The sequence below is a fragment of the Pipra filicauda genome, unplaced genomic scaffold, assembly GCF_003945595.2.
Source record: "Pipra filicauda isolate LSUMZ 115617 unplaced genomic scaffold, ASM394559v2 scaffold260_size1094732_pilon, whole genome shotgun sequence".
NCBI lineage: Eukaryota > Metazoa > Chordata > Aves > Passeriformes > Pipridae > Pipra > Pipra filicauda.
In genome coordinates, this window is record NW_024104377.1 from 525,570 (window position 1) to 597,658 (window position 72,089).

A 72,089-nucleotide genomic window follows, 5' to 3' on the forward strand; every position below is an offset into this window, starting at 1 on the left:
ATCTCTAGGTTGCTAGGAGACACTGTCTTAGTTCACAAGTTCTTTAACTAGGTAAAATGTAAGACTGAATGCAGGTGGAGGGAGCAACCAAACACTGTCAATTAGTGATTTCTGGTCCAGATTCTGGACGAGAAACTCTTCAATTACTGACTTAAATTAAATGCCTGTTGTAGTTACCAAGAGATAAAACCCAGAGGAGACAGTGTTGACCAAGGCTCTTCCTTGGCTATATTCCTTCTGGTGGCAGGACAGGAACATAGTGCTATAGAGGATGATTTGTTAGGTTCGTAGTTTTTTTCTTTTTTTCCCTAGTTATTATTAAGACTGCTATTTTTCTTCAAAGTAGGACTAATATACAAAATATTAACAACATTTTAGGACTTTGAAATATTATATGTAGATATCATACTGTAGGACCAAATAAACGTATTTTGCGATGAAAGTCATAGAGCGACTGACATTTAGGTAAGTGCCTGTTAGATCTGGCATTAATTACTCCTATAAATAAGCTTAACTGTGGGATGGAGATTAAAATTTTGGCCTTTACTCCAAGATGTGCTGTTTGCAATTCCTTTTATAAGGACAAACGAACTTTCATTTCTTACAAGTAATTTAACATGCATGAGATCATTACTATTTTAAATGCCCCGAATATGTTATTGATTGATTGACAATTTTTATCTTTGCATATTATAAAAAAATAATTAATTTTGACAGCCAAGGTTTTTGAGAAGTAGTATTTTATCCTGATTTGTACTGTGCTTTTCTCATTTTCAGTGAGTAAATAATTGAGTCTTAGCTTTAATGTGAACATCATGGCAAATCTGGGTTTGCTGTCCATTACAACATTATCAAAATATCAACATGTCAGAATTAAAAGAAAGGCATGGGGAAACTGGTATAAAATATGCTTCAGTATATCTGTGCTTATTCATTCCTCAAGCTTGTGATGTACATTGCTGGTTATATTACAAACACCTCTATAAGGCGTCATATTTCATTTCCATTTGGTATTCTAATAATCTTTTGGCATCGTAATATGAAAAATCAGAGTGAAAGATAGAATGAATTTTCAGAAATATTGAATACTCAGGGTCTAGAAGGCATTTTAGATAATAAAAGCAACAATCTAATCAAAGGAATTTGTTAACCTGGTCTGCAAATAATATTGATATGTTAAAATACATTTATAGCACATCACATCCTGTTAGATTCTAATTCTGGTAAGCAAATTCCTCAGAATAGTATTCATACAGTGCGAACAGCCTCAAAACTTAATATGCTGTTTTCAAAGTCATTCTTTAGTCCTATAATTTAAATATCAGTAACCTTAGGGTCGTTGTGCTACTGGATAATGGTCCTGATTCATGGGCAGAACAGGACAAACCTATGCACAGTAGGTAGATATTAAGCAGAAAGCTGATTAGCTGGATCACATCCATCCTGCTATAAAGAGAAGGGGAAAGGAGTCACCTTGCTTGCTTTCCTGGCCCTGGGCTCTGCAGGGCTGTCTGTGTTCAACTGAAAGGATGCAGAGAGCGAACTGCAGATTTTGTTCTCCAATGCTGATGAGATTTCCTCACTAAATTGTTGCAAGCTTGCATTGAACTCCAAAGCTTCTCCTCACCCATGGACAGTTTCAATCCTAACACCTTGTCCACCTTAGCTGTCTCCAGAGGGGTGTTCTGCAGCCCAGTCTCATGCACAGTTCCCATTTAGTACGTAGAGAACGAAGCACCTAACTCAGCACTGTGAACTGTACTGACTTCTGACACCCAGATTTGCAATACTGAGGCATGTCTCTTTCTAAGTAAAGTCCCTAAACTCAGTGGTCTCAGCTCCTGAATTTCTAAACCTAGGTTCAAAAGCACTTTTGAACTGATGCAGTTTCCCTAGCCATGTTAAAAGCTTTTACTGTCCATATGTTTTATAAATCCAATATAGTACTTTTATATAAAGATTTCTTTTGGGCTGTTTCATACCACACAAGGTTCCCTAGTCAGATGTTCAAATTACATATTTATTGTTAAAGACTACTTTGATCCTTCCAGAGCACTTAAAAAAGCCTTTTCTCTTTGTATCTGTCTTCCAGTGCAGGAAAATCCTACCAGCACCTTCCTCTGTGTACAAAATACCAAGTCTTTGCTCACAATTGCAGAAGGCTCTGAGAAGCTCTCTCTTCTCTTCAGTGGCACATAAGGAACCATAATTTCACGGTGCTTCTCTCCTCAGTAACACAGAGAATATTCTGGTCAACACCAAGTTTTTTGGCAAATCCTTCTGTCTCCCCTGCTTGGCTGGAGACTTAAGGACAGGAACAACCAAGCCCCTGTTCAGGTTAAAGTGGGGGAGAGAAAGTGGTGTAGCATTTCTGCTACTGCCTGGCATCTCAACAAGCTCACTATTCAATGTTGCTTTGTATGAACTTGGCAAGAGGCTTAAATCTCTTTCTGTCCTGCCTTTTTGTCCACTTCCACTACTAGTCTGTAAAAGAAGAGCCTACCTTTCGCTTCCTGAGGGAAAGTAAACTGGAGAGCACAAGGAATGCTGGCACTGCAGGAACTCTCCATCTCCAGTGGAGAGGCGGAGCTTTGCTGAGGGGAACAGGCAAGTTTTGCTGAATCAGCACCTTGAAGACCTACTGAAGTCCCATTTGCTTACATGCTGGAGCGCTCTGCTAAATTATAGCCCCGGGCAGCCAGCTGCCAGCCCTTCACTTTCTGATTAAAAAGAAAACAGCATTTTTCGAAGCTGCTCCTGTGCTATGAGCAGTGTCATCCAAGGTCCCCTTTTTTTCCTGATTATTCCTCTGTGCTTACCCAACAAAACTCCATCCAGAGCAACAGAACTGCTTTAGTTTGAACAAACTGTACAGAAAGAACGATATTTTCTAATTATGTGCCAATTTCTTTTCTCTTGCTTTTCTCATTCCAAAAGACAGTATGGCTTTAGCAAACATCCCAAGGCAGTACAATTGCCTATTAAATAGGACTCCCTGTTGATTTCAATGCACTTTCAAAGTGCTTCAAAAGGTTGATGGCACAACATGGCTCAAAGGTGCTTTATACAAATGCATTGTCTGGTGCACAGAGAGACAATAATGAAGGAAAATCTGACTGCTTCTTGAACATGGGTATCGGCACTGGCGTTACTAGAAAAAAATAAAATAAACCTTTCTTGGTAAATTAAAATTTTTGTGTCGTGGAAATGCTGTGTACGACACAGACTATAATTCTAACCAGTTCTGAGAAAATGAAGTAACTCCTACTCTTAAATATGTCAAAAAATCAATGAGAAACAGTCCAGGCAGTACCTACCAGTGAGAATTGAGTGAAATATCAGAATACTTAATGCACTCTCAGAGGCCATGTGATGTTTTCCAGTGCAATCCACAGTGCAATCTCTCACATCAGATTAAGATATCTGAGTAGTTTCAGATGCAAACACATGGCAACAAAGCCACAGGAGGAAGGTGAGGCTGGTGCACAGTTTTTGGTGAGGAGACACTGCTTTCCTCAAGACTACCTTTTCTCAAGGTAGAGATTATATTTCAAGAGAGAACTGTGGTCATCTTGAGAAGATAAGAATAAATCTTTTTATATCAGCAATCACCCTGACCAAGCACATCTGCTATCAGGTCTGAATTCAAAGAAAGTTTGTGTAAACTAATCACCAAGATGAACACACCGACAGGGAGAAAAGGGATTTAAAAATTGATTGGTTACATATTTCTGACACTTTATTTCTTCCCATATAGGTTTTTTTAAGTAAGTTAAGCACCGTTATGTAACTTTTCAGACACAGTTTACGTGACTTCACTGTGGAATAAAGTCTTGCTAATATCTGTGAAAAGTCACTACCCAAGTTTCAAAAGTTACTGCTGATTTCATGTGCCCTTTATTTGGAGTGTCTTCTTTCATTTAAAAAGAGTTGCTTTTTACTAAAATGTCCCTACTTTTACCCTTTAAAGGTCAAGGACATTCAGTTTGGCAATTCCAATTAATGGCAAAATGAATAGCTAAAAAGCACTGCTGCTGCTGGGAGAAGTAGCATCCTGTCTAGATGAGGATTTCAGTATAACCCTGATCATTTTGAGCATATGGATTTAATATATATACACGTTAACCATGCAATCTGTGATTTAAGAATCTCTACATACTCATTAAATTATTTGACAGTTATGCTGTACTAGGTACAACTAAAAAACACAATTCTCTAAGAAATCCCTAATTATATATCTACCTGATAGACCATGTTAAGTAAACAATGGACTTCAGAATGTCTTTACATTTATTCATTTGTCTTAATACATTGCTAAAGTTCCAATTTGGTTTTTTTTCCATAACTGAATCAACTGAGCAACCCGTGTCATTTTTTTAGGTTCATTTTTTTACAAATATTTGTAGTAACCCTAAGCTTCAACAAATTTCTATTCTTAAGTTTTTTTTCAAACTTCGAATAAATTAATTCTGGTTTGAATATTAATATATTTTTGAAGATGAGCTTTAAACATGTAACATGTGCCTTTCTTAATAAAATTCTTAATGCTTTTCTTGACTTCACACAAAATGGTGCTTGTGAAAATGTTGAATAAATACTTTAAGGTAGTGTCTCTGGGCTTGAATCAAGTCCTCTTGTCTGAACCCTGTAGACGTCAGTCGGGAATATTTTGGACACCTTATTCCCCATTCAAAATTTCATATCTGTGTTTCATAGAGCACAAAATCTTTGGTCTTAATTCAGCTAAAAGTTAGATGTATTATAAAACTTCATCTAAATGTTGTGGTTTTATCCTAAAAGTGTATTTCTTATTTTGGAAGAGTGCCATGAGGAATCAACAAAATCTACTGCCTTTCTTTCTCTACATTTACTTGACTTTTTCTCTTTAAAAAACAAAAGTAGTGAAGAAGGATCCTATTCTTTTACTTCTTAAATTAAATCTGATTTTGTGTGGCACGATAGTGCATGAGACACAGCCTGAAGCTAAATATGGATAAAATCTTGTGTACAAACCTTTCTATCAGTTTACCAAGTCTCTGTAAAAATCAAGCTGTGTAATCAAATTCATCTTTGTAATGGCACAGGAAATCTGAGCAGTAAAAATGTTACATGCAATATTATAAGTACTTGCTTTTGTTATGTGACCAGAAGTCCTGCATTACAATCAGCTAGGTGACACAACTTCTCATGTGAGAAAACTTTACAAGCAACAAAGGCATCAGTTCTGCTGTAAAGAAAGTAAAACAAGTTTGCCTTTTTCTGAAGCACAACAAAATCCAGAGCATTTCAAAATATTCTACAAAATGAGCACCTGACTTTTTTTATCTTAAATTTACACTGGAAAACAATCCATGATTTCTTCTGGAACTGTGAAGTAGGGATATTTCTTTGCTGACTGACCATTTTTTCCAGATTTCTCTGAAAGGAAGTGGATAAAAGTTGACACAAGGGCAAAATAATTACTGATTGCTAGAATTTCATACCCTTGCATAAAATTTCTGTAAAGTTTCATGTCTTGAGGTTTTCTGCAATCTCTGTAACTTGAATTGATTCCTTGGTCAGAATGACCTTTTCAGAACTGTTTTATGCCTCTTTAAACCTAAAGCTACAGCTTAAGAGACAGCTGACAATGCAGTTTGACCTCTTCCCCTCTGTACAAAAAACAGTGTATGAGAAAATCAAACCCATAAATTAAACAAAGAAAATGTGCTGCATACTCTATATCAATAATGTTTCTTCAAGCAGACCCAGACAGAGGGCTCCCAATATTTCCACTGCTCAGTAGAAGGTTTCAATATTTAATGTAACATGCAAAGCCAGAGGAAAGCTTTCTGATGGCAGGAAGCAAATGGATTATTCCTTATGCCACAGATTTACTTAGACTTAAGTGCATGTTCCAATCCTCTCTGTTACCAGATTTTTCAGGACTGATGTGTTGTTTACCTAACCTGGATGGACAATGATGACTTTTCCTCTAACAAATACATTTTTCTAGTTATTTTGCAGAAAGATTGATCAGTGTCATTATTATAATAAGCTATAAACTGCAACTGATTTAGTGATGCTACGCTGGTTGATGTGGAAATAGATATTTGCAATACCTGAGCTGAGAGTTTATGTCTCAGAAACAAAGTATTACAGGTGGATAAGGTAAAAACATGTTTTCAAATATACCTGGAATTTACCTGAAATTATCAAGGCTTCTGTTGGGGCAGAAATTCTCAAATTCATCTGAATTTTTCTGACACAGTGATACCAGCATGCCTCTGAGAAATTTTGTTTGTTTGCAATGATTAAAAAGGATATCCAACAAATTCAGTATGTCACATCCTTATTTGATCATTAATTTCAGAATTCATTCTTTCATTTTTGGATCATGAATATAAATGGAGAAGCTTGAGAAAGCCTCCACTTAAAGGTTTTCATGCATCTCTGAGACTCTGTCTCACCAAGAACTGCAATTGTTTATAATAGTAACTGCTAACTGCTGCCTTAATACAATTTACTCTCGTTAAAAGAAAGAGGATGCTTCTTTTGCTTTTAGTTTTCACTTTCTTTTGGAAAAAAAAAAGGAAGTGTATGAACAAAGGGAATATTTTAACACTGAATCAATGTTCAAATGTTGTACTGTTTTATAAATGTCCCTTGTAATTGCCAGGTAACTCAATGGTTCAAATGGGTTTTGATGCTTCTTACAACCCTTGCAGCAGTGCTCATTCAAACAAGTTGCCACTTAAAGCTGCAGTGCCTCTGGGGAATCCTCAATGACAGAGAATGAAAATAATAATTTGCAAGGTGTAGCATTTTCTCTCATCTGAGATGGAATTTTGGAAAACACTTTACATTCTCCCAGTTGCCCCAGAGGGAGCCAGCTAAATATATTCCATGGTATTTAGTGAAAGCAGGCTTGACAACATAATCCCCAATTTTTACTCACAAGTAAGCTTCCCCTGTTTGATCACCCCTTACCTAAACTATCAGTCTACTTATCCTCCTTTGATCCTTTCCTTTGATGGGACTGCTGAGACTCCTCTCAGCAACACAATATGTTCTAGGGTCTGTATAATCAGGCATAACATACTTTTCATGATCAAAAGGGCTTTTTGGTGCCCATAGCTGTACTATTTCCCATGGCCTTTCCTGACAGCTGAAGATGCATATCTAGGATGCCTTTCATTCCCTTGAGGGACTATGGCTATCTGGGGGAAACGAAAGCAGCATTTTGGCTACTCTCAGGACAGCATTACAGGTCGCTGAAGCTGTAGGTGTTATGGGACTCCACCTTTGAGATAAAAGAATCACTATTCAATTTTGAAAGCAGTCTCACCGCACTGCAGTAAAAAGGGTTTGTGAAAGATAAAGAAGAATAGAAAAATGGAATGGTACCTGCAGAAGAGAAGAAGGAGAGGCAGAGGAATTAAAAAGTCTGGGAAAAAAGAAGCAAATCCCAAGCATTGTTGTGTAGAATTTAGAAAGAGTGAAATGACAGTTATCAAGGAATTTCTATAAAAAACAATATTCAAGACGGGGGGACTTGGCATTCAAAACTCCTCTTTTCCCCATGTTAACATGAGAAATATTAAGAAAAGAAACAATTGAAAGAAAAGAAAGAATGGCTACAACTGAAAGAAATGGGAGCTACATAAAATTTAAGAATTGACCTGCAGAGAGCCAAAATAATTTTGAGGAATTAAAATAAAGTGAGTCCAGTTCAAAAACTCTGCTAGAATCTTCACTTAACTTGTGAAACAAAGGAGAATGTTGTCTTTTATCTCTGCCTATTGTGTTCAGACATGATTATTTCCTAGAGGTTGTAACTATTAAGGATATTGATGGAGGTTTGTTCTCAAGAGAAATAACATTTATGTCAGAAAGAGTGACAATCTCATTTTACACACATCAATATTCCTTCTTGCTATAATCTCCTTTCCCAGCACAATATGTTCTATCAAAATAATTTATGTTTGGTACACTGTCTATTGAATTATGAGTATTTTCAGCTGAGGCAAAGCAATTTTATGAACCATAGCTTTGCATTCTTGGGAATATTTTTCACAACTCAGCACACTGCATATGTGATCACCAATATTGAATAATTTTCTTATAAAAGTATTAAAGGAGGAGATAGTGTGTTCAAATAGCAGTGTAATTTGGCTTGTTTATTCATCTAAGTATTCATGCAAAGAGACAGTGGAACATCTCGAAGAGTAGGAGCACTAATGGTAAAGAGAAACTTCATCCACATGCCTCAGACTACTTTACAAATGGCATGGTATCTTCCTCTCTTTTGAATGGGAAAACAAAGAGCTTCCACAAGATATTCTTGCAGGTTGCCCATCACCATGGACAGAGCTGATAATAAGGTCTGGGGACTATCATATTGCAGGCAATCTGGAAGGCACAGAAATCCAAACTTATCCTTCAGGATCATTTATTTCTTTTGAGATAGCATCAGCCTCTCTTAACCCGAAGAAATGTGTTTCATTATATCGAGCATAACCTACTCAAAGTAAGTAATTAGTATAAACATACTTTAGATGAACTGATAATGTCAATAAACACTGAAGACTTTGCTTACTTTGTTTTGATTCAAATAGGGAGAAATTCAAGTATTCACTGTTCTAAATTGTCTCTGAAAATATCTTTGTATCTATTTTGACAAGCCTTTTCTCAAAGCTTAAATGTTCCATCAGGATGTTCCCACCCACAACTGCATTGAAAAGACAATACAAGGAAAGAATCAGACTCTGCTTCACGAAAATGGATAAAGTTATTATATAGCAACAATTTAACTGTAAAATCAAGATAATTTTTCTCTGGCATTATGATTTTACAATTTTTAAACTGCTTGTTTAGATTTTTAAAAGAATGTTGAAAGCATAGAGTTGAATTTCCTTGCTTTTACTCTATTTTGTGTAATGTTTTTATATGCCAGCGCAATCAAGTAAAGATTAATTCCAGTTATATTTCAAATAAACAGTCTGATGAATTGAAAACTAGAGATAGTCCTTGTTTATAAGCTTGTTCTCAGTAAAAGTTTATATGTTACTTTTTTCATTTTTTTAATATTCATTCTGCATTTTAAGCATTTTAAGATATCAAAAAGCACAGCTCAAATTTCTGAGAGAAGTAAAGTGTTTTCTAAGCTAAAGGAATGATTAAGAATAACTGGTTGTTACATGTGATTTTTACTCAGTAGTGTTCACATGCTCTCTATAGGGTACAAACAAAATGAGAAGTAGTTTTGGATGCACAAGGAACGTGAGAGGAACCTTTTCCTCTGAGTGAATTATTCCAAAGTCTGTGAGCCAATAAGAAAACTATTTTTCACCTACAGCAGATGGGAATACATAAATCATATCTGGAAGATATCAGCACCAACTGATTTCACTGAGACAAAGTATAAATCAAAACCCCCCTCATTTTGGTTTCAGTTATCATCAGAGGCAGTTGATTTATTAAAGATCAGAAATTCAAATTGTGATGTATAAAATGCACCACAAACATTGATGGAGTTGATAAGATTTTCAGAAGTATTTTCAGATAAGTATCATTTAGACTTCCAAAAGTAATCAGATCACCTTTTAAACCTGCTATCATTAGTTTCATTTATTTTTTCCTTTTTGTCTCTTTAGGGCCAGTTGTACTGGGGTATCTAATTTCTGAGAAAGTAGATCAAGATGAGACACATTTATACAAGCAATGAATTTCCAGAGTGTTAGCTGAACAAGTGGTTTCAGCTCATAGTGAACTGAATATATGTTTCCTGTCTTGAAGATCCATTCCTTCTACAACAAATTCCGGTTTTGTTAAAAGAAAGATCATCTTCCCTGTAACTGGCCTGATTTTTAATGTAATATTAATAAAAAAAACAAACAAAATAATAAAAATAAATGGAAAACATGAAAATAAGAAATTTAACAAGGGCAAGTGTTGGATTCTGCACCTGGGACAGGGTAATTCTGTTTATATATATATGTGAAAGGGGACAAGAGGCTGAAGAGTAACTCCAAAGAAAGAGATCTGGGAGTTTGAGTTGACCCTAGCCGGGTACCAGGTACCCACTAAAGCCACTCTCCCACTCTCCTCTGCAACTGGACAGAGCAGAGAGAAAAAAACAAACAGGTAAGGATTCATGAGTTGAGATATCAGCTGGGAGAGGTCAGTTACTGATTACCTTCATGGGCAAAACAGATTCAAAGTGGGGATATTACTTAAATTTATTACTAACAGGATAAGAGCCAAAGAGTGAGAAATAAAACAATCTAAAAAACACCTTCCCCCCACCCCTCCTTCCTTCCATGTTCTCCCACCTCCCCCCCAGCAGTGCAGGGGGATGGGGAATGGGGGTTATGGTCAGTTGTTCTTTCTGCCGCTGCTCAGGAAAAGGAGTCCTTCCCCTGCTCCTGTGGGGTCCCTTCCACAGGAGACAGTCCTTGATGGACCTCTCTGGCATGATCCAACCATTGGGCAACAGTTCTTCCCAAACCGCTGTCCCATGGGTCACTCCTCCATGGGGTGCAGTCCTTCATGAATGAGCTGTACCAACGTGGGTACCCCACAGGGGCCACAAGTCCTAGCCACGAAAAATCTGCTCCAATGTGGGTTTCCCTCTCCACAGGCTGCAGGTCTCTGGTAGGACCCTACTCCATCTTGGGCCTCCCACGGTGTCACAGCCTCCTTCATGCATCCACCTGCTCCAGCATGGGTTCCTCCACGGGCTGCAGATGGGTCTCTACACCCTGATGGTCCTCCATGGGCTGCAGGGGCACAGCTGCTCCACCACGATCTTCACCATGGGCTGCAGGAGCCTCAGCTCTGGTGCCTGGATCACCTCCCATCCCTCCTTCTGCACTGACCTTGATGTTTACCTTGTTGTTCCCATGTTCTCACTCTGCTCTTCCCTGGCTGGAATTCTTCCCACACCACAACCTTCTGTTCTTAAATATGTTATCACAGAGGTGTTACTATTACTCCTGATTGGCTTGGCCTTGGCCAGCAGCAGGAAGTCCATCCTGGAGCCTGCTGGCATTGGCTCCACTGGACAGGGGAAACTTCTAGCAGCTTCTAACAGAAGCCACCCATGTAGGCCCCCCCCTGCTACCAAAACCCAGCCACAGAAACCCACTACAATAGCAAATTGAATGGGATTCAACAGTGTGCCCTGGCAGCCAAAATCAAGCACATCATCAGCAGATGATTGAGGGAGGTGATTGTCCCACTCTATGCTGTACTGTTGTGTTCACACCTTAAGTACTATGTGCAGTTTTGGGCACCTCTATTTAAGACAATATTGAATTCGAGTGTGCCCAGACAAGCGTGACCAACATGATAAAAGGCCTCAAGCACAAAACTTGTGAGGAGCGACGGGGATCTCTTTGCTTGTTCTGCTTGTAGAAGAGAAGGTTGAGGGGTGACTTTATCACAGTTACAACTTCCTCAGGAAGGGCAACAGAATGGGAGGTGTTGATCTCCTCTCTCAGATGACCCATGAGAGGACATTAGCTGCATCAGCAGAAATTCAGATTGAACATTAGGAAAAGGTTCTTCACTGAGACAGTAGTTGGTCACTGGAACAGATTCCCAGGGAAGTGAATGTGACACCAAGCCTGTCAGAGTTCAAGGAGTTTCTGAATGATATTCTTATCATTTGGCTTAGTTTTTGGTAGTCCTGTAGCAACCAGGAGATGATCTTTATAGGTCCCTTCCAATTTGAAATATTCTATGGTTCTGTTATCTAACCAGATTATTATTTTCCCTCTAGAACTTGGAGCTTGAATTGCTACCAAATGAAGAGGCTTCCTCATACTTTTATATAGGTTGTGATTCAAAGACCACCACTCAGAGAAGCAACTAACATGGACACCAAATGATAATACTTGAGATAAATCCATATTCAGGATAAACCCTAAGCAGAAACAGCATGTTATTTGTGCATTTTTGATACTTGCCATAACACTTTTTTGTTGTCTGAAAAGATGCATTTTTAAAGCTGATATGTCACTGATTATTCCTTTGAGAAAAGAGAGGACCGTGGTAGCAATGCAGCTACTCTTTGGGCAGCCTGGCAACATGAGTAGAACTTGTAACCTCCATGTTCTCTTCATGTAGGCCAGAGGAAAGACATAGGGTGTGCTCAATGATTTATATCACAGGTGCTGAAGATCGGGCTCTTAACGTGAGTTCATATGTGGGATCTTTTTGCCTCTGTTTTCATGAGTCTTCTCAACCACGATCTGGTCTGGAAAGTGTGGCAAGTGTCCTTTGTTGCTTGCATACCACCCGTTGCGAGACTGAGGTACAAATGCATCTCTTCATGCCTTCTGTTTTATGTTCTGCTAGTTAAAAATAGAGAAAGCAGTATGAGAAGAAAGAGCATCTTGTCTGCTCTATAATCCCTCTGTGCTGGGACTGGGGTTCCTTGTCCAACCGATTTGTGCTATACTTAATTCCATGCCATTTCTTCATCTGTATTATAGTTCTCCCAAGATGACGGCGGCTTTGCCCCAGTTTTTGATACAATACCCAGGAAATAAATCTATGAAAGAGGTTTTGAACAGGCACAAATCTCAGCATTATGGACTGAAATCCTGAAACAGAGTATATGGGTCTTTTCTTGCCATAAAAACAATTGTTTTCCTCTATGAAGTCCAAAATAAACTTGTATATAATTGATTTTTTTAATTCTTTTGTGTCTTTACAGTGAAACTAGAAAGAGCAATGACATAATGAAAAGAGAAGCCATGGTTGTTAACTATTTTTTCAGCTTTCACTATGACATGATTAACTATATAATTAGTAGAGTCATTAATGAAGTTAGAAGAGATCACTCATAAGTGTTTAAAGCACTCTGATTCATAACTATAGAAGTCTTTAAAGGTTAATGCATAGGTCTCATTCTGAGGTACAGAGATATTCACAGGAGCATAAATTTTCTCACCTATCATTTATGGATTTAAGACATAGATTAGAAAGTTGAATTTTCAAACCTTAATTAGCCAAAAGACAGGTCACTGAGGCATATCCCTGAATAGGAAATCAGTATGTAAACCAAGTCATTTGACAGCAAGATGGGGGCAGTAAGACATCCTACTTTTCTGCAATGAATACTTTTAAGACTTTTCAGTATGCATGCACAAGGTGCTCGGATTCTTTCTAATGCAAAACTGCAGTTCAGACTGAAAAGACTAAATTCTTGCCTTTCCTAAGCAAGAAGAAAAACCTTAAACATCTTTTCTTTCCTTCTGAAATCTTTGTAGTTATACTGAAAATGCCTTTTCTTTTTTTTTTTTTGCAAACTTCCAATTACAAGAAAAATAAATGCATTCTTATCACGCTCTGCTACCTCTATCCAGCATCCACTATTTGTTGTATTTTAGAAATTTGCACCCCGCCATATCAAGACTGTGCTCAGCTCATGGATACTGAATAGTTCAGACACTGAGCTCTGAATTAACTTGAAGTTCTTGACAGTGTTCCCACTTGTGCAGTCACTTCTTTGCGCATCATTTGAGTTTAAAATGGAAAGGTCACTGTTTGCCAGTCGTGGGAGAAAAGCAGTTAAACGTTTTCTCAGTAAAATATTGACTATCTTTAAATGCTATTCGATAACTGTAAATTTATACTGCCTCCAGGATCTGAGAATGAAAATTAGAAATGTGTGTGTGGGCTGTGTGCCATAAGAGGGAGGGAAGGGACAGCTGGAAAAGTTCCTCCTTGTTCTCATTCTGGGGAGGGTACCAGTCTCCACCACACAGTTTGCAGCAGCTTTTGCACCTTATGATGATCTGAATTCCTATGGAAAGCAGTACAGCCTGAGTCTCTACCACAGAATTTCACTCAGTGATGCCTGTCCTGCATCTAACCTGCCATAGATGCTCAAAGGATTAACTGTGCTCATCTTCATCCTTCCTGCCCTGGGAAGGGGCCAGGGAGAGTCAAACTGGCTTTTGTTTACACCTTTATAACCTTAAAAGCCTAGCACAAAGGTTTGAATTTTCAGCCTTTTAATTAGTGTTTAGAGTATAGTGGAGTACCAGTGATGGGCTACATAATTAAGTGTTGTTTTCAGGGAGACAAAAACCAAACCTTTTATGAGAGTTACTGATACTCTTTTGGATCAGTAGCACAGTGAAGGTTTTATGAATCAGAAAGTGGCCAGGCTTTCTTCAGCTACAACTGATGATCTATAAAATAAATTATTTATGCTGACAAATCTTGCCTCACCTATGTTGAAAATATGAATACTTCTCTGAGCTTCTTAAAGATACAAACAATAATAAAGAACATATAAATTTTAACAGCCTTTAATAAAAAAAAGGAAAACAGCTCACAATAAAATAATGGTCTATCATATGGTCAATAAACTTTATATCCTCAAGAACTGCAGCACAGTGAAGGCAAATCGAGTACAGGAAAAGGGACTACAGCTAGAAAAACCAACAACACAAAGGTGTGAGACAATTAAATCTTGGACTTTATGTTATCAACCCCCCACACACACACATCACAAGGGAGAGGGTTCCTGAATAAGCAACCCTTTTTCCCATGTCTTATTGTGAACATCAGCAGTTAATTATGTTAACTTTGGGTCAGGCCACACACACTTTCCAAATCAAATCAAATAGAAGCTACATGCCAAGTCAGTGCGTACTAAACCACATTTTATTCCTTACATAGTGTGGTGTCCCCACTGTATTTGCAAGAATTCCTGAAAAGTTCCAGTTATGACTCTTTTTAATAATGATGCATAGACAATTATACGCCATTGTGCATTTCCTCATGCAAAACAGTTTCAGCAGGGGTAACTCAAGAAACGTTATGTGTAAGCATTTGGGACAGTGCATTGCAGAAGGCAGTCCTGAGATGGCTTGTACAAAACATGGGAATGCAGATATTTGGGTCCCTCCTTTCCAGAAGCAGATAATCTGATTCTAAATTCCTTAACAGACCAATAAATCAAAATTCACTTTGAGCTCCGGTAACTAGGCAGCTGTATACCAATCTCTCACAAGCAGAATATGCATCTTTGTTTTAATTGGGAATTATGTCCCCATGCAGTATGTTGGATGGATGGTAATTTAAAAATTCTTGTAAGCATTAGCAGACTGGTTTAAGCCTTCTTTCCATACACACATTAGAGAACTAGAGGATCTGTAGCTGTAGCAATAGGAAAACTCTGCTGAAGATTTTTCAGTTCAAGGATAAAATAAAAGAAGTTTTCGAAAAAGCATACAATTGTGCAAATATTCATGTATATAATGAAAAATAGCAAAAGGCTTTATGATTCATTTTCAGTAAAGGAAATATATTGTTCCAGATTTAGCTTCTGGGAATTTTTAAAAATTCCTATCATAGTTATAAATAACACATTACAGTTTTCCGCCAAGAACCTTGGATTGTTCTCTATTTGAGATATACCGTATAAAGGATTAACATTTTTAGTTACATGGTGCTGCCATTTTTCTTTTGCAGACTAGTTTGAATATATATTTTACTACAGTTGTCTACACATTCAGTGTGTTCTTAGGTTGTGGTAAACAAAAAAAAAAAAAAAGGAAAATAAATTTACAGTTCTATTACCAAAAAATGTAAACCTTTCTTTTTCTCTACAGTATATGGTATAAGAATGGAACTGCAAAAATTCACTGAAAACATAATTTTACTGAAACAATGGTCTATCTAAATATTTGGCCGACAGAACCAATGTCAGCATTATCATATTTAAGATTTGATTCTTTCCACTTTGGGTTCCTCTATAGCAGGGAACTGTGGCAACATATTCCTAACTGACAACTGGATTTCAAACTTATGGTAATTAGTAGGAATTAACTAATTAACTCAGTAGCTAACATCTACTTCTGGTAGCATTGCTGATAAATTCTTAAGTAAGTTGTAGGACGAACTTATCTGGTACAGCCATAACATATTTTAATAAAACACTCTAAGCTATTTCTGATGGGAGGAAAGGGGCCAGATATTCTGACTTTTCTACTATCTACATAGAATCCTATGGAAAAAAAAATTGAAAAAAAAATTTAAAAAAGGAGCAATCCATGCACTAAGATAGCTTGTCATTAAATGTGGAGTTTCCAGTTTTGAGACAGATTGTCATTATCTACAAATTCCATCCTACTAGTAATTAATGACAGAGAAAATCTGTTAGACAAGTCAAAATAGAAAATGAAGAATTCTTCATCAAGAATGTTTCTGCTATTTCTGTAAGAACTGATTATGTAAAATTTTACCATAGAAACCCATTTCTTTCAAAACATTTGTTTTGAACTCTACTTTCAAAACATTTATCCTTTGATAGAAATTCTACATTGTGAAATGTAACTCTATTACAGTTAGCATTTTTAAATTGAGTAGTTGAGATTTTCCTTTAATAATACCTAAATGAGCAATGATGTATTCTCAGGATCACTTTTGTTTTCAGAAAACTTAAAAGAATATTTTGCTCTTAAAAGAAATTTTACATGTGAGGAAATAATTTTGTACTTATTATATGTTATTTCTTATTATCAGTATTTTGACACATCTTTGAAGATGTTCTAAACTTTTGTTTTAATTTTATCTTTCTATATAATAAATTTGGATACATAATGTCAACTTGGGCAACTAGTCATGCTCTGAGGTAGACCTTGGACTATATAACCCCCACAAGTCTCTTCCCGATAATGCTTCCATGACTCCGTGAAACTTAGTAGCGTTCTGTTATTTTAGCCTCAATTGATCCTGGCCAGGAATACAAGTAAGGGTCAGTAAGATTGGTTAAAATAAGGCTTTTCCTCATTGGGTTTTGGTGAAATGTTCTTTAAAATTTCAGGTAGGAGACCTTAAAATGTATTTAATGGAAAGGAAGATGATACATGGAGTAACTGGAAAAAAAAAATACAACTACTACAGATCCAGGACTAGAGCATAAAGGTCCAAATTCAGAATATCCATAACTGAGGAAAAGCTAACATACTTGGCTGGGGGTGAATGCAAGGCATGTAACAAATGTGGTCAATAGAACACGCCAAAACATCCTGCAAAAAATGCTATTAAATTACTTGAAGTAGGATAATATGGATAAATCATGCAGATACAGACGTATCTTTTCTTTGAGCTCTCCAACATGGCTTTTTAAAAAACTGTGTGCAAATACTATTACTTATTTAGCTCCATTGGATGTGTGTACTAATGTTGTTCAATAAGTCAGTCCTAAGTAAAAGAAGTATGCTGTATTTTAGTGGCTTTGCAGATAGTTTTTTTGGTTTTTTACTTGTGTTGTTTTTTATGGGTGTTTTTGTTTTGTTTTGTTTTGTACATGCTAAGATTAATCTTTGCATAATTAGAGAAGCTGTCCTTACATTGGAAGACTTTGAATGGAAAAACAACCCTAAACCCCCCGAAATAAATAATGTTATTAAGATCAGTGAGGCAGGTCCAGTTCCAGTCTTCTTCCTAAGCGAATGGAATATCAACTTCATTTTAGAAGTGTGTGCCTTAGTGAAGACTTGAGAAATGATGTCCCTGTTTACAGAAGATACTACCCCACAGGATCTGAGATGAGAGCTGAGGAACAGCAGTTTCCCTGAGTGAACCATGATGAGCCAAGCAGGAGGACAGAACAGCTATTAAGAATCTGGTATTTATCCAGGACAGGGATTTAAGCTGAAAATGGAGGCTGGCATTCAATTGTGTTACAATTGCTAACCACATTCTTACCGGATAGACAATAATTCTTCATCAGGAAAAAATACCTATTTAAGAAGCTTTTAACTTTTCCCAAAACCATCGAGTCAGGTAAATGTGTAAATACTGGCTGATTAAAATGCAAATGGCTTACCTGCTAAAAGGTATTTGTGCATGGTCTACCAAAAAAATTGCATTTGCTTGTGACTTCCTATTGGTAGAAATGTATATATTTTCTGATAGTTTTTTAATTTTGTTGACTTTTGCCCAAATCTGTAAAAATTATAAAATCTATTTTATTGAAATGTACCATCTACTATTTCTTTAAAGTGTGCATTTGTTAAAAATGTCATTTTATTGGAGGAAAATGAGTATATTTCTAAATAATATCTTTGGGAAGGTTAAAATTTTGTATTTTAATTTTAACTCTCTTTACTTGGGAAGTTTATACATTTTTTTGCTTATAAGGTGTTTCAGAAATGATCAACATGCAAGACTGTGAAGACAATTTTTGAAACAGATTTAGTATTTAAATACTTATAAGCATTCTGGATTGACTTCAACCACGGAAATGTCTGATCCTGTGTAAAATATTAGCGGATTTAATGGAGTCTGAAATATTTTGATTAGCTCAAGCATGTTTTTGGTGTGTTGACCACCAAAGCCACTCTTTCACTTCCCTCCTCAGCTGGCTTGGGGAGAGAAAATATATCAAAAGGCTCATGGGTCAAGATAAGGGCAGGGAGAGATCATTCACCAACTACTGTCACAGACAAACCAGACTTGACTTGGGGAAATGAGTTTATTTATTATTTTATTAATTTATTAATTTAACTAATTAATTTTATTTATTTATTTATTTATTTATTTATTTATTTATTTATTTATTGCCAATCACATCAGAGTAGGATAATGAGAAATAAAAAGTGAATCTTAAAATACCTTCCTCTCTCCTTTTTCCTGGACTCAACTTCACTCCCAATTTTCTCTCCCTCCTCCCGTCAGCAGCTCAGGGGAATGGGGGCTGTGGTCAATCCATCGCACATTTTGTCTGCCACTCCTTCCCCCTCACGGGGAGGATTCCTCACACTCTTCATCGGCTCCAATATGGGGCTCCTCCCACGGCAGACAACCCTCCATGAACTTCTCTAATGTGAGTTTTTCCTGCAGGTTGCAGCCCTTCAGGAACTGTTCTAGTGTAGGTCCCTTTCCATGGGATGTAGTCCTTCAGGAACAGGCTGCTCTATCTGGGTCCCCCACGGGGTCACAAGTTCTGCCAGCAAGTCTGCTCCAGCCTGGACTACTCTCTCCCTGGGTCCACAGGTCCTGCCAGGATCCTGCTTCCCATGGAGCCATAGCCACCTTTAGGCATCCACCATCTCTGGCGTGGATCTCCTTCACAGGTTGCAAGTGGATCTCTGCTCCCCTGTGGACCTCCAGGGGGCTACAGGGGCACAGCTGCCTCACCATGGTCTGCATCATGGACTGCAGGGGAATCTCTACTCTGGTGCCTGGAGCACCTCCTCTCCCTCCTTCTTCACTGATGTCTGCAGAGCTGTTTCTCTCATGTATTCTCATTTCTCTCCCAGCTGAAATTGCCCTTCTGGTTTTTTTTACTCAAACACACACACGCACACACATACACCTTCTTAACTATATTATCCAGAGGCCCCATCATCATCAGTGATGGGTCTGTCTTGGATTTGGCTGGCATTGGCTCTGTCAGATACAGGGAAGGCTTCCAGCAGTCTCTCTCAGAAGCCAGCCCTTTAGCTCCCCCACTACCAAAACCTTGCCACGCATACCCAATAGGATGTTTGGGTTGTAACCTATATATAATTTCGTGATCCATTTTTCTTTCGACAGTAAAATTCCTATTTCTTTCTATTCACTTTTACTAGATTTTAACAGTTATTAAAATAAAAAGCACCATAAATAATATAAATTAAGCATGAATAATAATTCCAACTTTTCCATAGTCGCCTAACTCCCAAACAGTAAAATGAGACAAAAGTTTGCATACCCGTGTATGTTTGAAGACATGATCAGGTGAAGAACACTGAGTGTGTATAATGTGGATACACGTACCTGCTCAGTTTCACATACATTTAGATTACAGCTGTGCTGATTGAAGATGTTTGCAACATCTTCAAACATGTATGTCATAGCATAGCACATATTAACAGAAATAGAGCTCACCCAACATCCTGTTTAGTGATGAAATTGGTGTACACATTTCCTAAAATGGGACAGTGCTATTTAGAAGTGTGGATTAAGTGGCTCCATATACTCTGTTGGGTACACCAATGACAAACTAAGCAGAGCAAGATAGCAAACCTTTCTTTCCTGTGTGTTGACTATTTTATTATTTTTATGGCATATTTATCTCTTGGTACATAATCTTCACAGCTATTAGCCTAGGTGCTTATGACCTCTATGTGGTTTATCAAAATAAATTATAATAAAAAGCAATATCATTCTTCTAGTTGTTTAATCTTTTCTTCAAGGATGAAAATATTGCCATGATTTTCAAACATATTGTAGATATTCATTGTCACATAGTGATACAATAACTTAAATGAACTGATGTGTGTTTCCAATAGATAGATGACATTTACTACTATCAAGAAAGAGATGCAAAAAGTCTCATTTTTTCTTATTTTCTTGACTGATTGTTGCAAATCAAATATCCATCATAAATGTGAATGTCAAGGCTTTCTCACAATGCAGTTCTGATTTTTTTCTGCTTTTGATTCAAATGACATTCAACAACAGAGATTTTGCAGTGCCTTCTGAGGTGGGAAAAGTTATATAAAAATGTTTTTCAGGTGTTTTAGTGTTTAGCAAAAAAAAAAAAAAAAGGCTCTAAGGAGACCTTAGAGCAGTCTTCCAGTAGCTAAAGGGGGCCTACAAGAGAGCTGATGAAGGACTTTTTCTGGTTGAATTAGAAACTAAAACTTCTCTTGCGAAGTTTTTTGAGATCTGTGAATTTTTTTCCTTCTCTAATTTCATACTGATACTTTCAATTTCTTATTGATTTTTTTTATATATATTACAGAGCTTTGAGTCTTATAGCTTAAAGCACTAAAATAAGATGGAACCAGTGATTCATTTTTCCTGAAAGAACAGCTATTCTACTTTCCCCGGGAGCATGGCTTGTGCCTCATGAATCTGTTGAATGGAGTGAACAAGCTACTCCACTTTTTTACTGCTAAGTTATTTTCTATTACAAAACAATATAAGATGAGTCTGATGAAAATGATGAGAATGAAAAGAACTGGAATTGTCATCTCATGGTGAAGACACTGGACCAGCAATCAGGAAGACGTAAGTTGAATTAACCATTCCCCATGGATCCCTCTTGGAGAATCATTCATTTTTTTCTGTGCTCAGCTTCTCATTTCTACAGTGATGGGAGTAAAAGTTCCTCGCCTTTCAAGAGAATTTGGAATAGTGGTTGATATTTTCATTGTGATCACATATTTAAAAGTTATTGGCTACAAACGTAAACACAGCAACTGTGTTTATGTATATACAGCAACTTGCCTTGATTACCCTGTGATTACAGTCACTAGAGTTTTACCAAAAAGCATAGGTTTCTTTCAAATTTTTATCACTAAAATATACTGATGACTCAATGAGGGAAATAATTCTCTTGAAAACAACAACCATTTGCCAAACTGGTAACCCAGTAAATAATGACCAGAAAAAGGTCGTGTAAAGTTTAGTCTAATCCTAGCAATTTCTGAATCTAAAAAATAAACAGGAAAAAAAAAGAAAACTGAAACAGAGTTAATATTAAAAATTAAGTTAATGTCTGATATTTCTGAAAGCATTTTTTTTTAGATTGATTGTGATTTATATGCATAATGACTCATTTGTGGATAAGCCATGAATTTTCAGGCAGTGAGCTGATTTTCAAATTATGTAAAAGGATATTACACTATGAAAGAGGGAACTAAATCTCCATTACACTACCGTGACTGAGACACAAGGCAGCCATATTTGAGTTTCCCCTGTGCAGTATGATCATGCTGCAAAAATAGGTGTTGTAGATCCTATTCATTTATTTGCTAGAAACATCTACATCCATCTTAATATTCTGCCTGCTTTTGCTTTTTATTCTTATTTTAATTCTTCTGCCCAGATAGTTATATTGTAATAATTTTCAAAATAAGTCTGATTACTAAAAACAGATCAAAAGCAAGGCTAGTTGCACTCTCTAGGGAGAAAAGATATGAATTCTAAAAGCTAAGAGTAACTGTATGGATTATCCCTTGGAAACCAGATCTTGTTTTAACAGTAGTCAATAAGCAATAGATAAGGAATCAGAACAAACATCACTTGGAACATTAATTGATATAAGTAGTGATAAAAAAACGAACCAATATATTTATTTTAAAAATTAAATTTTCAGAATTGATGCGTCTTGAAATTTATTGTGTGCTTTCAGTGATTCTTTAAATAGCAGTTGGGTTTGATTAGAGTTGGAACTAGGCAGAGCCAACTAGAAAGAAAAACACTGTCATTTTTAATATGCTGCTTTTCTGAGTTCCTCTTATGAGAAGACAGGGGAAAGTTAACAAAATTTGTGATTAATTGGCTAAGTCAGAGAGCTGCTAAGGACTCTAGGGAGACTCTCCAAGTGACTACAACTATATTGAAATCTCATATGTTATTTCAAGCGAGCCTGAAGAATGAGCCAGCTGAACTAGCCATTAAATATTGTATTACGTTAGAGAGATGTGAATCACACTTAATTGTAAAAAAGATATTACTCATACTTAAATATGGATAAAATATTTTGAATATTCTTTTCAATATGGATAGCTGCATAAGTATGGCACCTTAATTGCATGATGCTTTAAGAGTTAATAAAAAAATACAATTATATATGTTAGGGCTGCCTTCTGAGCCATAACTAAGATTTGTTTCAAAATATCTGAAGTCAAGATTGACTTTGGATCAGATTATGTATCCTTCTCCTAATAACTTCCACCAAAAAAATCACATAGTTTTGTAATACAGCCTTGCATAATAATGCCTGTAAAAGTAGAAATATAGGACATCCTTGTAAGTGAGAAAACATGAGCTGCAAAACAAGCAGGGATAAATGTTTCTGTGACTGAGAGACAGAGGTACACATCAGAGACAGACTTTGATGTCCTACAAATGTCAGATTTGATCTGCAGATTTTTTAAAGAAAAAATCTGGCATTTTTCCGTATCCAAAGGGACCCTTGACAACACTCTGACAAGAAGAGGAAAAGTTCTGCGTCATGACAAGAGTTCAGCTACTGAACTGAATATAGAGAGCTTTACTTTCTTACATGACTTCAGCATACAAAGCTACATGCATTATCAGGAATGCAGACCATATAGATACACTATTTGTGTCAGATGCAAAGTATAATCTGCATTTTTAAAATCTTGTTGAGAAAAGAAAGAAGAAAGAAAACAGCAAGAGAGAAAGAGAGAAATATAAGCCATAGTGAGCTGACCTGGCAAAATATCTTCGTAGCCTCTGTTATTTACAGCAGACTTAAGAGGACGTGGTTTCTCTAAGTTATGTTTTTCAGTGGCCTTTATTTGCCTACTAGGATCTGCTACTTATACCTTACTTTTACATTACTTTATATAAACAGAGTTTAGCTTGAATATTGCAGTGCCTGTGAGAACCAGTTTTTCCTCAACAAATTAGGAAAAGGAATGGCTGGGAAAGAATCAAGTCTTTAATCTCAATGACAGGACAGAAACATCCAGTAATATTATCACGGTTCACAGGCACAGCCCTGCTGAAGCCGAAGCCAAAGGTTACATCCCAGCAGGACAGTTGTGGACCAGTCTCTGGGGAATGAAACAACTGTGGAATTTTTCCCCAGGATCTATGAAATAAAGAAAAATTTCCTGTTGGGTCAAATGGAAGAAGTAGGGGTTATTTCTAACAGAGCTTCCCTTTCAAAATCTCGTTTTGAAACAGTCTTACATGACTATAATTATTTCTGCTATTGAGATGGAAACAAAAAGGGTGAAGGCTACCTCGTGATGGTTGTTGAGTAAGAATGACATCCATTCAATGCAATCCTGTCTAGACTTTCTAGTGGATTTAAACTTTTAACCTTCTTTACTAAACATTGTTACTACCTAGAACCATACAAATGTACAAGGAGATACCGGCTGTCTTAACTATCAAAACTGCACTCAGTTGTAGCTAGTTTTCTTAGGATTTGAAAATATCATCTCCAAAAAGCTCCAAGTTGCATAAAAGGCAAGAACTGCTCAGAGTAGGGAGTCGAACTGAGTTTTCTGCTCCATTAGTTCACTGGTTTAATATAGACAACAACTTTAAAATTAGACACAGTCATTATTATAAAAAGTCACCATGATTTGGGCCTACAAAAATAAATAGGTGATATTATTCAGGCAAGGATTTCTGCTGTTCTTCTCTGCTCTGGAATGTAGTAATATGAGTAGTAGTAATAGTTTTTTGTTGGTGGTTAACCCAGAAGTCAGGACTTTCTCATTGCCCACATTGAAGAATTCAGTGTGTGGAAAGTAAAATTATTACAAACCCTACCGCCTCCCAAATAATATGATGAGTTTTAAACACTAATATCATAAGAAACTGCCTTCTCAGAGGTTATATAGCATCTAGAATGAGGCATTTTAGTTTTCTTCGTGTTCATGTGTCAGATCAAAACTATTTCCATCAGGTTCTTGGCCTCTCTCTCTCTAAATATACTTACCTGCTGATGAAATTAGTAATGAGAAAAAATAGCTCCCATTAAATAACTGGAAGTGTTTTAATTTACTTCAGTAGCCTCAGATCGTTTACTTCAGATTGTTTCCATTGATGGATGAAATCCTGATGAGAAAAAAATGATGCACTTTTGTCATTAATGAAAAATCGCCCTAGTCTGGCTTAACACCCTTTTCCAGTACTCGTATGTTGTTAAAAAAAGTGTGCATTCTTCTTCTTTAAAATATTTCCCTACTCTCTTCTTTCCCACCTGACAAATGCTCCTAAGTGTGGATGCAATGGCCTTGCTGCTCATCTTGTGGAAATAACTTGGAATGTGAAAGATAACTCTTTCTGAGATGGAAAAGGTTTTAGCCTATCACTGACTTGCTGTACTAAAGATGCTACTAGTCAAATAGCTTCTTTCTGCTTTTGGCTTCTTCCATCCTATTCCCATTGCATAGTCACAACTGTGCTACTCTCAGATAAATTCAGTACTCGGTTTCATGAACAGCCTTATTTTTGATATTTCTAGAAGAAAGTAGCATCCTGTGACTGTAACTGGCGGCTGCTATAGGTCCATTGCTGTGTTTGATCAAGCACAATCTGGGGCCTTTCCACCATCCATTACAGAGTATTTAGCCCAGGTTTGTTCTGCCAGCCCCGGAGGCTCTGACTCTGTCCTAGCACAGATGACAGGCACCACCCTCCCTGAGGAATACATGAAACCTTGACTCTACAAAAATCAATCTACTTTCATTTCCATAAAGCATGAAAGGTAGATTGCCTTTGAGAGTAGAGGTTTGTATTCCTGGGTTTTCAAATCAGCAGATGAAGAATATTGCCATCTGATACTTTAACAGAAAACACAGTATGAACTATTATCACAGGCAGTGTAGAGTTTTGCTGGCAAATAGAAGACTGATCACAGTAAAAATGATTAAAAGCCTCCTTATTATTACAATTGCTGAGCTCAACACAATAGCTTTTCACCTGTTCATTGCTCTTTTTTTTTGAGTCAGCCGTTCTTTGCTATCAAACTTCCCAGCCTGAGCTTCCTTACAGCTCCCTAATCAAACCTGGCCAACTGAGAGATACTGGAAGGCCTCCCCTCAGATCTCATCAGTGTCATTTACTGAATGGATGCATCATTTCCAGTATGCCACAAGGCTGTGTCCTCTGCAGAATAGCTGAGCTCACTGCCCTGAGCATGTCCCTAGACACTACAAATTGGCAGTGAGTTTTCTCTGGTGAGCAAGAGGTAGTCTCAGCCTTCTGGTATCCCCATGCAATGCTGCTAATGCAAGTTTTCTGCTCTGCCTACATGAGCCTGTCATCTCTCTCCACATTCCACCCCTCGTTGCCTTTGTGCAAGAGATGTAATGGGGCCAAATCCCCACAGTGCCCTTGGGTACATCCTCCTCCTATCACTCAGGTTTTGATGCTGCTCTTCAGAACAGAAGCACATGAGGAGGTGTTTATTCCCTTCCTGACCTGTTTTACAGCTTCCTTTTGATGAACTGCCCACAAACCAAACATGTTTAAAGTCTATCACACTGATCAGACCTGTCTTTATGTCTTTTTGTGTAAACCTGCCTGTATCCAGCTATAATAGTTTACATTTTTTTATGTTCTTTTAATGAAGGATAGAAAATAGTATTTTGTCTATAAACCTTGTTGGTTATAATCTTGCCTATTCAGGCACACCACTCAGGAAAGCTCCCACCTTGCTCTGCAGCCCAACCACACTCTCAGCCCCTACTGCCTCATGTCCCTTATACACCTTCACTCACCTTCCTCCTTGGTTTCACAGGGTTGTCCATCCTGTGTTACTTCTATATCTGATTTTACTCAGCTCTACTAGTTCACATACACTGTCATAACCTAAAAAAAATAACAGAAATAATGAAAGATAGGAATACGTATGTATGAATTTCAGCATAAAAGCAGGATGAAATATTTGTGACCTTCCAAAGAAGCTCCACCATACCAGTGCAAGAACTTTTCAACATAAAATACATGATCTGTAGAACATGTATTCTCTATAGTAGACATAATCTTTACCGGCATTTATTCTTAGATATGGATGTCCTGCATCATACTATTATGGAGGTTCACCAAATGCTTCTCAGCTATGCTGATTAACTTTGATCATCTTCAGAACTTGGCAGTCACATGAAGGAAGGAAGGCTCTTATATCCATGTTGTGCCCATATTTCTATACTTTCTATATTTTCTGCTTTCTATATATGATAATATAGATATGTATAATTTCTATACTTTCTGGTTTAAATATAAAAATTTAAGATTTATTTTTCAGACTGAAAGGAAGTAAAAAAAATAAACCCAGTGTTCCTTAGGGCACATCACTAGAAACAATCTCTTAAAAAATTACACTTCACACTCAGCATTTCTTCTTCAGAGTCATTGTCACTTTTCCTGCCTTTACTGCCAGACAGAAAGCCTGCAAGTATTGTCAGCACTGCAGAATCAACAAAGCTATGGAAGGGAGAATTTTTTTAATATAACTAAATCAAAGAAAATACCAGAGAGATATTCTACTTTGGGCTGAGAGAAACATAAAGAAAACTTGGACTGAAATGTATAATCTAGGTATCCCGCTTTCCCACCTTTTCTTTTTTAAAACCTATATATTTGAGAACCTTTTTCTTAGAAAAGAAAGGCTGGCTCAATAACCTAAGTTTTTATGTAAACTGAATTTAATCTTCAATGACTGAAACATTATGGTTCTTTACATTTACTCTATTCTCTCCTTGAAAGAGTGCCATTTTGAGCAGTAATTTCACAAAACTTAGAAAAATAATATAAAAAGAGAAGCCCCATCCCTGGAAACATGCGACTCTGAGCAACCTGGTCCAGTTGAAGATGTCCCTACTCATTGAAGGGAGGTTGGAATAGATACCTTTAAAAGTCCCTTCCAACACAAACCATTCTTTCATTTTAAGATTCTAAGATCTCCTCCAAAACACCATAGCAGAGTTTAAAAGGCTTCTCATTCTATAGTAACTTATCCTATAACAATACTCAAACTGTCCATCTGATACTCTGTATCTGACCCTAGCATATCATCATAGAAAGATTAGCTGACCACTGAGCTGAGTTTGGCCCCTAGTGGTGTTCTGGAGCTGGACAAGTCTCTTCCAGTAATGTATGTTGACTGTACGTGGGAGATGCAATTCAGCCCGAACTAGGTAGTTTTCCACACCTCCTATGCACTGCAAAGGTGCATGGCTGCCACCATGCTACACACCTTCCTCTCAACTTTTCTTGCTGGGGACACACTAAGCCTTACTGTAGAAACTGATATTCTCTAAGCCTCTTTGCATAGATACCTTACCCTGCTTCACTCTGGACTGTGTTACTTCAACTGTCCCTGCAGCCTACCAGGGAGGTAAATCAACTGTAAATCTCCACAGGAGAAAACAAGGATCACTTTTTTATGATTTCATTTTCAGAGTACTGTAGAACCATATATTATGAGTATGCAGTTTGCTTTAAAACCAATACATTAACCTTCATTCAAAGGTGCCTAAGCTCTAGAAAAGAGGAAAAAAAGAACCTGTTTTGTTTTTTTTTAAATATACTTAACTGCATAGTGTCAGATCCACCTATTCCAAAAACAGCCTTCTAGCAAAAGACAAAAAAGTCTCTTGCTCATTGTGATGCAATTAATTCTCTAAGAATTATAAAAACAGTCTCCCTTCTTTCCAGCCTAAATAGTTCACCATCTGCTTGCAAAACTAAAGGAAAATAGAAGTTTTTGATGTCTCATCTGACATTCAGCCACAGGTTAGTTCTCGTTGATATCCCTCATTTCAGGTCAAGACATGTTTTGCTTTCTGCTAGCCATGTCCAGCTGTGCAACATATGGCTGAATTTTCACATTTGTTTCACATCACAACTTGGTAGCCTTGGGAATTAATCTTAAATCTAGTAAATAAATAAGAAAGAATTGTTACTAGTTTTACTTCCATGTAACTTTGTCACGAATAAGGATATTTCATAACAGATAAATGTAAAAGCTAGAAACATGAAGCCACTTGAATAACCTTCATGATATTTTATTTCAGAAATCCCACTTGGGGCTCTTCAGTCATCAAGAAGAGAGAGAGGTGATTTCAATCCTAAGAGAGATTGCTCTTTCAGTGGTGGTTCAAATGTTTACTTTTCCATAAGATTTCTGTCACAGTGGATAAAAAGGAAGCTGTCACCAGCTTTTTTTCCCCACGTTCCAGTGACGCTCATCAACTAGATGATCTTCCCTGTTCTACTGAGATAGGGTCCAGTGTGTGTTACATGAACAAAAAGAGTGATTCCACAGAGGCACACATGCTTTCCATTTCCATTTCCTTTACTTTTTCCACGTGTCTTGCAATGAAGTATATTTTTCAAAAGTTAAAACAATGCTTTGCATCCAAAATTGCAAAAAACCCAGTAAAATCATGACAGTTAAACTTCTAGACTGTGCCATCAGTATCTGATTGGAAACAAAGTCCAGCCGTAGTAGAACATCTCTTGTTTTGTAACAAAAAATATAAAACACAATTTCGAAAATTCTGTGAAAAAATATGTGAATGAACATGGAAAAAATACACTTAGTTTTCTGTCAGAAAGGGCAGTTTTACTAAAATAATTTCCTGGGTTTGGGCCAGTTTTGCCTAAATTGTTAACAAAATAAATTAAAGCTATTTTCTTGGTTTGTTCTGATAATATCAAACATGTTTGTTTTTACATTAATTTTTAAAATGTTTCAAATCTGATTTTACTTCATTAATATTTAATGTAAATGTTCCATTCAAGATCTCAGGGGAGCAGAAAGAATTGAAATGAACCTTCTGATAGTTCTGAATCTAAAATCTTTTAAGTTTTCCTTCTTTTGGAAATAGCAATTTCAGGGGGAAAAAAAAATCTGGATATCTACTTTCACAAAGAATCATAGAATCATAGAATATGCTGAGTTGGAATGGACCCATTAGGATCATTGAAGTCCAACTCTTAGCCCTGTTCAAGACACTCCAAGAATCACACCATGTGCCTGAGAGAATTTTCCAAATGCTTCTTGAACTGTGTCAGGCTTGGTGCTGTGACCACTTCCCTGTGGAGCCTGTTCCAGTGCTACATTTTCAAGAACGTAAGTCAGGAATAACTCCTGAGGAGTCAGTGACAACATGCCGCATGAGGATCTGTGAAGTTACTTTTTGGAGATCATATGTGATCCTTTTTAGAGATCACATATGTATGTATCTGTTGACTTCTGTGCTGTGATTTGTTAGGACTGAAGGAACAGGAGAATAAAACAGCTGCTGGACACGTACAGATGCAATCTACACCATGTAGACCAGTGCATAGAGCTCAGAGATGCTGGCAACAGAGTATCCTTCCAAATAGGAAGCAATATGTCCTTGATACCAGTCAAGTAGGGCACAACTTTCTCCCTACCTGCTTGGATGCAACACTGTGCTAAGGTAGCAGTACTGTTTCTGTCGCCTGAGATGGCACTACACAGAGCAGCTTGAAGCTCTGTGGTGATGTAGCTCTGAGTGCTCTCTAGAGTGCTTCATAAAGATGCTTCTAGGCTCCTCAGTTTGGTGTAACTAAAATTAAGAGCTAGAAAATTACAAATGGTGCACTGAAAGACAAACAAGTGACCTAAAACAAGTGACCTAAAACAAGCAGCTGCTCAGGAAAGAGAGTGTGTGAAAATAGAGACTGGAATTTATCTCCATTTAGCAACAAGGAATCAAAGGTTACACATTTTAACTGTCTCATATCTTGTAATGGAGAATGGAAAGAAACATGCATTTTCAGTGCTGTTTTGCTTAGACAAACATTTAGAATGGACCTAAATTGTCGTGGTTTAATTCCAGTTGGCAACTAGGCACCACACAGGCACTCGCTCATTCCACCCTGGGAAATGAGGGAGAGAATTGGGAAAGTAAAAGTAAGAAAACTGGTGGGTTGATAAAAAGAGAGTTTAATAATTGAAATATAATAATAATAATAATAATAACAACAATAATTTAATGAAAAGGTAAATAACAATAAAGAGAGAGAAATAAAACCCAGGTAAAACAAGTTATGCAAATGAAAAACAATTGCTCACCACACACCAACTCATGCCCAGTCAGTTCCTGAGCAGCAACCCCCTGTCAACTTTCCCCCCCAGTTTATATACTGACTGTGGTGCCACATGGTATGGGACATCTCTTTTGTCTGTTGGAGTCAGTTGTCCAGGCTGTGTCCCCTCCCAACTTCTTGTGCCTCGCCAACCTTCTCACTGGCAGGACATGAGAACCTGAAAAGACCGTGATTCAGTATAAGCACTGCTCTGCAACTAAAACATCAGTGTGTTATCAACACTGTTCTCATCCTAAATCCCAAACACAGCACTGTACCAGATACTAGCAAGAAAATTAACGCTACCCCAGCTGAAATAGGGACATAATATATAGATTTGAAGATATTACAGTTAGATTAAATGAATTCCATCAAGTATGTTTAAAGTAGAAGCAGTGGGGTCTTGACATAGAAACTTTAACAACTGCAGTGGGGGAAGAGAGACTTAAATGTTGAATTTAAAGAAGGATACTTCCCATATATATACAAATACGTTTGATTTTTTGTCCTGATATAAAGATGAAGATCTTGTATAATGCCTGTCTATCACTTATGCTTTAAACATGGCCATGTGCCACTGCAAACTTTTCTGTACGCTCATAGCTGCCAAGACATAAAGTTTTTATTAGGATTCAGGTTCTCTTGATTTTGCTGAAAGCTCCTAGATGGGACAGAGTGCTGAGGTCAAGACAGAAGAAGCTACTGATGAGGTCGTATATTGGATACAAATATCCAAGTAAAAAAAGCTAGAGATATATATCCAGTAAAATAAAGATATGATAAGATTTTATAGATGCATATTAGATCCCTGAAAGAAACCAACCACAAACCAAAAACCCCACACAATTATTTCCTAAAAATGAAAATAGTTAATACCTTCCTAAGTAGTCACTTGATATGATAATTTGCCTTAACTGAATCACCTAAAATCATATCTGTATGGAACTGTACTACTACATACTCTTCTGCAGGCTAGAGATTATATGGCAAGATTTACTTCACTAAACAAATAAATATATGTTAGAGTCAACTCTGTGCTTTAAATTGTCTCAGATTTCAATTCTTAAAAAAAAAATAAAATCCAAATATTGGGTTTCTGCACACCAGGAAAGCCAAACTTCTGTCACCAGAAGCAAAGCATCAGCAGAATTGCTGTATTTCTTTATGTTTACCTGTCCTTGAAATGACTATTTTCCAGCACACTGCAGTGTGCTATGAAAACCCAAAACAGCCTTCCCCTTTGCTTTTTCTGTTAAACACAGTTTGAAGCATCTAAATGGAAAATTCCCAGTTGTTCAAATCAGCGCCAGCACACCCGCGAAAGTGAAAAATAGAGAGAGGGAGAGAAATCTCTAGAAATGTGATTCATCAGCATTGCATGGCCACTACAAAGAACAGTTAGTGCATGTTTTTTACACCATTCAAATGTGTCATTCAGGATATAACTCCATACATATTCAGACAAAACAGCTGGATGTTAAAAGCGTTGTAAAGCTTCAGCATACTAAAATATCTCTCTATTGAATACGTTACCACACACCTTCTCTAGTTTATGGCACAAACTAAATGTTTCCTGTTGGGATTCCCCCCCATTTTGGGCATCCCTATCAGATACACTGCGTTGTAAATGAGCAGAGGGGCAGTAAGCATAAGGGCTGGGGAGCTTGTCCACGAACGGAGATCATCATGGTCCTTTGGGCCAGCCTGAAGTTCCACCATGGTCAGGACTTTGTTCAGCACCAAAGTTACCCACAAGAACATATTTCTTGTCATAAAAGTTAGGTATGGGTGTTCAAGAACTAGCTTGTGCTGTTCTCATCTGCCCTGATATTTGGTAATCTGTAATAGGAGCCCACAGCTCTCTTGTCTCTAATTTTGACTGTAAGAGCTGTAGTGTACAGGACTCTGGGCCACATAACTCTGAATTGCCCATGAATTTGAATCAATAACTGCTTTTTCTTGAAACTTATCCTTACAGAATACACCACAATCACTATCCATAAACCCTAGCCAGAAAAAAATGTATCACTGAAGTTCACAAACCTCAATTCCACCATATTTCATCAGTTCATGGACATCTCTAAAACACCCTGATTACTATTTATGCCCTTGGCATCAAAATGTTACAAGTAGATCTGTACCTTACATGGCTTGGATCTTTGAGAGATCAGATGCTGTGGTTTGGTGATTGCTTCGTTGTCTCCTCTTTACTAAATATTTTAATGCCTTTCTGACTCTCTTGACTAATCTGTCACCCACTCAATCTGTCATCAAAAGTATGAGCTTCTGCACCTGCAAAAGACCATTTGTCTAAGATTCTCCTTTTTTTTTTTCTTTTTAACAAAACCAGAAATCATGCTAAATACCAACAAACAAATTTATCCAATTGTACATATCTGGTGTCTTTACCTTCTGCCTTCCTTTGCTTCAGGGACAGATGTTTCCATGGATATTTATCCCCTCTGAATATTTCCTTTTTTTGCTTCTAACAAAAGCTTTATCCCCTCTAACAGCTGTAAAAAAACCCCAAAAATCTCATGCAGCTTTTCATGATTATTGCTTTGTAATTTTTATGCTATTGCTGTTTCCTTTTTTGTGGTGAAAAGGACAACCCACAAGCCTCATTTTGCTTACAAGAAGGGTTGCTTCCAACAGTAAAACACTGTGAAAGCTAAAATACATATAGAAGGAGATAGCTTTTTATTCTTATAGGAATAAAAAAAGAAGCTCTGAATGAATTTAAAAACAATATCTATGCATTTATGCCCTTTTAAATAATTTGTTTTATAAACATATATTTTTTCCTAAAGAGGATTTGGAAGTGTCCCTTAAAATATCCCATCATTACACCATTTCACTCTGACTATTTTTCAAGGTTTGTGAGTGGATTTTGCATGGATCTTAACCCCAAGGCAAAACAGAAGACATTTTTAAAAATCCGGTTAGACACCCACACCATCAAATATGTGCATTTGCAATTATTTTAATTAGTCCTTCAAATAAAGATTAGTGCAGTGCTTATTAATGTTATTATGATAATACATATTCAGGTAAATGTATGTTCACTCATTTGAATCTGCAATGAGCTATACTTCTGCTTTCTCCTTTCTCTTTTGACTCTAAAAGGGGATATTAAAACCTAGAACATTATTAATGTAATGTTATGATTGAGAAATTACACTTACTAGAGTAAAGATACCCAAAGGATGGTTTCCAGAGCAACCACAATTCAGCCAGCTTGCACTTTATGCATCTCCTGAAGGGAAATCTGCCTCCTGCTCACAGCTGGGCTATAGCCTTACAGTTACCTCTGGCTGCAGGGTGACTCTGCAGATGTTTAGTCCTTTCACAAGATGCTGCAGCCATGAAGGATCCAGTCACCAGCTGAAAGCTGGGAAGAGACCAGTTCAGACCACTCTTAACGACCCTTCTCCCACACTAGGACATGCCTCAGGTATTCTCAACAGCACAGTCCTCCCTGTGTCCTACTCCATGTGTTCAACTATACTAAGCCTCTTCTGTGAGTCTTCCTTGGATAGTAAGGTTTGTTCCCAAGGGCTTTAAATTAGCATCCTCCTCCATCAGGATCCAAATGGCCCCAGTCCTGCTGGTGTCCCCCCAGAGAACACTCGGAAGCTAAGGGCTGAGCAGCTGCAGGGTCGGGGCATCCAGACCGCATCAGAAATCAGAAAGATGGAGGCCTGGACTAACACACATGAGAATTGTTGACCAAAACCTAATACTGATATAGAAGCAATACTGAATACTCCAATTTAACATCCAAAGGAGCAATAACGGCTCCTATTATCATAGAATATCCTGAGTTGGAAGGGACCCACAGGGATGACAGAAGTCCAACTCCTAACACCAGCCAAGCCCTTGTCAAACATAGTCCACCTCCAGATTCATATGTGGAGCTCCTACTGAAATAAAGAGTAAGTTTTTGGAACTGTAGGCTGAATTTTTGTCATGTTTCTAGAAACACTGACAGTGCGATTTAGTGTTAGTGCTGAGAGTTTGAAATCAGTTACACTATTTTCAACTGCAAGCATTGTGTACTTTTGAAACTGTTGATGGCAGTTTAAAACTGGCTGTTACACTGCCAATATAAACAAAATGAAATTTTAACAGATTAGTACAGGAACAGAAATGTTCTTCCAGTAGGGGTTAATACCATCATAAAATAATCTTTAAAAGAAGTTATAATGGTGGAAATCACATATCCCTGTTAAGCCTACTGACACACAAGGCCCAACTCTCCAAGAGCTGTGGCCAGGGTACTGCCATTTCATATTTCTTTAATACTCTCAAAGCCTGCTTTGGAGTGCCAGATTTTGATCTGAATTTGGAAAGGTTCAAAACTGTTGATGAAAATAATGGGACTGACTCTTTCCAAACTGGCTCAGCGCAATGCTCTTGATGTGGATATTTGGGAAAGGCATCTGATATTTTCCACAAAACAATGCAACAGGCTTAAACATGGTAATTAAAAGCAGAATCTAAAGCAATTAGAATTCCTTCCTAAGAATGTCACTACGGTGTTACAGGTAAAGCAATAAACAGAGGAAGTATAAAAATAAATAAAATTGAGAGGAACCTAATTTCTTATTTTAATAAGACAAGAAGAATATGTTAATAATAACAGCTTTCTAAAGTTAACATCTCATTTTTGGAGTAAAATTTTCAGAAAATCAGTTTTAAAATTCATTAGAATGCAGTTTTAGAATACATTCAGAAAATATTTGCCTAGTTGCTGTATTATATTCACAGTTCTAACACATTCATAAAATCTCTGTTAAATTAATCAGACTTTTTGAGTTTGACAGGATTAATATTGGTGTCATAAATCAGCAAATATTCTGAATGTTGCTTCTTGAATTTCACAAAATTAAAAACCATGATGAAGAATCAACTCACAGTAGACAGTGCAATGCCATTTCTATCCTACAGTCAACCGGCATCCAAACACCATTCCCTGTTTATACAACTGAAAAAAGGACCATGTTATAGTGTGAAAGAACCAGTCTGATTCAATACCTTCTTCCTCATTGCTCCAAACTTCTGCTGATGTTTCATAATTTGTTTTTATTTAATCATCAAGACTTCATGTTCTTGCCATCAAGAATGAGCTTTTTGTTCTCTGTGTAAACTTTTACGCTCATGGTTGCCTTTAAATATTAAATAACAATACTTTGAGTAGAGAAAAAACAGTGAATGTCATGACAAATGTTTTGTTTCTGTCTCTGAGATCAAAATTTGTTGAGAGTTTGATCTTGGAAGCAGGTAAGCTTCTCATTATACAGAGAATTCAATACAAGGTCTTTAGTCAGGGTCACGTACATCTGTTGAATTCAGTTCATCTGCAGTTTATAATACAGGGTTAAAATTTAACATAATTTTCATCAGAGCAGGCACATAGACATGTTGTACTTTAACACTGAGTCAAAGGAGAATGTTCCCTCTTTTGTAGCATAAAGCCCCAACATCCCAGTCCTTTTGTGCAAAGAAATGGAAGGATGAAAAATTTACATACATATAATGCCAGTATAATATTTATTCTGTGTGGTATTAGCCAGTATAATTTTTCCAAATACTGATAAATTAATTCTGTATGCCATATGGCAGAATTTCTGCAAATATTTGCAGACTTAAGCCATTTTATTTCTTTAGATATTGAACAAGCTTCTTAAGACGTGTTCACCAACATAGCTTTATTATTTCAATGTGAGAATACTAATTTATATTTTTATATATGTAATGGATAAAACCCCCATAATCTCAAACTTTGTCCATGGTGGTCAGGAATATAGCCTTGGACAACTGGAGAATTCACCTTGATATTGTGACAAAACCAGATCATGTGGCTAGAGAGGAAGTATATTTCTGCTTTCCCTAGTATTAAATGGAATTTTTTTCTGTGTGCCATTAATGTCATTTAAATTACTCAAGCAATTTAGATCCAATGTTGGTGGTAGCAATAAGTGTTAAATGTAATGAACCACTTTATGCATACTTGCCACTGTCCTGGTGCTTGTAAATGTGGAGTCATTTGGGGAAGGTTTGTGAACACATGGTATCTGTTTTGAGTTTCCTAATGTGGATTTGAGAATCTAAGTGGCTTACATGTGCTGTCTGAACAAATTCTTGCACTTTCATCCTGAAAACAGTATTATCCCTACGAAGAAAAATTGCTGCAGCAAAAGGTCTGCTGATTCACTGCTGTTTGCCCCATGGTGTTCATTTAGATTAGTGCTGCTACAGTGATTTAGTTCCAGCTCAGAAGATAATGAGTCTAAATTTCATTTCAGTCAGTTGTGCAGGCATGTACTACAGGATAAATATCTACAAAGCAGAGGTGAGGGGACAGAAGAAACTGTTCATTTGGTAAAAATAATTTTAAGGTAATGATGATTTGTTTTTTTCTTTTTCCACACACACAAAAAAGTTTTCTGGCAAGAAACATCAAATAATGAACTTGGGCTAAGTTTTCCACTTCCTCCAAACAAAAAGTAGCTGAGATTTGTTGTTGGTTTTTTTTCAGATGAGTGATTTGGATAACAGTCTCAAAGCTGGTTGTAGCTGCAGCTCTGCTAAACACTTCCTCTACAGTTATCAGACACGGGTTCAACAAGGTCAAGTGCTGAATCCTCCACTTTGGCCACAACAACCCCCTGGAACGCTACAGGTTGGGGGCAGAGTGGCTGGAGAGCAGCCAAACAGAGAGGGACCTGGGAGTTTGGATGGACAGGAAGCTGAACATGAGCCAGCAGTGTGCCCAGGTGGCCAAGAAGGTCAGTGGCCTGTATCAGGAACAGTGTGGCCAGCAGGTCCAGGGAAGTGATTCTTCCCCTGGACTCAGCACTGGTGAGGCCACACCTGGAGTACTGTGTCCAGTTCTGGGCCCCTCAGTTCAGGAAGGATACTGAGGTGATGGAGCAGATCCAGAGAAGAGCAACAAGGTTGGTGAAGGGACTCGAGCACAAGTCCTCTGAGGAGAGGCTGAGGGAGCTGGTGTTGTTCAGCCTGGAGAAGAGGAGGCTCAGGGGAGACCTCATCACTCTCTACAACTCCCTGAAAGGAGGTTGTAGCCAGGTGGGGGTTGGTCTCTTCTCCCAGGCAACTATCACAAGACAAGAGAACATGGTCTTAAGCTGTGCCAGGGGAGGTTTAGGTTAGATATTAGGAAGAAATTCTTTACAGAGAGGGTAATCAGGCATTGGAGTGGGCTGCCCAGTGAAGTGATGGATTCTCCTCCCTGGAGATTTTTAAGATGAGACTGGATGTGGCACTTAGTGCCATGGTCTAGTGACCACGGTGGTAGTGGATCAAGGGTTGGACTTGATGATCTTGGAGGTCCCTTCCAACCCAGCTGATTCTATGATTCTGTGAATATAACAGGACTGATGAATTTGAGCGTTTTGCCTGATCAGTCTTAACTGACTTGTACATTCAGGTTCAGCTTTCAAAGAAACCCTAAAAAAGAGATGTCAATGAATACAAAAATACTTGTAGGAGAAAGAGAAAAGGACTCTGCAGTTCCCAGTGAGCTGGCCCTCTCCATACCTTTCCCAAGCATGTGTACATATGGTGCCCACAACAGCATCCGCCCCAGCCATGCACCTCAGTTTCTCAGTGTACCATCTGTCTCGGTACACCTTTCAGTAAGAGCACACAACAAAGGAAAGGCAGAATGCTGTTCATGCCATTAGTGCAACAACAGGAGATGGTCAAATCCTTGCAAAGAGATTTGAGCAGTAAATTTACTTTGCCAGCCAACTGAAAAAGATAAAATGGCAGCAGATATGGTTTTTCTTTGTTTTCTTTTCAAGCATATATTTTGTTGCTTAATATTGACACCATGTTCCTGACTGCCATACTTAAATCTGCTGCCTCAGGAAAATGAAGGACACTAACCAGTGCCACAAAAAACTGAAATGAAGGAACTGTGGCCAGAGGAGTGACGGAAAGACTTTTCTCTTTTCTTCCTAGACTTTTATTGAAGAAAAGGAGAAATTTAATTTAATGTAAATATATATGTGGGTGTAAATAAACCTTTGTAAATATTTTCCCCTTCCCCCAATAACAAATGGTTGTGTTTCATCTGAAAACTCTCCACATGAGGTGAAAAAGATATCAAGTCCATACCATCACTAAACCTTCTCACAGGGGAAAACTGTGGGAGGGGGGCTTGAACTTAGAAATTAGATTCTTGGGAGTTTCAAACCACCACAATAGCATAGACATGTACATATGAATGACTCATACAACTTCCCCCTGGAGCCAAAGGAAAGAAATACATACTTCTGAGATGTGATGCATCCCATTCTAATGCAGACACCAAAACCAGGTCAGATAGACATATTGAAACTGTAAACTAGCCTGTTCTTCTCCACTGACTCAGAAAGGAGTATGGGGAGTAGCTCATCCATAGCTTTCTTATCCATATACACAAACTCACAGTTATCTGAGATTATTCTCGTGAAAACCAGTGAAATTCTGACACAGAACACTGAAAGGAAGAGGATGAACAACACAGAAACAACCCTACTCCCCCCAAAAAACCAAACCAAACCCAAACCAAGATGCAGGGTAGCAGTAAAAGCTGGGGAAGAGGGGACATTGAATTAGCACCATGTCAGCTGGTGCTGTAGGACAGTAAATCTCTGAGGAGTCCTGCCATTGAAAGCAATCTGATTGCCTTCAGATTAAAACATATGATGAGGCAATCTTCTTTTAATATGTCAGAAGTTATGTTCTAAGGTAAGTATTGTAGATATTCATACTATGCTCTTGGTATTGTCCTAAAGCCACACCGTGCTGCAGGAGCCTTCCCTCTCTGCAATACTGGTTTACAGGTGACAGCATTTGAAATACAGTTCAGATTATTTAGATTATTTAAAATATTCATTCTGCATAAATGTTTTGCTTCAAATATAAATGTTTCACTGCAACACTGATTGATGCAGATGCAGTAAAAATGATCAGAGATATTCAGGTGTTCTTTAAAGTGAGTACTCCAAAGTAAGAAAACTAATTTCTCAGTTCATTAAGCACTCCAAGGAACTACTCCACTGAGGCTGTAGCTGTCTGCCTCTGCCCTGTGCTCATAAAGGGGACAAACTGAGAGTTCCCCCTTTCTCCTTAGTTTCTTAACAGTGTGCATTTGGCAGCTGTTATGTCTAACTGAAAGGATTATGCTATTTCATATTTCTCATTTTCATCAAAAAGGATTAGTTTATAATCCTTACTACCATTTCATTGGACTAACAAAGCTGTTTTTCAACTGCAACAAAAATCTGAAAAATTATTATTCATTATGACTACAAGACATTCATTTTCCCTTCCCATTTTTTTAAAACAAAAATGATTCTAGGTTTAGCATTACAATTCACATAGAAGCTTTTGTCACTTCAGGATATTTTTACCATCCTATTACTCACCTAAACTATAATCCTGGGAAACTTTAAAGAGAGCAAGCAAAATGGCAACATGTCAATATAGTCTATAGAAACTATATATCTGTAACCAGTTTACCAGTGCAACCATAAACATAGGATGAATATGTTTGTACTTGAAAATGTTTTCCTAACATCATTTAAAGACTCAAAGTTTCAAGAAATGCCTAAAACTACCTCTTTCAGAGTTTAGTTGTCTATAAACACATCAAAACAAGATAATATCTGGCTCTATATTACATGGAATCTAAACTTGGTTACACATAGTGCTTTCGCTGACTACAGAGTCAGCAATATTAAATAGACTGCTAAGGTCTTTTTACTTATTATTTAATCAAGATTTGATATTAAGAAAGACATCTGGTATCTATCATTCAGTTTAATGTATATTAGGTTTTTATAGACATGATTTGAGCAGAAATGAATCTCTGTCATATCAACTTCCATCCACTCATACCTCTAAAGAGGTTTTCTAAGCAGAATGTGATACTGCTGTCTTCATAAGCATCTATAATTTTCCACTAGTTGAAATACGTAGAAATTCAGTTTGCTTCCTTGTAACAGGTCTTTCTACACAGGATGTTTTTTCCATCCCATGAAAATAGACAGAGTAATGAGTATGTGACTGAAATACTGCGACAAAAACCATCATTGAGTATTTGCTGAATTTAGTGAATTCCAATTTTCCTGTTCAAACAATCTTTCTATAAATCTTTCTATAAATCTTTGTGTCACCTTTAACTTTGTTTCCTGTCCTGCTCCATGTTTTGTATCAAAAGGGTCACATTATGTTATACAATATATAAAATATCACTGCTAAAAAAGAGTAACTACTCTTACAGTAGTGTATTTCAGTGTAATTTGTCTCTATACACAATGAATAACTAAGAAAAGTGAGACAGCTTCTTAAAAATAGATATTTGTAGCAGTAGCCTTTTCGACAGTTATGTTCTCTTCTATGTCTTCTTTTAGTTTATTTTTACTTATGATATTCTCTGTAAAATGGTTACACAATAATAAATAATGTGTTGATCTTATTGATCAATAAAACCCCACCAAAATGGTTGTGAAGAATACTTATCTCATGCAGTATGTAGCAGACCAGGGAACAAAGACCCAGTTGGGTACTTAGTGAAAACAGAAGGCAGGATGTACAAATGAGAGCTACCTGTCACCAAGTGTTTCTTTTAAAACGCTTTTAAAGGTACTCAGGTAAAGTTTATAAGGTGACATTCTGCTCATTAAAGACATCCAGAGAAAAAATGTTCTAATTACGTGGAGTGTTGAGGAGAAACTGGATACATTGCCAGTCCAGAGTGAGGCACTGGAAAATGTGTGTAGTTGCTAGGCTGCTGCTGCCTTGTGACACTCAGGCACTCCTGAGGCTCAGGAAATTGTGCTGATCAATTGCATGAGAAAACTTCTTATCTCAAACCTCTCCCACACAAAGTCCCATTTCAGGGCTTTGAAAGAGGAAGAAAAAAAGTGCATAATAGCAAATGTAAGAGGAAAAATAGCCAATTAAATGCTAATATTCAGTTCTGGGTCATGGACTAGTTTTATGCAGTCTAACAAGAAATGGTTTGTAAAATTTCAAGTGCTGAAAACATAGGGGCTTTTAGGTTTTTGTTTGGTTTTTTGTTTGGTTTTTTTGGGGGATTTTGTTTGGGGGTTTTTTTGTGGATTTTTTGTTTGTTTGTTTGTTTGTTTGTTTGTTTTAAGCAAATCAGGCTTGTTAAATTAAATTCACATTTTTGGGAAGATGAGATATTCTCAGCCTTGGGATGGATTCTACCGCACATGAAAAAGGCTGCAATTGACTTTGTGTAGCTACAATGTGAACCATTCCAATTTCAGTTGAATTATTAATGTGAGCATTTTATGACTACATACTGTCATCCACTTGGGATGTCAGTATCAGTGAACATAAAACATCTAAGTGGAGACTCGACTGGATTAGTAGTAATAATAATACCAAACCCTGTCGTTCCATCTGTTGGATTTAGCAGTACCTGTGGATCTCTTCACCTGCTACATTAGGGCACTTTACCACCAAGTAATGGCAGAGGGACACTTGGTGGATCACCTGCTGCTAAGAAGCCACTTCACAAGGGTACAATCTCCCAAGTCAGAAAATATAGAAGCAATTCAGAAGACAGTAGTGATCAATAAGTCCTTCCAAGGAAGCAGATTCTTATCTAGGATTTCACTGAGAAAGGACTTAAATGGAATTTATCCCAAAACATCTCTCCAGTTTTCTCCAATTTTTCCATGCTTACAGGGACCAGGTGACTAAACAATTCTAGGTGACTACAGGTTTAGTAAGTACAGATGTTCTCAAACAAAAAGCCAACAAATCTATGCCACTTTGGTATATCTTTATGTTTATTTGTCATTCTTCAGACTGATATGCTTCTGTTTTCAACAGTGTTTTCAGAGAGTGATTGTACACCAAATAGAAATGTAAGCTTTCTAAAGAATGGGAAGTTCTCTGCTTTTTACAGCTCAGGTGACAGACTGAATATATGAATTATACACTTTTCACATACTCTGTGGGCCACAAAAGGGGCTTTCTATTTATAAAGTACAGGTAGACCAGAAAGGGACAAGAAATCACTCTCTGCAATGTAAATGATGGAGTGTGACGCAGTGTGTAACAGGATGATGAACAATGCCTTTTCAAAATTCATCTCTGTGAATAAGTCAAGAAATTCTGAATATGAATTGACCTATAAGAATTGCTACCTATTTATAAATATTCAAAGAAAGGACTGAAAATAATGGCATTTATAAAGTAGATAAAATTTACATTTTGACAGCAATAACAGTATCATCAGAATGGGGACATAACAGAACTGTTAAATAGTTAAAAGAAGTAAGTATCCTTGTAAACCAAAGAATAGGAATAAATCCGTAAAAGAGAAGTTTTGATTATGAGATGCAGAGACAACACATGGTATGAATTCTTCTCAGCCTCATGCCTCTGTGGTTCCTGGCATGCACACTGAGGGTTTAAAAAGCTTTATCCATCGGCAGTATGAGCAGGTCAGTCTGTTCTGAAGCAGCTGGAAGTTACATGTCCTGAGAAGTCTCATATAATTATCCCTAACTGCAGCCAAAGCTAATAAAAGGCAGTTAGAGAATATACAAAATAATCCTCCCTCTCCAGTTTGTAGTCTGGGTGATGTGAAATACATGCATCAAACTAGAATATTGCCTAAAACAGTTCTCTCCAAAAGAGGTGAGTCTCAAGAACCAGAGTCTTGAAAGTAGGGAGGTTAAAGGGTCCTGGGGCTCGTGTCTGTGCCCAGTGCCCATGCGCACAAGCTGACAAACACACGTCCATATTCTCCCTCTCCCATGGAAAATGGTCTTAAGCAAGAAGGAGCTTCCCCTTGGAGGTATTTTGAACATTCTAAAAAGGTAAAGACAAGACATGAAGACCACTCAGCAATAAAAAGACAGATAGAGAGTGACTACAGTACAAGTATACACTGTGCATAGTCCATCACTTGGTTATTTATATGGCTAATCTGCAATGAAGAGTATGAACATGTATCACTGTTGCCATAGTTACAGTGGCCTTGTGGGGCACATACTGTATCACTCTGGTCTTGCACTTAAAGCAATTTCATCTATTATTTATATGATTACTGTTTCTTTCTCCACTTCATCTCCACTCTGCACTACCATCCAGCCACTTCACTCTCCCACAGTTCTTTGAGCATGACTTGTGTGATTTCAGATTACAGAACCATGAAAATGGCATAAGATAATTTTCTACTGAAAAGTATAAAGCATTCCATGAACTTATGTGAATATGAATTCCAGATTGTGCATTTTTTTTTGATAAACATTAAATAGATTATTCTTAACATGATTTTCAATTATTTTCCAGGAATGGGAGGAAATACAAGTTAACTCAGTGGCTAGATCATATTTTATAAAGTAAATAAAATAATTGTTGCATGTATTACTTTAGCCTTCAGTAATTCAGTCATTTCTTGATGCAAAGTTCATTACATATACAAGGAATCATACTGGTTTAATGCTGGTTTACTGATAATAAAAAAAAAGAGGTACTTGTTCTGTACTTGCTGTCTTGGGAAGGTAAAGCAGATTAAAAAAAAACTCTTCTTTTAGCTACATTTGGGTTTATAGTCTTAAAATATTTGTTAAATATATTGCAATATTGACTAAATAGTTATTTGCCTAGAAATTAAAAGCTAAAGTAATGGATTAGAAATAACACTCCGTGTATTTCAGCACAGCATTGCAAGCTGCCTGCCTTCTACAGAGGGAGCAAAGGAAAAGGAAAGGGCCTGTGCTTTTTTGGGCTCCATTGTGCTGACATGTGGCAGAGGGAGAAGGGCCTCTGGGATACACATTTGACCACAGCTCAGAAGCTGGAAATGTGAACAGTGCATGCCATTTGGCTTTAAAATTCCTCCATTTTTTACTATAATGGCAGGAACATACAGTCAAGAATCATTTCAGCAGCTGAGAATGACATTTTTTACTGAGACAGGTGGCAGTCTCCATGGTTTCACTGTGGCCTCTGTCTGGGCACAGTTTTTTTGCACTATGTTACCCACTACAAAATTAAAGTATGCTTATAATATGGATAGAAATACTTAACCTTAATTCTTACATGAACTGGTATTAAGAGCAATGAAGTTATGGCAGCGCAAGCTTTGGAATAGTACACCAAAACCATCCTTTGCTTGCTATGTCCAAATACCCTTTTGAAAGTCACTCCTCTAAATTATCAGTTAAACTATTTCTTTCATTTTACTGTAGTATCCCAAGAGCCTGAACTTCAGCAGAGGAATTTTATTACTGTCAGATGACAGCCAAACCTAGTTTGGTTTTAATCCTTCTCTAAACACAGGACCCATCTCCTGTGAAAATCTGTTCAAGACTCCTCTTCAAACTAAACCCCATGATGACCCCGCAACATTGAACATTGACTCTGAACAAGACCATCTCAATTTGACAACCCTCCTCTCAAATCTAATGTCACATCCCAGATTCAGGTTGAATAAGAAGTTCCCTTTTACAAGGGTGTTCGTATTTGCCTTTGCACCCTATCATCCTGTTTTGTCAAATTAAGTGGGAACATAACACAGGAGAGGAGCCATTACAAGTAGGGCAACATCAGCAGCCTGTGAGCAGCAGGCTGCCATCCATGACAGTTGTCACCTTGCCTTGCACAGCCCACTTCAAGCACCCTCTTAATCCAGGTTGAAAACACATATTGGTGTCGCTTACCCATTTTGACACTGAGCTGGAAAGAACTATGAGGGCTGCTAACCTCAGCAGCATCTCATTTCATGTATGAGTGGTAAGTCCATATTCCCTAGAGGGAGATGAATGCTAATGGCTTGAAACTGAGAGGTGCTGAGCATTTAAAGACACTGCTGAAGTCATCTTCTAGCACAGAAGGCACTCTAACAGTTATAAATGCTTCTGCTCCTCCTGGGATCAGGACATAAATAGGGCTCTATATTTTTCTGTAGTTAATAAAGAAGTTCCAATGTCTTCAACACAGAGGAAAAGTAATAATATGGTGTCATTTAGATGACTTTTGTACTGTTCAGATGTGCTTAGCTGTTCTCTCTCACTGTTTTCAATGAAGCAATATCAAAGGGTTATAAACAGTCCACCTGATACTGTGAACACACTGTAAATTTCCACATATTTGTCAAGTCATATCAAAGTTCAGCTAAATGTAATACTACACCTCTTGCTGGTTCATGGCAGTCCTTAAATGTGCTGATTAAGAATTGAATGTGTTTCTCTGAGACAATAACGATTGATTCCTGAGTTCCAAGAGCGGCGGGTAAAATGAGTCTTCTGAAAATTTTTTTTTTCCAAATAGCAAAAACTAAACTTCTTGAGCAAGGTATTTCCAATTAAAATCTCATTCAAACAAAAATATTTTAAAAAGGGTTAAACCGTTCCTGGAGATATTTTGCTTTTTAGTCCAAGACAGTCCAGCACTTAGTGTTTTATGTAACTCATGCACAAAATCTAAAAAAAAACCTGTGTGACGTGGCATAGTCAACAATGCTGATCCTATTTTATTCATACAGTGGAAAGGTGTCAGAATGGAAAAGCAGATTGTTATCCTTTAGCTGTCTAGAGGAAAAAAATTAGGAAAAAAAAGAAAATAGTTAAGATCAGATTGAATTGTTTTCAGGGTGGATTAAAATCATTCAAGGTTTTCCACACACCTAACATATTATTGGAAGCTTCAATATATAAAAACTGGCAGATCCTCATCTCTGGATTTGAGACTGTTGCATTCATTGAGGAGTCCTCTTGTGTTATTGACCATTCTTTCAGGTATCATTCAAATGATGTTAAACTTCTTTTCACTCCTGAGAAAGAAATAAATCTTTTTTTTTTCCAGGTCAGTTGTCTTAGATTCATAGCTTCCAATTTTACCCAGTAAACAGATGGTACCAGGAATATTACAATGTCTTTAATAGAGAGAATCTCAGGGGAACAGGGTCAAGAAGGAAAAGACTAAGGGAGCACTATTTGTATTCTTTTACTCTTTTTTTTCCTCACAATTAGTGAGAGGTTTATGCTAGGCATATTTACTGACTTCATTTAAGTATTTGCCCATGGCCCTTGAATCTTCAACAGTGGGAAGCCCTCTCAGGAGGCATTTCATTCAGTCCAAGATCTCAATGACCTCTGCTTTGCCCAAAGACCAGTGCAATCCCATAAACAGGCTGCCAAGGTTTCTGCAGAGCTCTGGAATGTGAGCATGGAACAAGACCTTCACACCAGTCTCAACAAAAGTTATTGATGGACTTCTTTGTAAGGTTTGGGGATTTCATACAGTGCTGTGTCACCAGAAATCACAAGGTCTCATTGTTGGAAGTCCTAGCATTGTAATGACATATCAACATAAGCTAGAAGTAAGCAATAAAATTTTCCTTGATTTTCAGCACTGTTAAGTGCTTGTAGCTCCTACTGACGAGTCAGATTTGAGGGTACTCAGCACTTCTGCAAGTCAAGTCATTTAACTTAAATTTTTCTTGCTTTTGTCATTTCTTAAATACCTTAGTGGCACTTCTGTAAGAATATGATAACACAACAGAAGCAGATTTGCTTTTGGCCATATGACCTACTTTATAGCTACTTTCATAGTCAATTATTCTTTTGGCTTCTCTATCATTTCACAGCATTAAGACTTTTTTTTAATTAAAACCTAATATTTTATTATGACATAGCAAAAAAAAAAAAAAAATTAAAAATTATTGGCCCCAAACTGCCTAGGAATTGTGACTATAATGAGTAAGAACTGAGCCAACATTTTTAAGACTTGAAGACACAAATTAGGCTTTTCCAATACTATTGAATCTGCAAAAGTAATCTTATTCAAAAAGACTCAGCAAAGTAGTGAGAGTTTTCACAGAGGCCACTGGGAGTTTCTGAGCACTGAGTACTTTTGAAATTAAAGTTCTATATTGACATACCTTAAATATTGATTTAGGCTCTTGATGCAGCTTACCAATTCAAAAAATTCTGTCATGATTTGTGAGACCTTGCAGAGGGCAGTTGAGAAATTGCTCACTGTTGCAATATTACTTGAGGAGAAATAAACTTTTTGGGAGAAGCAGGTTATCTCATCAGTTTCTGCTTTACAATCAGAAATTAATATGATTTGTAAAATGCCCTTTTAAAGTGATTGTTAAATGTATTACTTTGTGGATTTCAAACTTACAAAACAGAACCCTCAGAAATAATGTCCATTTTTTTATCATGAGTATTGTATTCTTATTAATGAATTAAATAACCAGCATACAAACAAAAATTCAAGTATTACATGAGCCAGTGCAGGGAAGGCAGTACAGAAGTTAGAAGGCCAGAAGACATCTGTGCAATAACCCTCTCTGGCACCCTTTGCAGTCACATTTCTCAGAGTACATCCTCTGCACATCCCTAGAATCATCTACTTGGCATGTGGTTCTTAAAGTAGGGAAGGAGGCAAAAATCTAAGGAATTTAAACCTTTCTAGTAAGAGCCCACTTCTCCACCAGCAGACTCTAATCAGTTTTAGATGCTGCCTTCTCCTCACATTACCCTTCTGGCTTGGCAGGGACCCACCCATCACTGTCTGCAAAATATTTTCTTAATTGCAGCTTGAGAACTGCAGTTTGAGACATGTAGCAGATGTCAGACAACCCCCTGAATTCAATCCTTTTTAAACTAAGGTTCCCCTGAGAGAAAAAAAAACAAAACAAAACAAAAACCCTCCAAAAAAACAACCCCCAAATCAAAGTGGAGGGAAAATGGCCAAGGGATAGAGAATTCACCACCATGCTCTATAAAATCCTTCCCATGGTTAACTTCCCACAGAGTGAGGAACGAATTAGATTTGTCTTCTAGGCTCAGGTAAGTTTCACTCTTCTAGGTCAATACCAATCAGTTTGGTCAAGTACCCCATTAACCTTCACTTTGGTGACTTCTCAAGAATTTTACTATGTAGCACATTTCCAGGCTTCTAATTACAGCCTCCAGTGCATCCACTCAGACCTATTAACATGATTCTGACCTGGAGACACCACATCTGACCTGGCGACGGGCATATCATACACCAGAGGTCTGTTCAGTCACATCTATACCAAACAGAGATATAAAGTCATCTTTACACTTCTTACTCAATTTTCTCCTGAATCATGACAAGCGTGCATTAATTCTTTTGGACAGTGACCTTGCCAGCTCAATAGGGATGACTTATGATCAAATGAATATCTGCCAAAAAAATTCACTCTCTCCTCAAGGCTACTGTGTACAGAGTTCATACACTTCTTATTAAAGAGCTTTTTTATTTGATGCAGGTCATGAATTCTGTTCAGCTTCGTAAGAGGTGTTCTCTCCTAGTTGGCAATATTCAATTGTATCCAGTACCCCTGTTTTGCATAAAACCCTAGCATATTTCTTTGCAGCTAATGTGACCCTCAAAATGCTAGGTAATCTCATAGCTATTCCAGACTCCTGTCTTGAATTATATGGTACTGTTGTTACAGAGTTTATGTTGAAAATACCGTTGTAGTAGCAGATTAACATTAATTCTTCACACATTCTCTGACATTAATTCTTTACTGCAAGTCTCTTACAAAAGAAAGCACTTGACAAGAAGAGAAGAAAATATTATAAATTAATGAATGAGAAGGAAAAGGACCAGATGGGAAAAAAAAACCCTAGAATTTTATTTAGATGCCTCAGTTCATTTCATAAGAAATGGATAAATATAGGCCCTGGAAGCTGTTTGGGACTGACAACTGCCTGAAAAACAAGTAGTTTGATTGATAGAACATAGTAGAAAGAACAGTACACCTAAAATCAATTCTCTCTCTTAGACATATTGACATATCTTTAATTGTCAAAACATACACTTTAGATTCCTAAACATGAGCAGATTTGTAACTAGAAATCAAATAGAAATTCTTTACAGAGAGGGTAATCAGACATTGGAATGGGCTGCCCAGGGAAGTGGTGGATTCTCTGTCCCTGGAGGTTTTTAAGATGAGACTGGATGTGGCATTTAGTGCCATAGTCTAGTAACCACGGTGGTAGTGGATCAAGGGTTGGACTTGATGATCTCAGAGGTCTTTTCTAACCCAGCTGATTCTGTGATTCTATGAATTCACTTAGACACCTGGCTTGTATTTTTGGTGCAAAGGAATGCCTCACGGCTTTTAGACATTACCAGAGCATGGTTGCCCATTTACCATATGTTGGTTAAAGCACTCTTCCAGGATGGGTCTTGGTCCCTTGACTCTTTGGGACTCTCACACACATTTTTGGCTTCCCAGACATGCATTTCACTACATGACTTATGCTTTTAGTACATACATTTTTAATGCAAATTTCATATACAACACCTGTATAAGGGACATTGATACTTTTGGTCTGTGTTTGGCTCAGCCACCTGTGAGAGTGTGTCCTTTCCCTGCCAAGTTATGAGAAAACAAGCACTGATAAAATGAGAACTTCGTCCTTGAAGAGACACAAACAGACATTTACTCAAGTCTGGATATCCCTGTCTGGATACTCCAATCTCTGCCACAGAGTTAATGTTTCTCATTTAATCTGTGCCTGTGCCCATGCCTTGGGGCTCCAGGGCAGTACAGGTTCAATAAACTAGTTGGAGCAAACTCAGGATATAATGCTAATGTTAAGGATGCACCAGTTTGGATATAGTGCTGCATTAGCTGTTGCAGCCAGTGCCAAACACAATTCAAGTTGCATACTATCCCAGGCCTTTGCCTGAAGCACTGTGTTGGTCAAATATGGGAAAGAACAAGCCATTAAGAAAGGATCCCTTAGCCAGCTGGGCAATCTTGATTTCCCTTGAAACAGGAGAAATAGCCACCCTTCACCTGTTTTAAAGATGGAATAAGTATTTTCCTGTAATTTCTGACTGAAGTGACTAAAATTAAATTAAATAAATGTCCTTAGACTATCACCTCAACAGCAAGACAGGTGAACTTCAGGCTCAGAGGGAGCTTTCTGAGAAAAAGTGTAGTTTCTCAAGGAGCTAATTGGCTTAAGTAGAAGTACTTTTATTCTCTCAAATTAATTTAGATGTCTGTTTTCCCTTTAACTTGCCCCGTTGGTATCTAAGCAATTTATATTCAGTTTGTCCAGATCCTCTAGGCAATGTAACAAAGACAAGACAATATCTTTGTTCCTTGTATTACTAAATGAAGCTAAAACAGCATGTCAAAGTAATGTTCTTTCCTAGCAGCACATCATCCTTAAGCACCTTCATTATTTTCTCTCTGTATTGTACTATAAAATTGTATCCTATTTTCTAAGCTGAATTCTATGGGGCTCAGTGTACACTGTTTAAGTGAGTTTAAGAACGTTCTTTAACAATTACTGATGTTACTCCCCATGCGACCCAGCTGTTACATGACATAGGATTAGTGTCCTCATAATTCCCATTTAACAAGTTCAAATGGATTGAATGGAGCAGGTGCTGCATTATTTGTGCTGATCTTTCTTCTGCCGTACCTCATTTTACCTTGTCCAAGCAATATTATCAAGGGCCACTTAAAAAGAAATGTACTTTTAAAGGGAGAACTTGACTGATTTGTGAACATGTTAGGGTAGTCTTTAGATTCCATAGGGAGAAAAAAAAAACCAACAAGTTTCTTATCATATTTTTTGTTCCTTGAACAAAATCTGAAAAGTAGAAACCTCTTACCTGCTGATTTAAATTACAAGAAGAGAAATAAAGAGGATTAATCTTTTGTTCTCAGCAGGTGAGATGCTTTTGTAAAATGAATTTTATCTCATCAGTATAAATTTAGAGTTTTTGAAATAACTGATTCATATGAACTCTGTGTATCAGATTAATGCTTAACTTTGATTGCCAATCTCCACAACGAAAATTAATGAAGACATCTCTCATACATTTCCCCTAAGACAAGCTGAAATTTTATCTGGGAATATTGCACAAGCAACAAATATCTTAGTCAATTCCTCAAGAACGTACCAAGAATATGAACCGATTTTAGCTGTAAGAAAACTTTGGTGACTCTAAAATTAATATATAAACATAATAATATTTGTTTATTTAAAAGTTAAATAAAAAGTTATTATTACCTGAACCCTGAATCTTTTTCCAAGATTAAACAAGTGCAATAACTGTGACTGTTGATCCCCTCCATTCTGGCAACACGCTGTGCAGGAGAGAAAGCAAGTGTATTATATATACATACAGAGTCAAGTTTTCCTGTTTCTTCAACCAATATCTTCTACTATATCTGGATTTGGTAGTTAGGGATTCTAGAACTTACAGTTCAGAAGTTATCTTCTTCCTAAACTAGAATTCAGGTGTAACTCAAGATTTCTGGATGAAAGGCGTTCCCTTCAGCTCTATTTAGCATGTTTGGTAGTGATTATCTTGATTTTGCTGACAATATCTGAAAGGAAGAAAACACATTCACCTTTTCAGAAATCAGAACCATCTATGATTGTATCTGCTTTTTAAACATCATCTTCCCTCTCCTCTGGCTCTTGCAAGACCTCCAGAAATTCTGAGGTGTTGTGCTATGCAGGCTTTTTGTCCATCAAGAACTGACACATCAGCCTACTTAACCTGAAGGTAATGTTTCCTGAGGTTCTGCCTCTGAACTACAGGAATGTTATCTTCCATCTGTTTCTCAGTAGACTTTCTCTCACTTCAGGTCAAAGTTTCTACTCATTTGGGACTAGTTAGAGCTTTTGCTGTCAGTCCTAAATAAGTACGGCATTTTGATACACAAAGTCCCAACTCTCTGTGGGTTCTGCTTTTACTCTGTGGAGAAAGTCTTCTGAAAGACATGAGTTCCTGATGTTTGAAAATCCAAATTTGACTAGTTCTTCTAGACAGCACGCAGGCAATACAACAACACAAGTTCTATCTAATTTTTCCTTCTTTGTTTTTATGATTGGGCCTTTGGTACTATGTTTTCATATTTGGATGCCACTTAGAACTAAAATCTTGTGAAAAATCGTACCTTTAAAAGGCCTGACACAAGGCAAAATATTTTTTTGTTTTGCTGTGATTCATTTTGCTTTGTACACAAAATAAATCAATAGATTACCAGTATTGAACTCAATCGTGGGCTAAATAAAAGTAAATTTACCTTAATGATTCATTTCCCTCACTCTGGGCAAAAGAAAGGACAATGCCTCAAATGTCTTCAGCACATGAAACAGATTGGATTTTCCTAATATCTAACAGTCAGTGAGTCATAAAAATTACTAAACTATCATTTTCCTGCTGTGAATAGAAAAAGCAGAAACTGCAACATTTGTGAATCTGTCACAAAATAAGTTACAGAGTTAAAAAAGACAAAGATGACTTAAAGAAAAAATAGGCAATACCCATGCTGCTTAAAACTCATGTAAAAAAGAAGAAAAATACTTACATCTTGACTGCCAAAGATCTTATATTTTTCCCCAGCTCTCATGCTTAATTTTCTTCTTTGCATCCACTTATTTTATTTTGGCTGATTTCTTTTGTTTACTTGCTTTTTAAATGATCCTGCAGCATATTTCCCAGAACTTATGCAATACACTTGGAGACAACTAAATTAGAAATTATGAGAATGTGCCATTTCCAAAAGAATAAAAGATGACATATTCTAGAACAGTCAGTTAAAAAATGAGTAGCTCAAGAGGAAAGACAGAACTATCCTGTGTTACAGAACTGACAAACCTACTGGAAATTATTACTACATAAAGTGGAAAAAGTGAATAGCAAAGCAGTCAGAAAAAAGATGCTTCTGAAACAACCGTTTCACATCATCAAAACGTCACTCAGCAAGACAGACTTAAATTAATATCAGTTTATTTAGAAAATAAATTTTGCACTAAATCCTTGTATAAAAACTATTTAATCCCTGAGGAGAATTATTGCTAAAGTCAAAATGATTAAATTTTAGATATGTAGAAAAAATTGGAATCTGTAAGATAAATTTCAAAATGTTTTTGCTGTCATACAATATCCTGACATTATGGTTATTCATATGAGATCATCTAAATTTTTGTTCACTTAATCATTCTTAGGAAATACCAAGGAGAAATCCTTCATACCAAGGTTCAGAATGATGTGAATGTGTATTTATTCCCCTAAACAGAAATATTCGGATGTCTCGATAATGAGCATCCATAAACCCAGCAAAAGTTGTTCAGTAATTTTGCAAGCTTTTATTTGGATGTCTAATAATAGAAACTCACAATCGTTATTTTTAGGCCCTAGGCCAAACTCATCAAGCTATTCAACTGTCTGTATAGCACTAGATTTCTGTTTTCTCTGACTTGTAAGGAGCACACAAATAAGCTAACCCACAAAAAAACCCCAACTCACAATTCCTATAAATTAAAAAATATTTCTAAATGCTTCTGTAATACCAGACTGTATTCTAGAATATGTTATTACCGCAGTTTACCATAGGTCTACCTCTCTTCTTAAGAAGAGATGTTTTGCCAGAAAACATTAAAAAAACACAAAACTGCTTGGATTTCCAGATTTAGTTTTGAATCTTTACATTTGCTACAAATTATTCATGGTTTTGATATGGGTACTAAACCACACTGTTACTACAGTACATCATCACAGTTCCTCTGCAGAAACACATCTGATCCAGCACATAGAAATGTAGAAGAAATGAGCTTGGAACTCATCGAAATCTTCCAGACTGGAAAGCATGGATGGATCAAGAGAGCCTCCGAGTCAGAAAGAACTTCTAAAGGGGTCCATAGCCCTGGATGTATTTTAAAAAGAGAAATAGTCTCCACTGGGAAGGCAAAATGTCCCATTCTGTGTCTTTAAGAATGAGTAAAACAGGGAAGTGTATTAGATATGCAACATATATCTGGTAAAATGAAACACTTTGTACATAGTTTATTCTACAGAGATTCAGATGCGTATTTGCAAAATATACTCTTCATAGCTGAATAAACACTGTACATTCAGATTCTCAGCATCACAGATGGCACTTCTGTGGTATTTCCATACTTATACTACTATGGTAATCTTGCAGCATACAAAATGTGATATTTGCATTGTCAAGCATACAAAAAGCAGAACCAGTTTAACAATGCAGAACAACTTTCACTAAAGGTTATACGCTGTGTTTCAAGAGGTTTTTCTGGCCTCTTAGAAAGGTGAGCAAAAGAATAAAAGGCTGTTTGCAAACGTTCACAGGCACATAAGGGACATCATGAACTCCAGCTGAGACCAAAGCAATGGGGAGTCATCTCCGAGGAGTTTCAGTAGCCGGGAGAATTGAGCACTGTTCTGACGAACCACAGTTAGTACAGCACAGCGTGTGTCCAGAGGTATTTCAGTTGATCCCTCATCCAGGTGGACTATGAAGAATATTCCTTCCCCTCTGCTTTGCCCCAGGCCTGCCCAGACATTTCCTGGAGCATGTAAGTTAGCCCAGGCCAAAACTGTTCCAGAAGTGTGCTGGCAAACAGTATGAGCAGCCACATACACATTAGCTCCTATGTCCAGGCCTCTCTGAAGCAGTGTGTTGGTGCAGACTCAGAGAATGGGTCTGACTCCTCAGCTAAAGACAGATGTAGCTTTTGGACCTATTTCCCTCTTCAAATATTGTATCAAGTGTTTGAGCTTTGTCAGTGGCATGCTGTTAAGCAAAAGAGTGACACATTATGCTGCCTTTGGTTTCCTCTGGCAATTTTAGAAAATCCTTTCTCCTTAAATAATGGAAATAGTGAGAAAATATAGGGTCCTGAAATTCTGATTGTAGAGGTAGATTCATTATCAGATGCATTGAATTGCTGGTAGCAAAGCTATTAAGTCCCAAGTGAAATAGCCACAGGCTGAAAACTTCCTGTGAACTAAACACTACTTATCTCTGTGAATAAATACAGTACGGAAGATGAAATACAAATCTTTAAATGGATTCTGAATATGCTATTTTTGTAATCATTTCTATGCTGTATTCAAATTACTTTGAATGTAACTCCAGGAGCTACGCTCTTTATTTCAAGCAGATAGCACCAGAATTCAGAAACACTTCACTGACCTTTCCAGCATGGAGTATAGTAATGATCAGATTGCTTAGAACAAAAAAGAACTTATTTTTCATCAGACTGTTTTCTTCACATGTGGGAGAAGGGGAAACCCAGCTTATGGTTTCCAAGAAGCTACAGTTTTCCTGCAAATACTAACACAACTTCAGTGTTTCAAGAGCCAGTGAGTAAGCAGGCTAACAAACAGAAACAGAGAAATTCCTACATCATTAGTTTGAAAGGAGATTTTAGTCAGCAAACTAAGCTGACTAAACAAGCAAAGTGGCTCCACTGTTACATAAAATGATATATATGTACTATAGGCAACTTAGTCTACACAAGATTGATGTTTTTCCACAGCTGCTACCTTAAAAGAAAACCATCAAGTGTCAGGCAAAGTCAAGCAAATGTTTTTCCCTAAATGTATATGTAGCATTACACCTGAGATTTCTTTTTCTTCTTGACAAACTCCTGTCTCATTCACTCTACAGCTTCACATTTTCTGAAAAAGTAGTCACTCTGGAAACTGTTGCTCCATTACAGTCATAAGAAGGCATTGACAGCAAATACATATGTTTTGCTGCTGATATCAAATTACTCAACAGAGTAAAAATAAAATACAACTGAGAAGAATTATTAAAGGTTGTTTGTTATTGTTATTCAATGAGGCTGTTAGTTATTTACTATAAACTAAAAGCATTGTATATATAGAAAAATATTTCTAGCCATATTTGACTGGCAGTCTCTAGATTAGCTGCTGACCTCAGAGAAGAACCTTTAGGTTAACTTTACCAGTTTCGAGTATTAGGTCAGTACTAAATAATGAAAAAAAACCCAACAAAAACCAGTGAAACAAAAAAAACCCCCAAACTATCAAAGTTGGAAAAAACAGAAAGAGAGGAAAAGAGGGAAGAACAGACAATATGAATATGACCTTGTGAACTGCTGATATACTTTTATCTTGAATTGTTACTGCATTCCCCTCTCCCTATCCTATCTCAGGAAAGAAAGTTATACAAGCAGGAAAGTCAAGTGGAGAGTTACAAGGCAAGACAACTAAGTGCAGAGAGATCACACACAGTAGGATTCTTCAGTCTTGACAAACATATCTGAAGTGGAGAACAACAGATGTATATGGTATAGTGAGTAGCTTGGAGAACACAAAAAGAAGAATGGCATTGCTTCTCTTGATACAAAAATAAGACCCATCATAAGAAATTAGTAGGTGGAAGAGTCAAAGCAAAGAAAAATCCACTCTTAAAACAGCACAGTGTTCGAGTACAGCATTCATTACAATGGAAGACAGCAGAGGCCAAAAGTTTACAGGGACTCAAAAAGCAGTTAAATAAATCGATAAATGTGTATGGTCTTGGTCCAGAAATTTATTCAGACCAGAAATTTTTAAGTCACAGACCACTAGAAGAGTATGCTCCTATCTGTATCTGTGGATCCAGGGTCTTACACTTTTTTGGGTATCAGTTGTTCAATCTTGGAGGAACCAGATGGACTCACTGCGGCCACACATATGTCCTTCTTTCTTGAAAATCTTCATGTGTGTTGAATGCTATGTTTCAGCTGTTTTAGACACCAACTTTATCCCTGTAGCCTGTAGACACTTTGTGAAGATCCCTGCACAGTACTGCCCAAGATACGGGCAGCAGTCTCTTGAGGACTGGCCAGCTAATTTCCAGAGGGGTAGTTTTTGTGAGCAATGAGCAGTAGGAGATGTGAACCTATGGTGATCTCCAGAAAGGATGACTTCAGTGGATTTGGCTGTTTGGCCCAAGAAAACTCATATTGAGATCTGAAATGTTTCTAAAATTAATTTCCTGGCCCAGCAGAAGACATGCTGGTGTTACAAACATCCACTTCTTGTTGCATTTCTTTCCCTTCTCTAAAAGGAGTGTCCTAAAGGGACACTTGAGCTCAGTGAACTAATTTTTTTTGAAATGTTTTCAAACAAAATATTTCTTACTTTTGTCTCATGCTTCAGGACAATAGAGCTATTTCATTAAAACAGCTTTCCAAGAAAATTCAAGCTTAGATTGTGCAGAATTTCAGATTAAACATTTCCAATCATGGCAAAGTCAAAAGCACTGAAATAAGTTTTTAAAATAGGATATTGCAAATAATTTGAATACTCCACAGTACTACTGGTTTTACCCTTTTGGTTGATTAATAAAGCTATGTGGGATAATTTTTTGATAATAAAATGGTTTAATTCTGATACAAAGAATATTTGAAAATATCCTTGAATTAAAAAACTAGATTTTGAGACACCTTTGATCTCAAGTTGGTATGGCTGAGTCAGAAGAGTTCTTGCTTTAGAGAAGGCTGTAGCTGCTTGCAGTTCTGGCCCCTGGTAAGGAGTTCAATATTTTAGTTTCATTTTCCACTGAAACTGGGTTTGAGCAAAATTCCAGGATAGAAATTAGAAGGACTGATTCTTTGCAAATAGCAAACGTTATTATGGAGGTGGAAACCTCCAGTAGAACAACTGAGCTGACAGCTGGGGATAATAATGTCTTAAACTACTGACACAAGGCTTGCTCATCTGTCAGAGACCTTAGCAAAACCAAATAGCTGGCTGACTGGGAATAAGTCACCCTTCACAGCACTTCAGCATTTAGTTCCACCAGCTGAGGTCCAAGCTGCAGGCTATTTCCACTGCATAATACCCTTCCCTGAAGCTATCAATTCTGGATGTCATATAAACAGACACAGCGTTAGCTCAAGGATATTTACCACAGCGTGGTTGAGGCTGATTATGGGAAAGAAGGAAGGACCTGGCATACAACAAAGTGATGGAATTCATTTGTTTTCCTCTGTTGCTCAGTTCTTACAGACAGGAGAGCTTGTTTGCAATGCTGGCAGTTAAGATGCTTCATGAAAAAACAAAGAGGGCACTAGTAAAGGTGGGGCTGCTGCTTTATGCAGGAGGAACTGGTTTTACTCCAGCAAACAATCTTGCTCAGTGAATTTAGGGTGTAGCATTAGCAACTCTGAGTGGTAACTCAGATATCCCAAGCAGGACAAAAGTAGCTCTGACTCTCCCACCTACAGTCTCCCTCTCCAGCTTTAACATGCATGATTAAAAGTAGGGATCATTCAAATGTTTATTTTCATTGCAGAATTTAACACCACGATTCCCCTTACTCTATATTGTTTCCTACACCCTGTGCCTCCTTGGACTTCCCAAACTGTTCTTGGGGCTCTAGGTCCATGAAGACATGGAAAATTCAAGCAAAGGGGTTTGTGTTTGCCAAAGACATTATTAGAAATCAAAATTATTTAATTTATTAGTTCCTGGTAACGTTGATACAAAAATTTCAGTGAGAATCAAAAGGTAATTGTTTGTACTAAAAAAAAATTATATATTAGCTCCTTTTAAAAAAATTTTATCAAGAGTTTTTCTACATTCTCATCTGCATAAAAAGAAGGAGAATTTACCTCATAACAACAAGAGTTGCTTTTCCTCAATTGTAAAGTTATGACATAAGAACAGGTTAAAAAAAGCTTTTTAAATCAGTAGCACCCTGCAAAAAACTTTAATTGTAAGAATGCATGGGGCTGACAGACTTCATATACAGTCGGCTGTAATACCATGTGGCTTAGTCATGTGCCCAAGCTCTAGGAAGAAAAGCAAATGGCCAAATCATATCTAGCAAATTATCTTTAGGCATTACAGTAACATTCTCTAATGCATGTAATTTTTATAAACATTACAGATGACCACAAGCTGAGTTAATGAAGTTATCAGACATCAACTTCTGCCCTAGAATATACATCTTGGCATTAACATTACCAAAACTGAATGACAAAGTTAGACTTTAGACCCTTAAACTCTCACACACATATATGTACGTATGTATATTTTAATACTGTTTTTATATAGTGAGAGAGCTGACTTCCAATACTCAGGATATTTATAAGTAGGTTCTGGAATTCTAAATAGCATTTCATAGATAAACTCTTTTTGTGGTATAAAACAAAAAAGGAAGTCTGTGACAGAAGAGATTGGCCTTTGGAATATTCAATCACACAGTAATAGGGCATATTACTGAGAAGCAATGGTTTATTGGCCTTTCCTCTTTCCTTCTTGTTTTAAGAAAAGTAATGAGAAACAAGACCAAGTGTCAAAAGAATAATTTTTACATATATCTCAAGCAGCAGCAATGAACTACCAGTCTTGGAGTTAATATATTCAGAGTTCTGAAACAGATGAATTAAAATGGCTTATTTGCTATCCAAAATTTGAAGTATCTAATCAAACACAGTTGCTGCTCCAAAGTATTAACAGATAGCAAATGTTTTTTCTGTTTTTAAAACTCCTGTTATTCATTTGAGTGCATCAGAATTTTTTATACCTGTACTCGGCTGAAACAAGGATAAAAACCAGTATAGCAGACTGCCTGAATGATATGATAGACTGTAATTGGCATTGTTTTGAGAAGAAATACTGTGCCTCTCTTCTATGCTTGCTGACACTTTGAACATCTTCCTGTAGATAACACATGTCCCCAGGTATAAAAGAGACTCAGATACCAGAGTTTCTTTTGACTTCCAAGGTGTTTCATGCTGCTTGAGAAAGTAGTCATTGGGTAATAAATACCCAGAGAAAGACTTAAACACATTACAACAATGGGAAAATACATTTTGGTACCAATAAATACAAATAATGTGAAGTGTGTGAGGGATGAGGGGGAGAGGAATTAAACATTCTTGCAGTTTTTAGGATTTACAGTAGTGTCAATGATCTTGTATGTTGCTGCAGTCAATAAAATGGAGACCTCTATTCACTATACAATTCCAGGTATAACCAAATAATATGCTAAGCATGCAAAGGAACAGAGTTATCAGTAGTACGAAGAATATTGTAATTACATTAGATGCAACAGAAATGCAGCTTTTCTGTTATCCCTGTCTGGAATAATGTATAAAGTATGCATAATAAAGAAACTCATAAGATTTAGAGAAGAGTGATAAGAATAACTGGGTAGAACTGAGACAACTTTCAGAATATTTTAAATCAAATAAGTCTGCATTTCGTAATGCACAAGGAATAAAATATTAAAAATTTAAAAACAAGATAAAATAGTTTATTACCCAGCATGGATGCAGCCAAACCAAGGAACTCATTACATACAAAGTCATTTTGTCCTAGAAATGAAAAAGATTCAAAAAGCAATCAAGAATTTTATGTCAGTACAGAGTTACTGTAATACCCTGTGAGAAGGAGGCCAGACTACTGTGTCAAGACCTAATCCTTTCTAATCATTTCCAGCTCAGAAGAGGCTAGAAATAGGTTTAACCTATATGGAGTAAGCGATTCCACATCTATCTGTAACAGGGTTTGCATGTGTCCATGATCTAATATGACTCCAAGTCAGAATAAATACAGTATTTCCTGTGTCATACCACACATAAGAGGACCTACTGATATTTTTTTCACGACTATTTAAAAACTGTTTCAAACTTTTTACACTTGAAAATCTTTGCCAAGATGCAAAAATATTTGCTAGTAGAACTTCTATCTTTTCTTCTTCCAAGTATTTTCTTCTATGAAAAATACAAGATCTGTGCATTATAATAACAAATACAATGTGCTCTTCAGCACACTGATATTCTGAGAGACTCAAAAATACTCAAGTACTCCTTAAAATGAAAAAAAATATAAAATGAAAGTTTAAACTCAAAAAGAAAAGGGACGTCTCTCTGAGTCTAAGCAGCAAACTGCTAGACTGTCTGCTGGCACTCCTGCCCTAGGCACCCATATGATCACAAAAAAAGGATGTGTTGGCTGCCTACATTCGTGTCTATGTTTTCAGATGGAAGTCAGCCTGTTCACATATTGGTTGGGAGCTTTGGTATAGGAATGGGTGCCAGGGTATTTTGAGTTTAGATGGGCAACTTGCATAAATAACATTACCGATGCCATATAATTCACAGAAAGTCCTATGACTGTGCCAGAAAATCGTAACAGCAATCAAAAATATATTTTGCAGAAAGAATAGTCTGCTTTATACAGGCAACAGAAGGCAGGATACATCACACTGCAAAGGAGTAATTACATGGGAAGCCTACTTTTTCATCACTTGATTCAGTCCTGGAGTTGAACATGCTTAGAGATGTGTAAGTTTCCATCAAGCAGCAAATGTTTACACTGGGAAGCTGATTCACCCTCTCCAAACAATATTAGCTTCAGGTCCACAGCAGTATCTAAGGTCTCAGCAAGATTAAGGTGTTGGAGTCTCTCACATCATTGCACAGCTAAAGTCAGCTACCCTAAAACTGCAGGGATGAGTTTTCCTGCTGCCTCCTTGGATGTACGGCAAAGAGGAATGGAGAGAAAATGAGCCACTTCCGTGTGCTATGACACCACTGCATGTCTGTGAAAACTTCTCTTGCATTTGTGGTAGGGTTTTGCAGAAACTGGACCAGTTAATCACCCTTATTCTAGTACAGTTCTTGACAATTTTCTTAGGAAGGTTATTAAAAGGATGCCATCAAAAGAAAGCAATTTCTCTAATACAGACTGTTGGAAAGGAGATTTAGGAGCAGAAGGAACTGAGCCACAGGATTTCAACCAGCTGGTTGAAGAAAGAAGGCTGCTGAGTGGAGAGCGGGCAAAAGAAGGAAGATGAATCACTTCAGATCTTAAATTGAATGTCTACTAGTATTTTAGCAACTGTTTTTTCACAGGCTAGAATTATTTTTTTTATTTGATTGGGGGATTTAGAGGAGAGCAAAATATTTGTTCAATAAAAATCATTAAAGAAATCAATGAATTGCAGTAAGTTAACACACGTGTATTTAACTAAGCAATTACAATATTCACATATTTATCTTTTTTTTTCCTTGTTATTTTATATTCCTTCTGATATTTTGGTTCCTGTTTTCCCCTTTGCCTCACCTTCCCTGGAATTAGATGAGCTGAGGTTGAAATCTCCCGTCTTAGGTAGAGGCAGGAGAGAAATTAATTTAAAATATTAGTAAATTCAAGTTTCTGTCACTGAATATTAGCAGTTGCTATCCTCTCTCACTCTAGTTGTGCTTCCTTTTTTTTGTCATCTTTTCTGCAGCATGAAATCCCCATGGACTTTCTTAGCTGGACATGGCAGTACTTAAAACAATGCTGGTCCTTACAACTTGATGTTTTGATCAAGTCCTGTACACCTAGTACTCCCGAACAAGACTCAGTTTAGACCTTGAAGACTCAATTTGGACCTTGAAGTCAGAGTGGGATCACCCCAGTGGCTTACACTATACTCCAAGATCATGACAATCCACCCTCCTGAGTTTAGTTGTCTTGGGATCATAGCCTTTTCAATCAGCAAAGACTAATGGCAGCCATTTTCAGAACTATCATAGATGCTTTTGCCAAAAAACAGAGTTTTAGAACTAAACAAATATTGAAGTCCTTCAGAGTCTTTTAGTAATATTTTTTGTATTTAAGCTGACTTTTCTAATTATTATAACCACTTTGCTACAGCATGAAGAGCGCAATTATTAAATGCAACTCTTTGACAAAGAGGAACAAAAATAAAATTTTATTTTATTAAATGGGATTGTGCTAATCTCTGGGGTTTATTTGTTTGGTTGGTTTTTTTACTGAAGCTCAGATAGGTAGTTTTGTTTAATAAATTTATTTTTCACAAACTACATGAAGCAAATTCAAGCTTGTTTGAGGAAGAAGCATCTATTGATTTAGGAAAGAATAAAAATAGCTTTTGATCTTATGGCCTTTTAGGCAGTTAGACATAATCAGTAGGACAGAGCTCAAGTCTTTTCCGGACTGATCCCAAAATGAATTAAAACAGCTTATCTACAAACACATAATTATGCTATTTATTTAGCTACGGGTTAAATTGTCCCATTTTTGGTGATAGAGATAGAGTAATTTTTCACAGCGCATGGTAATTAAGATGTTTGATAACTGATTTGTCTATCTCCAAATCTTTGTACTGACATGTGATGTCTATCTTAGAGACAGGCTTATTGTAGCATATGATTTATGTATCCTTATTTTGCATTTAATTGCTATGACACATCATAATCATAATGAGAAACCAAAACTTTAATCAGTCCTAGAAATATTTGAAAAAAAGCTCAAAATTCTAACACTTTTGCATGGGAAACTATGCACAATCTCCTAAGTGTGAACCAAATTAACATGACTGCTGAAGTTGCTAACTTACAGTCTGAATTTTGCATAATAGCTAATGTGTAAGTGCTTTTAGCAACAGACCTGCTGTTATTAGGAAGGCAAGAGGCACCTTAAAGCTACCTCTACTGCCAATAGTTGTATATTATTACTAGTGACAGGCTCCTCCGGTCCCGCAGGGATTTGCTGTCAGACTGCGTTGGGCTCAGAAGCTGGCACACTGTTACTGCTCTCTGTCTCCAGCTGATTTGCCTTCTGGATAGCTAGGACTGCATGTGGTCATTGCAATGTCTTTTTTTTCTTTCCTTCTCCTTTTTTTTTTTTTTCCATAAAACGGACCAAATTAGGCCTGATGTATGTAGGTGAGCTCACAGGAAAACACTGCATCTAAGCAGAGGAGAGCACTCCTTCCTCAAACAAAGCCTAGTACAGTTCTGCCGTGTTTCTCCCTGTAAAACCCAGTTGTGGAACCTAGAGTATGGGAGGCAACTGTATGAACTGCAAAGTAATTTAGGATGTGATTAATAAAAAATAAACTGTTGATTTCTTCCTGTAAATGAGAAATCACTGATAATAGCAATAACCTTTAGACACAAATGCATATGATGAAAGACATCTTTAATTAGCACATGGGATTTGTGAAGGCTGGTTTGATGGCATGACAAATCTGCATTACACAGTTAGTGTTTTGGGTTTAAAGTGAATACATTTAATCCACTTTTGCTCATAGAAGATAAAGAATGACTTGGGAAATTTGAAACCGAGAAACTCAGTTTTAAAACCAGGATGGGTTGATTACTGAAGCAGTTAGCTAGTTTAAGTACATTGACTAGTACTATGTGCGCTTGTCAAAACCAAGGTCGGTCAACACATATTCAGAGGTATAAACCCAAGACTTTTGGATATAATACAAGGGCACTAAAGTATACCTGACTTCAGCAAGGTATTTGATGAGATTCCACAAAACAGTTTTGAGTAGAAAGTAGTAAAATGCAAATCAGACTCTGGTCTTGAGGACAGATAACTAGCAAAGGAAACCCACACAACCCCCTCACCAAAACAGCAACAGCAACAATTTTCAGGTGGAGAATTTGGACTTCACATTGAGAAGGATGCAAATAAGGATAAAGCATGCCTCAAGTTTTACAGTCTGTAAAACGAACCTAATACCAGTGCATTAAAGCTGCATGACATATTTATTTCTGAAGATCAGTGAACTTGGTAGAAGGGTATATTCTTCTTTTAGAGAGGATGAACCAAGTGCACCTATCAGAAGAGTTTTTCATGGAGGCTACAAGGTTTATTAAGTAAAATAGTTTTGTGTCAACAAAGATCTATGATCTTTAATTCTAGTTTCTTTGAAGGTTATCAGTAGTTTGCCACTGATTGCAGCAAAACCAGAATCTCTTCCAAATATCCTGTGGCCTCTTGCATAAGTAATTTAAAATTCAGAATATCTCACGTAAATGAAAGAACTTCTGGAAGTGGCATTGTGAGTATTAAGTAAAAAAGGATTAAAGCATTGATAACAATTACAAGAAAAAAATGCTCAATCCTCATTTGTTTCGATAAGCCTTAATCACATGTAGCAGACCTATTGGAGTACTTAAAAATTATTTCTGAGAACAAGGGCTTACCTGTAAAAAGACTTTGTGTTCTAATCCTAGAACAGACTAAGGTCAAGAAAAGTATTTGTGAGCTTTCTGCTGCTAGATCTGTTCTGACTGCACTTAAGACAGGCAAAAGTAGAATCATGACTGTGGCAGATTAAAATTAATTTCCTTCAGTACAAGTGAAAGGACTTTTAGACGTCTTGTGCTGTATTGAGTCTTACAGCACATGGTTATTTTGTCTATAAGACTGCTCAGAAAAGAAACACTGTTTCTTTACTTCTTATGATGGGAAAAGTTTTGATTTAGCTATCCCTTTATATTCAGGAAAAAAGAACTATTTTAGAATCATAGAATCATAGAATCGATTGGGTTGGAAAAGACCTCCGAGATCATCGAGTCCAACCCTTGGTCCAAATCCAGTCCATTTACTAGATCATGGCACCCAGTGCCACGTCCAATCTGCGTTTAAAAATCTCCAGGGATGGTGAATCCACCACCTCTCTGGGCAGCCCATTCCAATGCCTGATTACTCTCTCTGTAAAGAATTTTCTCCTGATATCCAACTTAAATTTCCCCTGGCGGAGCTTAAGCCCGTGCCCCCTTGTCCTATTGCTGAGTGCCCGAGAGAAGAGACCAACCCCCACCTGGCTGGAACTTCCCTTCAGGTAGTTATAGACGGCGATGAGGTCACCTCTGAGCCTCCTCTTCTCCAGGCTAAACAACCCCAGCTCCCTCAGCCTCTCCCCATAGGACTTATGCTCCAGTCCCTTCACCAGCCTCGTTGCTCTTCTCTGGACCCGCTCCAGCACCTCAATATCCTTCCTGAACTGAGGGGCCCAGAACTGAACACAATACTCGAGGTGTGGCCTCACCAACGCAGAGTACAGGGGAAGGATCACTTCCCTGCTCCTGCTGGCCACGCTATTTTTGATACAGGACAAGATCCCATTGGCCTTCTTGGCCACCTGGGCACACTGTGGGCTCATGTTGAGCTTCCTGTCAATTAGTACCCCCAGGTCCCTTTCTGCCTGGCTGCTTTCCAGCCACTCTGTGCCCAGCCTGTAGCGCTGCAGGGGGTTGTTGTGGCCAAAGTGCAGGACCCGGCACTTGGCTTTATTGAACTTCATCCCATTGGAATCAGTCCATCTCTCAAGTCTATCCAGATCCCTCTGCAGAGCCCTCCTGCCTTCCAGCAGGTCGACACTCCCTCCCAGTTTGGTGTCATCAGCAAATTTGCTGATGATGGACTCAATTTTAGTTGGTTGGGTTTTTTTTCAGTTTGTTGGTTTTTTTATTTGTCCATGAGTAAGATTCAGCCACAGAACATTGCCAACAAAAAGATGAAATATTCAGAAATGGAGGGAGCAGGGGCAGAGAATTGCATTAGAGACTGTAATCCAGCCTTAACTGTAACAGCTCAGCATTAGAGCCTTTCCACAACCATGGCTATAATATGCCATATTTTTATATTTTTTTTTTAATTTCCTTAAGCATATACTTACTGCACATTGATCTTTACTGTATTGAGTCTACTTTACTGTATCCCTTCTTCCTGGACTTAATTTCATTCACAAATACTCTAACTCCCCACCTCCATCCCAGCAGTGCGGAGGATTGGGGAATGGGAGCTGTGGTCAGTTCATCACCATTGTCTCTGCTGCTCCTTCCTCCTCTGGGGGGGAGGATTCCTCACACTCTTGCTCTGCTCATCATGGGGTTCCTCCCACAGGGGACTGTCCACCATGAACTTCTCCAGTATTAGTCCTTCCCATGGGCTACAGCTCTTCGTGAACTGCTCCAGCCTGGGTTGTTCCCACAGGATGCAGTCCTTCAGGACTTCAGTGTGGGTTCTCCATGAGGTCACAAGTCCTGTCAGCAAACCTGCTCCAGTGTGGATTTCTCTCTCCACAGGGCCACAGATACTGCTGGGAGCCTGGTTCAGCATTGGCTTCCCATAGAGTCACAGCCTTTTTTCAGGCATCCACTTGCTCCAGCATGGGGTCCTCCATGGCCTGCTGGTGGATCTGTGCTTCACAGTGGGCTTCCATGGGCTGCAGGGGCAGAGCAGCCTTACCATGGTCTTCATCATGGGCTGCAGGGGAACCTCTTCTCCGGTGCCTTGAGCACCTCTTCCCCCTCCTTCTTTGCTGACCTTGGTGTCTGCAGAGTTGTTTCTCTCACATATCCTCACTCCTCTCTCTTCCTCTGCACAACTTTTTCCCCCGCTCTTCTTATATCTGTTATCCCAGGGCACTATCACCATCACTGATGATCTTGGAGCCAGCTCACGTTGGCTCTGTTGGACATAGGAAAAGCTTCTGGCATCTTTTCACAGAAGCCTGCCCTGTAGTTCCCCCACTACCAAAACCTCGCCATGCAAACCTTGTCACGCATGCCTTGTTGCACAGGTACAACAAAATATGTCTGGAGCAGAAAGTAAAAAGGAAAAGTTTCCAGCCACACTGTGTTAGTTTCACGGTCTTTATTGTAGCAAAAAAAAAAGGGGACCTAAGTATTTAGATTTTAGCTGTATTAGGAAATTTAGCACTACACACCTGTCTGATCTAAACTAGAATTAGGGTCAATAAAGACAGCAGATAATTTTTCTACTTTGCTGCACAATAATAAAGGTTACTCTAAATTACTGTCACATTTGCCTAAAATGAATTTGTTCTTGACCTTTGCATTATTGAAGTTACATAAAAGCTTAAGAGGAATATATTAGTCTATGAAAACTTTTAATGACTGAATTATTATTTGTCCTTTTTCTTTTATCTTCAAATTTTTCTATTTGGGTTTGATTTTTTTTTTTCTAAAACTACAATTTATTGAAGTCATAGCAACTAGCAGCAGGGTAGAATGCAAGATCAGGTACTAAATATAGTTTGGATTCGCCAGCTAACATTTTGCAGAAGCCCTCAGCCATGTGAACAAGAACATATTCTGGGGGCAGATGGACAACAGGGAAAGTTTCATTCCATGAAATACAGACAGACGTTGTGCAACTTCATCCTGTGATTATCTGTCTTTCCACCTCCTGTGCCAAAAGAAAGAGGAAAGCAAGAAGGAAGATGAAAGAATAAGGAGAATAGATATGAGGTACAACATGCTTGACTTGAACCCACTTGGGCGCGATTTTTGGTTTCCTTATAGCAGGATGATTAGTTAGACCGAAGCTCCACTTGGTCAACAAGGCTAGATGGGTTGAATTACTCATGCCTGTCTGTCATAACCTGGCTGTCCAGCAGTGAAAGTCTATCCCAGCAAAGTCTCAAGAAAAATATCCTCAAAATTAATATGTGTGTGCGTCTGTGTGTGTATATATATGTACTAATTAAAACTGAAATAGAAATTACAATCACAAAATTCTGTTGCCTTTACTCTTGATCAGAAAACTTACCTTCTTACCAGGAAAATGATATGCAGCACCTACCAAAAATTAATTTTCTTTAAATAAATCCTCAACTAAAATGCCTGATGTTCTTCCAGTTCATTTTCTGTCTCCAGAAAACACTGAATAGATGTCTAAGCTTCTGCCTTTTCAGCAGGAGTAAAGTGTGGATATAAATAACAGACATTGACTTGGGGAATTATAATCATGAGAGTGACAGTCTCGAAAAAAGAAGCAGAATAATTTTGCATAAGAAAATTATTTTTCAACAGGAGACTTAAAATAATGGGAGACTTTCCATTGGCAGTACTTGATTGCTTCTAAACTTATTGTATATTTTTCAGAAGGAAGTAGAGACGTATTAATGAGTTTTTTTTGGTCTCAACCTCCTGATGGAGATTTCTCTTTAAAAGGCTTTTTTTCTTCCATTAACAGCCAGTGCATAGGTGAGACAATTTTGTATATAATGTAAAATTCCATTTTACTTTCCTGATACTCACTCCAGATAGCAAGCAATGGGGAAAATATGTGATTCTAAAACAATGTTGAAAGACAGAGGATTGGAAAGAGAAGGAAGAGGCAAGGAAGGGAGAAGTCAGGATGTCTATCATTTTGCCCTGACCTCTATATGTCAATTATGTGGTTAGGCAGGAGACAAGCGGAGAAATCAGATGAAGTATCTATGGATCTATGGATACACTAGACTGAGAAGAATGCTCTTCTTCCCATCCTCTCTGTAGATGTGCTGTATTTCTCAGAAGGCAACCTGGAAGTTAAGAAGGAAGAGATAGAGATTCCAGACCAACTGAAACAAACAGGCAGAGAAAGATTGAAAACTGAGTGTATCATTTTCTGGGTGGGCCTGGTTACAGAATATAATTACTTTAAATACTTCCGTGTGAAAAATATATGATGATTAGGTGTCTAAACTCTCTCACTGGCTTATGTGAGGGAAAAATAAAAAAATCATATTCTTTGTTGCAAGTTTTCAGTAATTACTACATCACATATGGGCAGATTTTCAAAGTTGTGCTCTGAAATGTAGCTGTGTAATGTCTCTTTAAACTCAGTAAGAATTGCTCGGTTGAGTCTCAGTGCATTGCTTTCAAAATGCACCCACCTTCTTTTCAGGCAGTGTAAAGCGATTTTTTATCCCTTCTTTGAAAAGTTTTTAGTTCTGTAGCAGACTTTTCTCTTTCTGCTTTGTATTTCAGCATTTATCCCCAAAACCCTGTACTTGTTACAGAACTTTTTATATCTTAAACTGTATTTGCAGTATCTTTTCAGAGGGCTGTTACTGAGATTACAGGATTTTTGCTCTCCTCAGTCACAGTCAAAGATTTTTGCCTCTATTTTGTTTCTCCTGTTAGCTTAGGGGTATTAGTCATGCTTTACTCCAAGGTAAATGTCTAAACTTGTTCCTGAAATGACTAACCATACTGTTAGAATAATTCATACTTTTGAATTTAATTGCGTTTGAATTGCTAAAGCTGTGTCAGCATTTTCATTACAAACCACACAATAATTGAGCAGCTACCAAAAAAATACCCAAGATACCGATGCAGTATAAAGTGTACGATGACATGAAAATGGTATGAAATTAAAACAGTCTGTACCAAGATAGGATTAATGAAAAAATTTTCTCTGCTCTACTTTCCCCCAAATTCCTCTTGCAGCAAATAAGATGATGTATTTCTCCCAGATTTTCAAATCTATCATATAAATAAGTTGCACTGTGCTTTTTTTGTGTGTGTTTTCCCCTGTATATTTGAAATGCACAGCAGCCATTTGCCTGGTTCTAGAGAAGATAATATAAAATTATAATGCCCCAATTATTCCACTGAGAACATTACTAATGAGGATATTTCCATAACATAAGATGCCACAGAACTGACAAATAAGAAGAAATAAGTTAGTGGATACTGTATAAATAAAGTGGAAAAAGTATCAAACATTTGCATGATTTTTTAGTGCTTCATTTTAAACTTAACATAAGGATATTTCATCTTGCCATTTTAAGCCGCTAATTACAGTTACCATCCTTTGCCTTGGCATCTAAATCACAGTCTGATGAGACTTATTTTTATACAAGGAGACATCATACAAGGAAAGGTCATGCTCTACGTAATTCTGGCTTTGTTTTACTGCTTCAGCCTATCATAATATGAAATTTTATCAAACTCTAAACATATTCTTTTTAAACATATTTAAGAGAATAATTAAGGCCAAATATCATGTTACTTAAATTAAAGGGAGAGAACATGAATCATTCCTTTCACTTCTATATCAGAAATCTAGGGCAATCATGATAGAAGTTGCAAAGGCAAAACACATTGCTCTTTATATGAAGGAAGAAAAACACCACATTTTTCAAAGCAAGTTACTTTAAATATTACAAAACATTGGAAAATAATTCCTCAGCTGACTCTTGCAATGATAGAGATTAATGTGCATAGACTGGGAGTTGCTCTCTTGTCTGCACATTGAAAAAAAATATTCTTCATAATCACAATTTCAAAAGTAACTGAGGCCCTAACTGGAACTGGTTTAATCAAGATATAGTGGAAAGCAAGCATTTTGAAAAGCTATTTTTAAAATGGTTTTTCTGTTTTCCTAAAGTGTCTAACTCTCACAACAACTCCATGTAAGAGAAGGACTCTCTGACAACCAATAATCTGCCTCAAAAACATGTACCCACTGCATAGTGATACACTCTGGGGACACACCGGTCTAAGCTGGTGTGCAAGACCACCTTAAACCTTACAGAGATACTAACTTGGGTCCCCTGCTGCTGACCCTGCTTCCTTGCATCTTATAAATGCCCACATGCAGAACAAGTTCTGTTTTTAAAGGGATAATTTTTTTTTATTTAGGGCGTCCGAAGATGTATTCAGTATTGCTAAAGCATTTCTTAGCAGTACCATGGAATTAGACACCTAGAGGCTTTTGCAAGTCCATTTAATAATGACATGCCTTTAGAACTTTTAATAATAGAAGCCTAAGTGACTTGCTCAAGTCACTTGAGTGAGTGAGTGAGTGAGTGAGTGAGTGAGTGAGTGAGTGAGTGAGTGAGTGAGCGAGTGAGTGAGTGAGTGATTTCAGATGTCTCATGGATGTACGTAGTGACACTACTATGGCCAAAAGGTAACCAGTGATGCCACAGAAACCTCAGGAAACCTGCGATCTTCTGCATCAACACCAGGAGACCAGGACATCAGAACTGGCAACAGATGCCTGTGCTTAGGCACCTGAATCACTACCTCAAAGCCCATGGCAGGCAAGTGATGAGCCTCTCGTGTCCTCAGTACCAAATTCATTCTCGGTCATTGAGGCATCTTTCTCCATTTAGT

At 37.4% G+C, this 72,089-nt stretch overlaps 1 long non-coding RNA gene across 1 annotated transcript; it reads right to left on the reverse strand.

The window, feature by feature from the left end:
• Positions 1-30,507: 30,507 nt before the first annotated feature.
• On the reverse strand, positions 30,508-51,977 carry LOC120323433. The gene is made up of 3 exons (XR_005563850.1): positions 51,842-51,977; positions 51,648-51,724; positions 30,508-30,736 (listed from the first exon to the last, which is right to left on the reverse strand). It is a non-coding gene; the product is annotated as an uncharacterized LOC120323433 (long non-coding RNA).
• Positions 51,978-72,089: the final 20,112 nt, after the last annotated feature.